This window comes from Papaver somniferum, chromosome 11 (genome assembly GCF_003573695.1).
Source record: "Papaver somniferum cultivar HN1 chromosome 11, ASM357369v1, whole genome shotgun sequence".
Classification (NCBI taxonomy): Eukaryota; Viridiplantae; Streptophyta; class Magnoliopsida; order Ranunculales; family Papaveraceae; genus Papaver; species Papaver somniferum.
Window position 1 is genome coordinate 131,464,364 of NC_039368.1, and position 53,597 is coordinate 131,517,960.

The window sequence follows — 53,597 nt, forward strand, 5'->3', positions numbered from 1 at the left end:
TTCTAACACAGGAAAATGAACATGGATCTAAAGTTATGACTATGCCCCCAAGCTTGGGAGCACCCAGAAAACTATTCAGCAAAAAGAAGAGTGTTTGAAAAAGAATACGATCAAAAGGCAGCCCAATCGGGAGAAGGGGAAGTTACTTGAGAAGAATCCCTTGCCTCAGGTTGCGAAACGTTGGGAACCCCACTCTGAGAAGGCAAAGCAGGTCCTTGTCGATCTATCCCTGACCATCCCCTGCAACGTGAACTGATTGATATTCGCCCTGCCTATCACCAGCAACAGCTTCACAATTAGCTTCATCCTGCCCGACCCCCTCAGCGAACTCATCTTCAAAGTCGGAATCTTCCTCGTAAACATCCTCCTCGTCAGTTTCTTCCTCGCCGCTGGATTTTTCGTCCTCGATAACCTCTTCCTCATCACTAGATTCGGGCTCCACAAACTCATCATTAGGCACGGGAACATCAGGGAATTCTCTAGCAGGAAAATTATTCTCAGTGGTGACGCGATCGGCAGTATCCTGGGCGACCTTATTTCACAGCCTCTGCGCTTCGTGACTAGCATTAGCAAGTTGGGACCCCTATTGCGACGCTTCAATAATACATTCCAAACCTCCATGACTTCCTTGTACTGCTCAGACTCTGTGTTTACACGAAGAATCTCATCATTCGCCAAAGAAAGCTTCCCAGATAGATCAGCTGCCAGCTGCCAAGAAGAACCATCACCGCTCTTAAATATCTCCAACTCTTCTTGCGACTTCTCAAATTTTCCCATCAGAGAACCCAACTCAGCCTTCAAATTTTTCTCGTTTTCTGCGAAGAACAAAACCAAATCAGAACGCTTGAAGAAGAAAATAAGTCGCAAAATCTAAGATAGGCTATCAGGTGTACCTTCTTTATGCATGATCACAGAATCTAGCGTCTTCTGGTGTTGTTCTACCCAACTAACATATTTAGTCGCTGCAAATCTATTCTCTTCAATTTTGTTGGAATATTTTCAACGCCGCTAACCAAAGGGGGGTCCTGGGGGGCATTGATGTCTGTTGATGAAGGAACCTGACGTTTCGTGAATAGAAACCTGTTGGCGAATAAAAAAAAAAAAAAAAAAACTATTCCCAACAGGTGCAAAACCCTTTATAAATAGCTTCTCCCAGTTTCGTTTAACATATAAGAAAAATCAATCTGTTTTCTCTGTTTCAAAAAGCATCATCAGAAATCAGAAATCTCTTTGTGTGTTCTTGATTGAATCAAGGGGTACAAACCTTGAATTCAGTTTTCGTTGCAGGGCTTTCATTGTATCCTGAAGGCAATATTTCGCATACCTGTTGTAATCGCCAATTGTTATTGGGAGGGTAGAAATATTTGTCTAAAAGAAATTTATACAAGCCTTGAAAGTTTTGGAGTGCAACACTTTCTTCTCTGTGTCATTCATCCTTTGTGAAACCCTTTTTTTTCCAACAAATTTCACCTAAGGCCCTATCAAAGTCATCATTGCCTTCGATTCTTAGACGATTTCAAATATTCTCAAGAATCACGCGAAGCGCGTGGTTCTCCTTCGGGCAATCTTGAACAGCCTTCGCCCCATCCTCAATGACCTCATTCTTTTATCATCAATCAAAGCGGTCTTTTCATCGTTCAATTTCCTAATAGCACCCCGAAGACGTCGATCACGATACCTAGAAGATCCAAGAATTGCAAACAACTTCCTAAACTCAAGTTTAAGATGCCCATACTTTTGCTTGTAATCCTCAGTATCATCTTCAACATCATCCTCCTCATTCTCAGCCAACAAAAAATCTTGCCTAAGAGAATTAAAATGCACCAGAAGAGTCTCCCTATCTATGTTCGCGGCAACGGAAAGATCAGAAAGATTAAACACCTCTGCAAAGAACCTCGCAACCCTCAACTAAAGAAAGTATCCCTAAAAGAACAATAAAAGGCAGGAAGGAAGAAAAATAACTCGAAAACGTATCTGCTAACAAATCATTCCAACTCGAGCAGCATTTACTACACTCGCACTGGCAGATTACTCCTCATTAAGTCTATTACGATCCTTCTGGAGTAGGGAAATGTCGCCTTGAAGACTTACGACTTCGGCTTTAAGAGAAGAGTGGTAAGAAGGTTGTCATTCACTCGGACTTGATGAGATTGATTTTATGAATTAATAAATTAAAATAAACGAAAAATATATACAAAAAATGTCACGGGATGAAGAATTTATTGGGACCCAGGATTTCATTGTTTTTCATGTTCATGGGGTTCAGAAATTAATTGTAGACATTTATAGCTCAGCACAAAGGAAATATCAACTCTATTCTTTGCCAAATTAGATTTCATAAAATATTATGCGTAGGTCATAAGCATGGCGCATCAAAATTACCTAGAACTAAGCATGCTCCATCAAACAAAGTCACGAGTAATTAATAGAAATCATAATTCATTAAAAATCAAAGCAAATAGTAAACAAACAATCAATTAAGTTACCCCAATGGTGAAATTCATCTTCCTCCGTTGTCCCAATGTTGGGTTTTAGCTCATTAGGTTGGAAACACACTCAAAATATGGATTCATAGCTCAAAAAGGTGTTACAAAGGTGAAAAGGATAAAAAGAAGCGAGTTTGCAACGCCTGCAGACTGTTACAGCCTCACTGTCACAACTATTACAAAGAACTATTGCTTCTTGGGGTCGCAGAAGAACTATTGTTTAAAGATACAAAATGTGACGGTTAAGAACGACAGTCCTAGTTGGTTTAAATTTCTTCGTTCTCTTCTTCAATGGCAGCAGCAGAGACAAGCTATGCAACTTTGATTTCTCACCCTTTTTCGTCCCCTAACTCTCCATATCCCTATCTGACACTCCCATAAACTTACTTCCATCCAAAGAAAGTTCTTTTGGGGCATAAGTCAAATAGGGGTTTTAATCCTATAAGGTGGAACAAAGTTTGTAAACCTAAAGACATGGGAGGTATGGCTTTCAGAGACTTAGAAATGCTTAACTTAGCATTACTCATCAAAGTTTCTTGGAGATTACTAACTTAAAAGGACACATTGTGGACTCAAATCATGGAGTGTAAATACTTCAGGAATGGGGATATTCTTCATCAAAAAATTGAAGAAAAGAATTTCTCTTATACATGGAATGGTATAGCTAAAGGTCTCATCTATGTTCAACAGAATTACTTCATGGAAGTTAATAATGGTAAAAAAAAACGAAAATTTGGCTTGACAGATGGATTCCAGGCTTGTCCCATCCTCCTATTCCAGTCAATGAACTACACAGGTTCTATCAAGATGTAGAAGAACTTCTTCTACCAAACTCAACTACTTGGAATGTGGAGCTTCTAAGTAATCTTTTTGATGCTGATACTTCTTTAAAAATACAAAACATCTTCATGGATACTACCAAGGAGGATAATATGATTTGGATGCCATCAATAGATGGAAAATTCTCAGTCAAAAGTGCTTACAAGATGCTCACCAAAACTGAAAATAATACTCACACCAATGGAAGAATTATTCATTCCACCACATGGAAGAAACTATGGTCCTGCAATATCATGCACATAATCAAGGTTTTCATCTAGAAAAGTTTACATGGTATTCATGCTACCAGATCCAGAATCGCTCATCACAACCCTGATGTTGATACTCTCTATGGAATCTATGGGAATCATGTTGAAACAATTGAACACTTAAATTTTGAATGTCTGCATTCCAGAGCAGTCTGGAGAAAGCTTGAAATCGACATAGACGCAGAAAGAAATAACTTCCTGAGTGTTTCAGAATGGACTGAAAGTTGGTTCTCTAATCAGTATGCAGTCTCCAATGAGAAGAAACTTTTCACTCTCATGATTACTTCTTGGATTTTATGGAAAGACAGATGCGATGCTGTCTTCCAGGGAGTTTCTCTGAACTCTCTAAACTCACTTCATAGGGTTAACTTTTACTTAAACTCACATCAGCATACTTATGACATGCATACTATTAGTAATATCTCCCCTTCTATTTCGCGTTGGAAACCTCCTGAGAAAGATTTTTTAAAAATTAATGTAGATGCTTCTTTTGACAATGATACTAACCAACTTGGTACTGGTTTGATTCTGCGTAATTATGCAGGTGCCTGCCATGGGATCAGAGGAGAATGCGCAAATGGAATTCTAAGTTCTGAAGCTGGAGAATGTTTAGCAATACGAGAAGCACTACTCTGGGCAAAGGAATTAAAGCTTGGAAAAATTCACATTGAAGCTGATGCAATGTTAGTCATTCAGTCAATAAATGAGAACTCCCTATTAATACAATGGGAAAATAGGAATATTCTCAAAGAAATCAAACATTTAAGTTTAAGTATTAGTTTCTGCAAATTTTCTTTTACAAGTAGAGATAACAATCAAGTGGCAGATGTTGTTGCCAAGTTTGTTAGAACTTCAGCATCCCCTCTCAGCTGAGTTTTGTGATCTTCTAGCTAAAGATCAAAACAATATTCATCAATAATCAATTACTCCTTTCTATATAAAAAAAAGAATATTTTCTTTCCTTTCCCGCCTTCAGACGCTGTCAATCAATGTTGAAACTTCCTTACTTAACTCCTTCACGTCTCTGCAGCGACCAAGCACTTTCCAAACATGAGCAACACACGAATTAGAGTCCCAGCAGCATACGAAATTCATAGAAAATCCTGTGAAAACTCTCTCACGAACGTGTTGGTCTGTTTGCTTCAATCCCACGATGCAGCCAACTCTAACCGAAACCATCGACCATACCATCCCTGTTTGGTCCAAACAGGCCCAAAAAAACCAAATTCAGTGCTCGAGTCTCATTCCAACGTGACCAAAATCTTAACAGAGTTTCCGCAGGAAGAAAACCCGGGAATATGTTCAACCCTTATATCCACCGTTCTATCCAATTCTGGTATAAACAACGACCATTACTAGCTCTATTGGATCAAAATTGACAAACCCAATGAATTTCAACCCTTGAATCTCCCTAGAACACGATCAAAACTTCAACCCTAATTCTGCATGGGTCTGCACTATCTCCCGCCAATTTTGAAATTTGAAATGAAGAAGAATATGTGTCCTGATCCACAACACGGACGCCTTTAACAGCAGGGTGCCTGGGGTGCCCTTATCCAAAATGAGGGTGCCTTTAGTACTTTTCTCCGGGGGTCCAAATAACACTTTTTGAGTAACTTTTTCCACACAAGTGTATTTATCCAAAAATACCTACACAAACATAAAAACACCATAATAAATAGAAAATCAAGCACTAATAATAGAGACACTGAGGACAATTTAGACACAAAAATGTGTTTATCAAATACCCACAAACTTATTATTTGCTAATCCTAGAGTAAATCTAATCTAAAAAAAATAAAACCCAAACTCACTAGGTGGCCCTAGTGACCGAGTTATAATCTCGGGAGGGTTTACCAAAAGTGTACCCACAAAACCTTTTACTCCAAACCCTAGCTATCTACGCAGAACCTTGGAAGGCACTAAAGAATCTCCTTGGTTGGCATACAATCATTGACTATAGGAGGAAGTACCCTGATGCGAAATTCCAATTTCTGTAAACGAGTTGCACTCAAGCATACTAAAATTCATATAAAGTGACAGAGCTCTACTCAGATAGTTTATGGACATCATAAGCGGAGTCAAACAATCACATGGAAAGATTAAGAAGATGGATGTAGAGAAAAACGTAGATGGTTTTGATATTGACTAAGGTGAACGGTGTTTCCCATATCTGTCTGAAGGACACTACTAGGATGAACCTATCCTAATGGAATGAGATACCAGTCTGACTAATATCAACACAGCTGGCATATACAAGGGGACCAGCGGGTGATAATCCTAACTCTAGATCAACACAACTGGCATATACAAGGGAACCAATGGTCGACTTTATTGAATTTATTTCGGTTGGTCTGATGGTATGATCTCAATCACTCTATTTCACCCTATCAATGGTAACAACTTGAATCGTGTGCCCCACCAAATCACTTAGAAACATATTTTAAAATAAAATAAAAGAAAATCAGAAGTGAAAAGGATTCAACGAGATATGGCGAAACTACCATGTTTTTTTTAAAAAAAAATTCTAACACCTGAGCTATGTGCTTTTATGAATAGACTCTTTAGATGTTTCCATCTAATCAGATTGGTTCCTCAACTCCTACAACCAAGATGTTCCCATCCATTTAGATTGGTTAGTGTCAACCTTAATAGGCATAAATTTCTAGGCTCTAGAGTTTATTTATTTATACTGCAGCTAAAATGTTTCTCCCATACCCCCAAACTTAAATCTAATATTGTCCTCAATGTTCTAAAGATAAAATTAAAAGCATGATCAAGGAGAAACTGTTACCATTTGAAGCAAAAGAGATAAGGAAAGATATTACCGTGTCGCATGAATATTGGGTTACCTCCCAAGAAGTGCTAAGTTTAAAGTCTTCATCCAGAGTTGGATATAACTAGTCACCTCGCAGAATCATATAGCAGTAACCGGAATAACTGTGGGTCATCTGGATCAAAAAGTATTACCCAAAGGAAGAGAAAATTGAAACAGAACATGAAGATACCGAACATACCCTTATTTAAATTTTTGTTTAAGACAACTATTTCTAGTTGTGGCTTAGGTTCAGGCTCTATAAAAGGGTCTAAATAAATTTTTTTCATTGGTTGTACTTCCTCAAAAGAAGGATTCTTAAGATCAGGTTGTAGAGTCTGGAAATACTCAAGTAGGAACTTAGAAGCACATAATAATAACCTAAAAAACTGCGGATCCTTAAAGTCAATCAGTTTTGACTCACACAATTGACCACGATGAGAGTGTTGGTCAATCTTAGGCAAATGTGTCGATTCTAATTTCCTAAAGTACATAGGCTTAGTCTCAAAATTTAATAACTGACACATTTCAAATTCAAACGTTCCCACAATTGGAAGAAATTTTTTTGGTGAGAAAACAAAATCAATATTGGTATCATAGCCTGGGTTAACCACATCAACCAGAGGATGGGTTTCGAACAACTGAGCTTCTTTATGGACATTATTAGGTTCGGGAGAGTTAGTATGAAGATAATCTGGCACAATGGTTAAGGCACATATATCAAGTCCCAAGTGAGGGACATTTATAATAGTTAAAGCACATGGAGAATGATAATCACCCCCAAACTTAGAGTTTTCAGTATCTCTAGAAAGACTAGTCACGACTTCCCTAATTTCTAGGTCATCAGATTCCTGGAAATGGTCAATTGATTCTTCTAAGTCAGGCTCATCCTCACTCATCTCTACGAGTTCACTTTTTTTATCTAAGACTATTGTTTCTAAATCGCTAGACTCAAAATTAACTCGTTCCTTTAAACCTTCGTTGGCTTCATGAAAAGGAAATGCTACATCGTCTAAAACGGGGATATTTTTAGTCAAATCCTCGTCCTTTTGAATAGGTGAATAATTATTAAAATTATTTGGATTTGTACTAGAATTAACATTATCATTATAAAGCTCATTGGGAGTAACAGATTCCTCATCACTATGCCTATATATTTCAGATTCTTCATCAATACTATCCTCATCACAACCATCAATATAATAACATGAAAATGATTGATCAAACCTCATATAAAGTATTGCTTCCAATTCTAACCTCGTAATCTTGATTATGTAAATGGAAATTTTCCTCATTTTCAAGGGTGCAATGTATTGGCAATTCAGTGTAATTCGAGCAATTCTTTCTTCCGTTTCTAACTCAAGCCTACGTGTAGACTCATAAAACTCACGTGTTGACTCAGTTAACTTACATGTTGACTCAGCTAACTTCCTGAGGGTATCTTCTAATGAATTTTCACTCATTGCTACAGTTCTTTCATCCATAACTAAGTCATTTATGTCCTCTAACTTATGTGTCGACTCAAGTAACTTACGCGTTGAATCAAGAATCTTACGTGCCTCATCTAGAGGAGAGGAATTATAAGAATTTTGCTCGTATGACGTGGGAATGTGGATAGTAGTTGGGCTCACCATGGTATGGACCGTAACCCTCAAAATCTTGGCGTTCGCAACCACTATTCACATTATGGTCATAATAGGAATAATGCCATGTTGCTCAGCCGGATAATCATTGTATTGGCTATTATAATACCAGTTTAACATCCTCAACACAAAATAAACCCACTGATAGGGGATTCGTGGGTGGATAGAATCTTACCTCCCGTACCAGACGGGCGATGAACCGTTGAAGTCGACTCAGGCCACCGAATCCGATGTCAGTGTACGAACCTGAGGGGCTGAGACAGTATCGTAACTGTCTTCCTTCCCTGCAACAGTTATATTTAAATTAACCCTTCCTTAGGCTTTTAAAAATAATGTCCAAAAGAATGTTCCAAAAATAAAGTCCAAAAATAAAAAGAAAAATTACAAAAATAAAATCCTATTTAAAATTTCTGAAAATAAAATAAAATAAAATAATTATATACAAAAATCTTCTTCTTCATTCCTTTTGGATTCCTCTTTTCATTCCTTCTTTAGCTTCGCTTTTCTTTTCAGCACTTTCTCTCTTTTTCTTTAGCTTAGTTCCAAATCTGAAAGCAAACAAAAAAAATACCAAAACGCGTAAAAAAGAACAAAAATAATAATAATAAAAATAAAACCTAAAAACAAATCTATACACAAGTCTTATATAGTGGTAAGAAGTTTGTCGTTCACTCGGACTTGATGAGATTGATTTTAAGAATTAATAAATTAAAATAAAAGAAAAATATATACGAAAAATGTCACGGGATGAAGAATTTATTGGGACTCAGGATTTCACTGTTTTTCATGTTCACGGGGTTCAGAAATTAATTGTAAACATTTATAGCTCAACACAAAGGAAATACCAACTCTATTCTTTACCGAAGTAGATTTCATAAAATATTACGCGTAGGTCATAAGCATCGCACATCAAAATTACCTAGAACTAAGCATGCTCCATCAAACAAAGTCACGAGGAATCAATAGAAATCATAATTCATTAAAAATCAAAGCAAATAGTAAACAAACAATCAATTAAGTTACCCCAATAGTGAAATCCAGATTCCTCCGTTGTCCCAATGTTGGGTTTTAGCTCATTAGGTTGGAAACGCACTCAAAATATGGATTCATAGCTCAAAAAGATGTTGCAAAGGTGAAAAGGATAAAAAGCAGCGAGTTTGCAACGCCTACAGACTGTTACAGACTCACTGTCACAACTGTTACAAAGAACTATTACTTCTTTGGGTCGCAGAAGAACTATCGTTTAAAGATACAAAATGTGACGGTTAAGAACGAAAGTCCTAGTTGGTTTAAATTTCTTCGTTATCTTCTTCAATGGCAGCAGCAGAGAAAAGCTCTGCAACTTTGATTTCTCATCCTTTTTCGTCCCCTAACTCTCCATATCCCTATCTGACACTCCCATACTCTATTTATACCCCACGGGCCATCAAATACCTCGTCATTAGTCCAAAAATATCTTCATAACCCCGGCAGTAAAGAAAGATATTCTCAGGATATTTTCTTTCCTTTCCCGCCTTCATACGCTATCAATGAGTGCTGGAACTTCCTTACTTAACTCCTTCACGTCTCTGCAGCGACCACGCACTTTCCAAACATGAGCAACACACGAATTAGAGTCCCAACAGCACACGAAATTCATAGAAAATCCCGTGAAAAACTCTCCCACAAACGTGTTGCTCTGTTTGCTTCATTCCCACGATGCAACCAACTCTAACCGAAACCATCGACCATACCATCCCTGTTTGGTCCAAACAGGCCCAAAGAAACCAAATCCAGTGCTCGAGTCTCATTCCAACGTGACCAAAATCTTAACAGAGTTTCCGCAGGAAGAAAACTGAGGAATTTGTTCAACCCTTATATCCACCGTTCTAGTCAATTATGGTATAAACGACAACCATTAATAGCTCTATTGGATCAAAATTGACAAACCCAATGAGTTTCAGCCCTTGAATCTCCCTAGAACACGATCAAAACTTCAATCCTAATTCTGCCTGCATCTGCACTATCTCCCGCCAATTTTGAATTTTGAAATGAAGAAGAAGATGTTCCCTGACCCAAAACACGGGCGCCTTTAACACCAGGGTGTCTGGGGTGCCCTTATCCAAAATGAGTGTGCCTTTAGTACTTTTCTCCGGGGGTCCAAATAGCACTTTTTGAGCAACTTTTTCCACACAAGTGTATTTCTCCAAAAATACCTACACAAACATAAAAACACCATAATAAGTAGAAAATGAAGCACTAACAATAGAGACACTGAGGACAACTTAGACACAAAAATGTGTCTATCAAAGAGATCTGGGTAGACTGAACACGAACCAAGTTCACCAACTTGTGATAATCCTCGATCTGGGAAACTCTGCGACACATATTCTGAAAATCAATATGAACAGTGTCAAAAGGGGCGACGTGCTCAATCTAGAGCGAAAGCGCAAAGCATCAAGCTTACTAGATAATCAAACACGAGAGGTTGATCGAGGGAAAGATCAGAACTAAATTCCCATCCAGACTGAGGAGCATCATCAGACAAGGTTTAACGCCAATTCGCGAACAAGAGAGAGAGCAGGATCAGACATAGAGAACTGAGCAATAGAAGTTATCTTGGAAGAGAAGTTCACAGCGACATCTTCAAGGGAAGACGAATCTCCTGATTTTGTCGAACTAGGAGTAGGAGCGAGGTCGCTTGTCTCATAAATATCATCAACATGAGATCTTTTCCATTTACCTGCAATTGAGAACTTCCTAATCGAAGATAACGCGACAGAAGTGTCAACCTCGGCTAAGGTAGACACTTGGGAAGACCCCAAGGTCAAAGGGTTAACCATGTTGATGATGGGCTTATCCTTTGACACGCCCCTGGACTTGTTCCTACTCTGGCTAAACTTACTTATTTTCGCCTTCTTGGATTTGTGCGAAACAAGGGAATCTTCACGATCGAATTCGTTACCTTCGCCCTCAAAGCCTTCACCTTCTTCACCCTCGCCCTCATCCTCAGTCTCCTCCTCATAAGGAAGAGTCTAAACAAACAAAAGTTAAATTATTAGGCAGAAGCAATGAAACTCGTCTACAAAGCGGCGATCCACGCTACCTTTTTTGAACGCGAAGGCCTTTTCCCCGACTTCGCCTCTGCAAGATCCTTCTTCTTATTCTCAGCAGCAATCTTCGCCTTATTCTCAAGCGAAGAAAATTCTTTCGCCATCTATAAATTCAAAGGAAATACATAAGAGAGAGTCACAAAATAAAATAAAATAGAGAACAGAGAAGAACACATACACAATCCTCTCGGTCAGGCCAATTGAACCTCCAAGGGAAGTATGCAAGAGTACCATGCCCTACAAGCGAAGCATTCGGAGCATCCCGAGGACTCCCATATGGATTACGACCCCATAAAAGAGGGCCCTCAATGATCAGATAAAACTTCATCTAACTAGGATCACTAGAATGGCGAAGGAGGCTGTTATAATTGCTATGTTAATCCACAATGTCCATAAGTTTCTTCATATTATCTTTCAACTTCGCCCTACTCAAGCGAACACCCCAGCGTGAACCATCTCTAACAACCCAATTCACAACATACTGTTGAAAGAAAGATTCAACAGTATAATCCACATGATCATAACGGTCCACTACGTCTGGACAGATAGATTTTCCAACACCAGTCGCGCGAAGCGAAAACTCAAGGATAATGCGACTCGCGCCCCCACTCAATTAATATGCAGCTCGACCGATCCTCGCAAGAATTTGGTAGAACAAAGGAACCTCAGGGTTAAAGAGGGGAAAAGGGAGACCATCCTTTAGTTGTCCAAACACGACAGGCATACGAGTCGCGCTCCATGATCCTTCTAGAATTTTCTCCTCACTCAGAGGAACAACAGGAGATGAACCAGGCGGAACAATGATCTTGAAACCCTTACCCTCCAGCATAGATCGATAGATTTTAAGAACGTCAACCCACTTCTTAAAAGGCTTACGCTTCGTGCTAAAAAGAACACATGGGAATGAGTATGGGATGTTAAAACTTCAAAAAATTGTAGAAATGGTGGAAGGAAGATCATAATCATACCATGGAAAGCACAAAATGATTAACCGAGGCAAAACTAACTTACCTAGAAGATGATGGGACAACAACAACAAGAGCGGGGATGTCTTGATCCGCCATAAAACCAGAAATGAAGAATCTGAAAAGAAGAGTTCCAAAGAAAAAGACGAACAGAGAAGGGAGAGGGTAGCGTAACAAAAATAAAACTTTACTCTTTTTTACCCCTCTCTTAGATATTTATCTGAAGGAAAACAGTAAAGACGTGCCGCCCGAAGAGGAAGAAACCGCTAACACGTGTGGCGGTTACGCGGAAATTACGGAAGCATGTCGGGTAAGACAGAGAAAACGAAAAGACAGGTCAGGAACGAAGCATTGACCAAGAGTTCTCGCATTATTCCACTTGCAGAAGAACAACGCGAGAAGAGGAAAAATGTATGAGGTGAAATATCTCCCAAGACAAATCCCACAACTTCACTCTAAGTAAAACATTCATAAGCATGAGGAAGAAGGAAATTAGGCGAAGAGTAATTACGCGATAACAAGGAAGAAGTAGGAGGAACAATCACACGATAAGTACAACACAACATTCATCGAGAGAGATACGAAGAAACGACGCGATAGACAAGGACAGGTCTCAAAAGCCTGATGAATAAGACAAACTGAAACAAGATCAGCTAACAGAGATCTTGCACGTGAACTTTGGTTGTTTTCTACTGATGTATTTTCCTATATAAAAATTAAAATGATAAATAGAGAGGGAGGTTAAAAAGGAATTCAGTCAAGTAAGAGAGCTAAGAAACACTTCTAAAGAAAAGAGAGAAGCCATAAAAGTTCAACCTTAGTTTTATTTCCTCCATTGTTGTATATCGAATGTCTTTGTAATCACTGTAAGAACATCATATATTCAATACAAAGTGGTGTATAATATCATTAATGTTTGAGTTAATTTCCATGACTTAGGCTTTGTGTTATTATCACCTCAACGTGGGTAGTTGTGGGATTTTCCGCAACTACAGCAATAAAGATCAACCAAAGAATTGAAAAACATCTTTGAGATGATAGCTATTGCATCAAAAGACAAAAAACCAAGAAAGAAAATACATTAAGATACAGTGAATAAGGTGGTAAAAGATCACACCCAGAAGACGAAGATGAAGAATATAGTATTATTGGTCTAACAGGTGATCTTCCCTTGAATTTCATTTGTAACGACCAAACTAATGGAGTGAATTCGTCGAGTGCTTAAGAGAGCTTGTCAAATCAACTGTGCAAGTATTAGGGGAGTGTGGCTTAGGGTTAACAGACAAAGTTGTTTTGATTGATGGAGTGGTTGATACAGCTAAAAGACTTCCAAAGGTAACTGTTGGCAGAAGAGAATTCGGAAAGAGTGTGTACAGAAACTAGCTTATATTGGCAGCGCATGAAAGAACTTGGTGCTAGTTGGAGCTTATGCTGTAAAAGGCGCTAGGCGAGGCGCCAAGCCCATTGCCTGGCCTGGCATAGGGCTTAAGCGCTTCCTAGACGCCATAGGCGCCCATGAACAATTAGAAAAATAAATAAAAATTGGTCATATCGCCTCGTCTTGGCGTCTTTTTTTACTAGGCGCTGGTCCTACGCCTAGTGGGCCTTTGGGGCTTAAGCGCCAAAGGCGCATGCCTTTTACAACATATTTGGAGCCTACTTGTATGCAAAAGAGGGTCGAGATTGTTCTCTGTGACCTTTGACCTATTTCCTTATTAGCGTGCGTGGGTTTCCCTGATAGTATGGGCTTCCACCGAAGGAGGCTATCTATAAAAAGGAAACACACCAGTTAGTGTTTAGGTATTATTCTCATCGAAAGTAAGCTAGAGACGAAATCTTTACCAACACCAATTAACAGCATTATGGAGAAACTTCATACGGATATCGAGGAGAATATACTTGATCGATTACCAATTAAGACAGCTTTAGCAGCGAAACAGGTATGCAAAACATGGAGAATTTTCCTCCGTAGTAAGACTGATAAGGTAGGTTTGCTGGTCGTTAAATCATGCTATTATCATGTAAACGGAGACAGAACTTATTCTGGAGATCAGTCTGATCTTATCCATGGGAAGATGAAATACAATTACTCTTACCGTATACTTGATGAGATGCACAACTACCGCAATTCTTTTTCACTCATACCAAATCCTGGAGATCAGTTTCAGTTTGATTATAACATGCTTATTGGGTCATGCAATGGTTTGGTTTGTATCCAAAGACGATGTGATTGGAATCTTGCAGAACCTTTTTTAATTTGCAATCCCGTTACCGGAGAAGTTGTGCATGTTCCTAAAACTAATACATATAGATTGTCCGACTGGGCATCGAACTTCATACTTGGGTTTGGTTATTGTGATTCAAGGAACGAATACAAGATTGTTAGAACGTACACGCACTGCATGGAGCCAAGGCAGACTCATGTCCAAGTTTATACTATTGGTAGTGATAGGGATGCTTCTAAACTTTGTGCTAACCTTTTAGCTGGAATTGTGCTAATAAGATCTGATGCAGGTGCTTTTGGAGGAGAAAATGTTTCAGAACACAAGATTCAGACATGCAAGTCAAGCTGAGGCAGAAAGAGTATTAAAAGTGTGTATATGGGCTCAAGGTTTACAGCAGCCAGTTTGATCAAGATTGTAACTCCCTTATTAGGCATGTACCTCCATATAACAAACACTTATAGCTTATCACAAGCTACGTCAGCCATGGAGTAAGTTGGCAAAACACTTACCAGAATATTATTCATCAGGTTCATGGACCACTCTATTTATTTATTTTTGTGTGGATTATCTATTATTAGGCGAATTTCATACAAGAGTGGAATTATAGTATCAGGTCATGACTAGTTTGAGGCCTAATATTGGATCCATCTACTACCGGACTTAAACTAATACAACTTGGCGGATCCATAGTCCAACTTACAACACTATTAAAAGCTCTTGCAACCATTCCACTTTGATGCGTAAATTTTTCCCTTACATTTGTACTTCTTATTTTTCCCTTGCACTAACACAAACACAAATAACAATAATGGCATTTTAATGCAAAACAAGTCTCATAAATTTTAAATCTACAACGTGCATGACATGGTAACTTACACATTTTATGTCATGGATATCCTTGAGTCCCGTGACAAACTTAATTACTCACTCCGTCCTACCGGTCACCAGCATGACTAACTCTCCATCTCTAGTTTAGGTTTAAATAAATGTTTCCAACAACAATATGTCTCTGACAAATATTTCATTCCTTGCTATTATCTTCTTTTCTTTAGTATTTCTAACAAATGTTTACTAATGGCATACTATCATAAAACTATCTTTTGATCTTCAAACGCAGGTCATTTTCCAGAGAGATTAGGGGTATTGCAAGAAATGAAATCCAATTATATGATCATGTCTAGTGCTCATCTGATTCGATGTTTCTTCATGCAACTTGGCCAGTAGAAAGAGTTACATGATTGATATAGTAGACATTATTTAGAATTGGTTGTTAAATAGTGCCAGTTATAAAAGCTTACAATTGGTTTTTGTTTAGTGTGATTTACAGTGGGTGCACATTTGACTTATTTGTTTTTTTGCACAAATTGTAGTTCAGACTAATCTAATAATATCACTTGCAAATTTTCATAGTGTGTATATAATGTCTGTAATGACATAAGAATATTTGTACTGCAAACACGATTCTTTTAATTTCATTTAGTAAACCATTAAAATTTCTTCAACGATTTCTTCCGGTTGCTCAGGATGAGTTTTCAGGTTTGATTCTTTGCCTCTCTAACACATAAAAAGACATTTCTTGATCTCTATCTTAGATGCTAAAGAGAAATTTTGGCATGTTCCAATGATTTATAAAGAATAAGTCTTTGTAAAACAATTGAAAAAAAAACGTAACATCGCAAGAAGTTATTGAGTTTCAACGTTTAAGTTCTTGTCTTTGCTTCTAGGTTATTCATGGAGTTACATGTATGATATGTCTATTTGAATGTCTCATCAGTACCGAGTCTGGCAGTTCCACGAATTTGACTTTGTTTCAGGGTTCTAACTTGTCCGCGGTGGACTGGTAATATATTATCTTTCAGGCTTCTGTTGAATCATTCCATTTGTTGCGAACTCAAATATGATCAGTTTGTGCGATATTGTTTTGAGGGTAAAATTGGGTCAACTAGTGTTAGTCTGATCCAATTTCTGATTGTTAGAACGGAATGGTACAATGTCTGCAACTACTAACTAGACATTTTTATGGCAATTTGAAGGAAAAATGCACATCACCGAAGAACACTATCTGCTAGCTTAGTTTCTGGTGCCTATGTTATGGAGCATGACCGTCAAGCAAATCGGCAAGGGAGTGATGCTCTTGCACCACAATGGTGGGAATTCTTCAATTTTGAGATGTTGTATCCACGCTTCGATACTAACTATTTCTCCATCTTTGGTGCGGTATATGGATACAAACCCATGACGGGTTTTAAATATTACCAGACGGATTTTATTCCACGATATGTCATTGCGTTTAGGGGAACCACTATCAAGAAACATACCGTCTCATGGGACCTGTTATTAGACCTTAATATTATCAAACATGGACTTCACCAGTCATCCCGCGTTAGAGTTGCAATGGAAGCTGTTCAAAGCAGGGTATCTGAAGTTGGAGCTAATAATGTCTGGTTGGCAGGACATTCTTTAGGCTCTTCCGTGGCTATGCTTGTCGGGAAAAACATGGCGAAAACGGGTAACTATCTGGAATCATACCTCTTTAATACACCTTTCATTTCGGCTCCAATCGAAAAGATTAAGAGTGAGAAAGTGAGGCGTGGGGTTCGGTTTGCTAGCAGCCTGGTCAAAGCAGGACTCACCGTCGCCACGAAGGGTATGAAAGAGAATAGAGATCCAAATGATCCGTTTAGTGCGTTTTTGACATGCACCCGCTGTGACAAGGAGAAGGTGTCCCTTATCCTATTCAGTGTTAGTATTTAGTATTAGGATTCTTAGTAGTAATTAGTTGGGTAATGTGTCTTTATCAATTGTAAGGGATGGGTTAGCATTTAGTGTTAGGATTTTGATGCGGTCAACCCACCAGTCAATCTGGCGGGTCCATTGGAACCTGTGGACTTGCGAGAGGACTTTCCCACCATCCTCAAATGTGAGGTAAAAGAGGTCCTAAAAGGTACTAAGAGAGGGAAGGCACTGGGACCTGATACCATCCCGATTGAGGTGTGGAAGTCCCTGGGAGATGAAGGGATTAGTTGGATGACCAAGCTCTTCAACAATATCTGCCTTTCAAACAGGATGCCAAAAGACTGGTGAAAAAGTGTCATCGTGCCGATCTTTAAGAACAAAGGGGACATCCAGAGTTGTACTAATTACAGGGGCATGAAACTTATGCACACAATGAAACTTTGGGAACGTGTTATCGACCGAGGGTTACGAGGGAAATCAGGTGTTACGAAGAATCGGTTTGGGTAACAGATGATGGAGCGCTATCGAGAACAAATGCGTAATCTACATATGGTGTTCATAGACCTAGAAAAGGCTTATGACAAAGTCCCACGGGAAGTAATGTGGTGGGCACTCGAGCAGAAGCGGGTATCACCTAAATATATATCCATTATCAAGGGTATGTATGAGGGAGCGGTCACAGGGGTCAGGACGTGTGACGGTGTCTCAGATGACTTCGCTATCAACATCGGACTACACCAAGGGTCAGCTTTGAGCCCTATCTGTTTGCGCTAGTACTGGACCAAGTTACAAACGATATACAGGGGGAGATCCCTTGGTGCATGCTCTTTGACGATGATGTAGCACTTATTGGGGAGTCCAAGCAAGAGGTAGAAGGTAAGCTTGAGTTGTGGCGCCAGACTCTAGAATCGAAGGGTTTAGACTCAGTAGAACAAAGACTGAGTATCTGAAGTACGCTTTTGACGAAACCGAGAGGGATGATGGAGAACTACTACTTGACGGCCAGATTGTACCAAGGAAAGAATCCTTTCGATATCTGGGATCTATGATCCACAGTGATGGGGAAATAAAGGAGGACATGAGACACATATCCCAGTCAGGATGGGCTAGATGGAGACTGGCGACTGGAGTCCTCTGTGATCGTAAGGTCCCAGTTTAACTGAAAGGAAAATTTTACAGGACAACAAAGACCAGCGATGTTGTACGGAGCTGAATGTTGGGCAACTAGAAGCTCACACCTCATGGAAATCCATGTGACAGAAATGAGGATGCTAAGGTGGGCACACAAGGCGCGATAAAATCAGAAATGACTGTGTCCGTGGGAAACTTGGGGTAGCACCAGTGAAGGATATAATGTCACAACATCGGCTATGCTGGTTCGGGCATCTCCAACGAAGACCACCTGACGCATCAGTTCGTTTAGGACGCATCACATGGCCGACATGAAGAATGAAACTCATGTGGGATGAATTGATAAAGCGGGACCTGAATGAGTGAGGCTTGGACGGCACTAGACAGAAGTGCGTGGAAAGAAGCGATCCACGTGAAGGAGGTATGTATACGAGGTACGCAAACTAAGCATATTCCCCTTTGAATTTTTGTCTCCTCTATTAGTAGGATTGTTTATACCACGAACATGTAAACAACCACGGAAGAATTGTGAATGGGGGAAACCCCCTAGTAGCTTTGCAGCTCGCAGGATTGTGAATGGGGGAGACCCCCTAGTAGTCCTGCAACCGGGACATGGAATATGTGGATACATCACCTGAATGGTCGCGAACGCGTAATTCCACTAAAGTGACGATCACTGCACCCTCTGCACCGAAAGCGAACAGGACACAGGATGTGTTAAGGATTAGTGTTGCCTCCAGGCAAGTTACGTTTAGGCCAGAAGGCATCCGGTATAAAAACTTTAGCCGCATCTCTGGAGATAAGATCGTTACGTGGTTTATCTCCGCTCGACCCAGTACTTGTTACTGAAAACGAGCTCCGATTCTGGTTCTGGGTTATATATAGCCACGTATTGGCTTAGTAACCGTAGGATCTGTTATCTAATGTTGAGCTTTATAAGCTCTGAGTCTGTAATGAAACTCTTATGAGAAGAATTATCAATAAAATAGTTTAGTTTAGCAATTAGGCTTGGTTCACTATGAATCAAGAGGTGACTTACTCCGATTATGATCCAAACCTTGTTGTTGTACATCCAGGTACATAACAATTGGCATCAGAACCGTTTATTTCCGCACAAATTTATCCAATTTTTTTTCATATCAATCTAGGAATTATTGATATAGAGTTAAGGCAAAAAATGAAGCCAATAACCATTTCCTTGATCCGCAGACACAGTATAGAGATCTATCCAACGAAGTATCTGCATGGGGTATTAATCGTGAGCTTTGGAGATTACAGAATGAAATCTCTTGGGCGGGGGTCAGTTGGGAATCCATTCACATACCATCATACGAAGAACAATTCATTATTAGAGTTGGGAACACTAAAGCTACGAAGGAGGAAGAGGTATTCAATGAAGAACTGAAACCTGAATTCAGTCAAGATATTACTCCAAATTCTCTTCCTGATGCTACTTCATATTCAACTTTCAATTCCGATTCAATTTCTGGATCTCCAACCGATTCAGACAAGGGTTTACATGGGTTTTTAAGATCGACACCATACATTGAAGATTCTGATATTTCAATTGATGATTTCACGGTTTCTCCATATGAGGAAATCAAATCAATTTCTACTGGTGTTGTTGAAGAAGATGATTCTTCCGATTTACAACTGATTCCTCCCATTTTCTTCGTTGGAAACGATGCTGATGATTCAACTGAGGCTGTGAGTATCCAGTTTACAGTAATTGATAAAGCTGGAGTGAATAATTTTGAAAGGAAGGATCAAATCAAATGGGGTAAGTTTTTTTCCATTATTCTCGATTCTTCTCGTATCATTTTTGATCCAGGAAAAGATTTCAAACTCACTAAGAGGTTTTGTTATTTGGCCGGTGTTTATGAATTTGGTTTCGATTCAATTACTTCCTGTTCTTTTGCGATATATGTTTGCTCAAATTTAATGGATGAAATTGATAAAAATCCCGTATATGAGCTGATTTCTAAGAATGGCTACTGGTCAGATTCATGGTCTGGTGGTTCAATTGTTTGTAGACTAACTAATGGGGGTGTTATTAGTATTGCTGAAATGTTGTTTGTTAAAATTTCAAAGAGAGACACAATTTGGTTGGATAAAATGCTTGGGACTGTATTGCGGAGCTGGAATGATGGTGTTTTTTGTTCATATCCTTCTTTTGTTTACACTGGTTCCGTATTTGATCGTGACAGAGGGTATTTTAATTTTGCTGATGCTTATAGAATTGGTTTTGATACTCATAATTCTGGCTTGATTGTTCTTATGGAGTTGATTTTCATGAATGAGTGCAATAGAAACTGTGTTTACAAGGTAATTAAAAGACATGGGTATCGATTGAAATGGTTGTTTCAAAATTCTATTGTCCTGCAGTTTGTTACAACTGGTGACAGGGGTGATAATGGTCAGTTGTTTTCGAAATGGTCACAAGGAAATCGAATAAGAATGAATACTCATTTGTCTATGTGCATGCTAATGTGTGCGATTAGGAATATTTATCAATTGTTTCATCAAATGCTTGATATGTGGGAAAAGCAAAAATTTATTTCTCAGCTGAAGTATGTTTTGCTTGATGCGATTTTGGGTTTTCAATTTGAGTCTTTGGCTGTTGATTTTATTCGACTTCTTGAAGAATTTTTTAGGCCAGCAACCGCATGGTCTCACCAAGTTATTACACTTTTGAATTCTAATGTTACCTTGGTTCGACTCCATGACTACTCTATAAGGATTATTCTTGCAATTGTTAGCAGCTGTTTTCGACTTCTAAAGATGTGCTTCTTCTTATCAAGTTCAACTCTTACATCTGCAGCTATTAAAGACGAAGAAATGAAGAAATATCTCCATTCTTACACAACTGGTCTTCATTTCTTGTACTTTGTTCAACATTAACCTTATGGCTGTCAACATTGGATGTGCGTGGGGTATGGAACAATGAGAGGCTATGGGAGTATGAAGATAATAAAACTTGTACTCACTGTCACACATGCTCCAATTGTGTCAAGGTTAGTGAACTTCTTAAGATGGAAGTGCAAATTGTATTCTACAAGTCTGGACAGTGTTGCATATTTGAGTTGGAGCAGTCCAGTTATCATGTGGATGACGGAAACTCGACTCATACTCAGGGTAATTCAATTCCTACAAGTGTGGCTTTTGGTAGGATATTTGAGGTGGATATTATTCAAAATTTATCACATCATTGACAACTTGGATACGACGAGTTCTCAAGTAACAATTGCTGCATTCCTCTTCTTTCTCATCAACTTTGCTCGCCGAATATATGATAGAGGCAAGTTGTTAGCTAATCATGGGTATTTTTCTTTGGATGTTACTTCTGAATGTTGTGTTACACATTTTCTTAACGTCTCCAATTCAGCTGGTGCCTTTCTAGAATTCCAAGACTTTTCTCTTGTGCGAAAGACCGAACTGTTTTCAGTTGGAAATTTCTGGGTTAGTGCTGAGAAGAATGCAGCGATTTCCTGTGGTAGTTGTTCGAGTTTCCTTCCGTATCTATTTTGCAACAATTAGTGGTGCTACATTCAGGTCTGTGCTTCTTTTACTGATTTTCTCAACTGTAGTAGTCCAAGCACATGGGAATTTTGTGTTGGTATTTTGTCATACTCGCCTGTCATGTTTGGTTTGTCCATAAAAAAGTGACTATCTCCAGCTTGAGTTCTATGGAAGACAGCAGGCAGTACAACTCTTACATACTGTAATGCACACCATAGTTGTGTCCAAGTCGGTGGCCTGTGCAAGTATGGTTCTATGGTTCGCAAAGAAATGGACTTCTGAGGTGTTGGATAGTTTTCATTTTCAGATTCCGAGAAGTTGGATGATCACACGAGAAATGGCTACTACAAGCTCAAGCAACTTGCACCAACTTGTGATGGTCAGCTCAATGTGAGGAACTGTTCTGCGGTATTAGAAAAGCTACATCATTCCTTTGGACACTCATACAAGCTTGACATTTTTCAGAGGTGTTACCAGCATGGTACTTTGATTTCACGTGCTAGTTGTTCGATTATGCTTCAGTACCCATTTTGCCGCAATTGCTGGTGCTTAGGAGTTGCAGGAATTGAGAAGTTGGCGACACAAACATCAGCGACTGGATTATTGAAGAGTGCGCTCGGAGGAGAATCGAAAGTCATTCACGTGGTTCCTTGTTGGGGGAATTACCGATTAACGTAAAACCAATCACACAACACCACCGATTAACGTGGACAAAACCTTTCAATGCGAAAAGTAAACAACCACGGGCAAACTTCCACTATGACAAATAATGGGTTACAACGACTTATCCCAAACTGGGGTTTCACAAGACTTCACGGTGCATATAGCACTTGGATAACAATGCCCTCTTTCTATACTCACCGCTAACGATGGATAACCAAAATAATTCTTTACCAAATACTTGGATAGATTCAACCAATAATAAAACAAAAAAGATGAGAAACTTACTACTAGAAGGAGTTGAATAAACCCTAAAAATCCTTTCAAGAGATGTAGGATGCGGTGGATTAATCTTCACCAACCAAACTGGTTCTTCGCTAAACACCCTTCTTCTTCAAGCTCACATAATATTCACCCTTCTCCTCGAATGGTGGCTGCCTTGTTTTCTCCTTCCTCTTGTTTTCTCACGGCGCCAAAACCCTCCTTTGGTCGCACCTTTCTTGATCCCTCACACAAGGCTTATATACCAAATCAGTTTCCTTTTCCACACCTAATTAACATCCTTTATTAAGAAATTTTATGACCTATTTCCTTATTAGCGTGCATGGGTTTCCCTGTTAGTGTGGGTTTCCAACAATGGAGACTATCTTACTAATATAAAGAAAATAGGGATTTTTCACACGTCCTATGGGAAAAGATTCTATTACCCTTCCGCATTTTTGTTTTCCTGCTCACTTTTTCGTAGATTTCAGTTATACGAGGGGTACATGCGTGAATCGTGCCAAATTTAGATCAATTTTAGTCTTTTCTTCAGTCTTTTCTTCCCTAAGAGCGTCCACAATGGTACGAGTATAGCCAAAGACCAAAGACTAAAAAAAAGATCAAATTTGGGTTTAGTCCGTCATGTGGCGTAGTGGGAAAAGAGTAAATTTGATAGGACGTTAGTATAATGTTCGCCTGAACGTCAAGCGTTGATAAAGCTTACGCCTGGCATGGGGCGTTTATATAGATTACGCCTGGCATATGGGGCGTTTATATAGATTACGCCTGCCATGGGGCGTTATATAGATTACGCCTGGTCAGTGAGATTCCAAAAAAAAAAAAAATGGGGCGAAGGTATAAAGCCCCCTCAAGCAATTCAAAATTTAAGGTACAGGCGTTAAGTATATGAACGCCCCTGCATCAGGAAAATTCTGTATAAACGCCCCAAATCAGACGTAATCTATATAAAATCCCCATGCCAGGCGTAATCTATATAAATGTCCCATGCCAGGCGTAAGCTTTATCTACGTCCGTTACAGGCGAATTATTTACCAACGCCCCTGCATCAGGCGTTAACTTTACGAACGCGCGATGAGTGGCGGACATTATATCAAAGACCGTTGTGTAGGATTAGATTATATCAACGCCCGACCATATTTGGGTTTGGTCTTGGTCGTCGACCAAATTTGGTCTGGGTTTTAGTCTTTGATCAAATTTTGATCGATAGTCCCACTACGCCTGTCCACTGGATCAAATATTTGGGTTTAGTCGTCCACTGCAGTTGCTCTAAATCGACTACAGGTATCGTAGAATGCCTCTGATTCAGTAAATGGGTTAGTAGAACCTCTTACTCTTTCGATTGTAATATTCCCAAATCTAGATTCAACTCTTACAGCTTGAATTTTCGATCAACCGCAAATTCAATTATTGAGCTCTACATTTCAATTTCTTAAACCTCAGTTGATATCGGCTTCAGTTTGTAACAAGATTCACATGGTCACTAGATAGGATTTACAGAGCCAAGAATGCAAGGTTGAGGTGAGGATTGTGTTCATCGATAATATTAGTCGACTTCAATTTTTTTTAAATGGAATTTTGAATGCTTTTTCATGAAATTGAAATAGTTTCCATGACATGATACTGCAATTAGACTGTCAATTTTGGCTGATTGTTGAACCTCATCTGTGCAAATACAACTTATTTTACATGAACGTTACCTGTTTGACAAAATACCCCTGTGAAAACTTAATTTTGGGTGTTGCTCTTGCGTCTGATTTGTGGCACTGCTGAAAAATGACTAAAAGCTGAAAGAAGATGGTGTAGTTCCTGTAGGCTGTAACGGGAGCCGTGTGTGCCGCAATCATGGAAGCAAAGGGTTATATTATGATGAAACAGTTTGAACGAGATCTCGCTATGTCTTCCCCCATAAAAAACTTGCAATGTTCCGTGGAAAGATACCTCTGCTTTTCAAATATACTACGTCCATTTGAGTAGGTAGATTTTCTTTCTCAATTATGTGAAGTCTACATTAAGCACGTTATAATGTACCTGTGTGAAATATGCTCCAGATGCACTCCCAACCTATATAAATAGGAGCTATATGTGAATAGAGTTGTATAATCAGCATGCCAAAGTTTTTGGTATAATGTTTAACCATACTACATGTGATCGAAAATAGAGGTTTTGCTAGAGTCTTTATTAGCTGGCTCATGGGCAGACTGTTATGTATATAGAGAAGAGAAAGAGCGGTAGGCGCATCGCGCATGCGTGTTATACTAGTCTATAAAAAGGAAACACAACAGTTTGGGTATACATTATATATTCTCATCAAAAGTAAGCTAAGAGACGAAATCTGTACCAACAACATTATGGAGAAGCTTCACACGGATATGGTACAGAATATACTTGATCGATTACCAATTGGAACAGCTTTAGCAGCCAAACAGGCATGCAAAACATGGAGAAATCTCCTCCGTAGTAAGACTGATAAGGTAGGTTTTCCATTCGTTAAATCATATCATGATGTAAACGGGGACAAAATTTATCATGGAGATCAGTTTGATCTTATGCATGGAAGATGAAACACAATTACTCTTACCATTATACCATATACTTGAAGAGATGCACACCTACGACTATTCTTATTCAGGGTTGCAAACTGTAGATTGGTTTTGCATGCTTGGATCATGCAATGGTTTGGTTTGTTCCCGAGATTGGGAATGTAGGTCGGATCTTGAAGAACCTTTCTTAATTTGCAATCCTATCACCGGAGAAGCTGTGCATGTTCCTAAAACTAATACATATACAAGGGACGATTTGGCTTCGATTATCATAACTGGGTTTGGTTATTGTCATTCAAAAAACGAGTACAAGATTGTTAGAGCTTACACGCACTACAAAGAGCCAAGGAAGGCTCGTGTCCAAGTTTATACCATCGGTGGTGACAGTGAGTGGAGAAACAAAGACGAATCCCTCCATATTTCAAATTTGTGTTCACTAATAGGTACATACGCGAACGGAGCTCTTTATTGGTTGGACCTGCTTAAGCACAAAGACTGTTCCATCATAGCCTTCGATTTGGAAGATGAGAAGTTCCATTCTATTGCATTTTCGTGTTATTCTGCTGAAGATGTGCAATACAAACGTCGCGCCTAGTTACTGGGAGGGGATAATCTCTATTTGTTGAACACAATCAGTGATAAACATTGCACGGATATATGGGCATATAAGAGAAAAAAATACCAACACCGCTAGCGGTTGTGATCCGAAAGAAAACAACCAAGACAAGAATATCTGGCATTTGATCAAGGAGTTCTGCATAGAGTGGGAAGAGCCGTTCTGGAAAAATGTATCCCTCTTTGCGCCCATAGCGATTACAAGGTACGGTGAACTTCTGTTGCTTTACAGTTGCCAGACTCTCTACTGTTATTACCTTAAAACTTCCACAATGAACCAACTTTTGGATGTCGACAACTTGACAAGCGTAGTTCCTCACACAAACAGCATCGTCTCAATGAGGTCGACGACGTTGGAAGATCTTGAAGAGGTTCAAGATCTCTTTGATGAAGAGGTTCTTGATCGTTTCGAAGACCCTGACATTGCTTCGAGTACCATATACCAGACAAGAGTTAAAAGATTAAAGACTGGAGAATTGAATTTTTGAGTTCCCCTTAGAAGAAGACACAAAAAGCATGAAACAAGCAATAAAAGTTTTGGAAATAGCTTCGGCTTGTAGAAACAGGTTTCCTGAAGCTAGACATTTTGCAGATCAGATTTTGGCATCTCTTGAAGAAATTTTGTTCATGCAATCACACTACATGAGTGTTGATGCACATTAAAAACATAAATAGACTGATAGAATCTCACTGGACAAAGGGAAACTTGTCCGTTCTTCTTCAAGGGCTTCCCGGTTTCCAACTTCCACCACCTATTAAAATACGACTTAATAAGGAAATAGGTAAAAGGTGGTATCTTTGACCTATTTCCTTATTAGCGTGGGTGGTTTCCACCGACCGAGGCTATCTGTATAAAAAGGAAACGCGCCAGTTTGTGTTTAGGGTTCAGGGTTCTCATCGGAAGGAAGCTAGAGACGACAATCGCTATAGCAACACCAACAACAACAATATGGAGAAGCTTCACACAGATATCGTACAGAATATACTGGATCGATTACAAACAAAGACAGCTTTAGCAGCCAAACAGGTATGCAAAACATGGAGAAATCTCCTCCGTAATAAGACTGATAAGGTAGGTTTGCTCGTCGTTAAACCATACCATTATGCTTATCATGGATATCAATTTGATATTACTCATGGTAAGAAGAAGACGAAATATAACTACTCTTATCATATACTTGATGAGATGCACAAGTACCGCAATTCTCTTCCGAGGAAACGGATTATGACTTGGTTATGTCACCCATAGATTACAACATGCAATGGTTTGGTTTGTATCCAATGTAAACGCAATTGGCCTCTTGGAGAACCTTTCTTAGTTTTCAATCCCATCGCCGGAGAAGTTATGTATGTTCCTAAAACTAATACATATACAACCGATGATACGGCATTGAATATCATGAGTGGGTTTGGTTACTGTCATTCAAAGAACGAGTACAAGATTGTTAGAGCGTACACGCAGTGCGGAAAGCCAAGGACGAAGACTCGTGTTCAAGTTTATACAATTGGTGGTGATCATGAGTGGATAAACAAAGACGAATCCGTTCATGTTCCTGAATTAGGTTCAGGAATAGGTACCTACGCCAATGGAGCTCTTCATTGGCCGGACAGAAGTTACAGTAAGCACAAGAGAATGTGTTCGATCATAACCTTCGACTTAAAAGATGAGAAGTTCGGTTTTATTGCATCTCCATGTATATTGGAGATGATGGATGCGGCCTCGAGTTGCTAGGAGAGGATAATCTGTATTTTGTGCATACAATCTATGGTAAACGGTGCAGGGATATTTGGGCATATAAGAGAAAAAGTAGAAACATTTGTGATTCGAAAGAAAATTACAGAGACAAGAATTTGTGGCAATGGATCAAGGAGTTCTGTATAGAGTGGGAAGAGACTTTCTGGGAAGATTTGTTTCCCTTTGAGCCCATAATGATTACAAGGTAAGATGAAGTTATATTTGTTTACAATTACAAGACCCTCTGTTATGACCTTAGAACTTCCACAATGAACCAACTTCTAGAAGGTTACAGCGCGAAGTGCATAATTCCTCATGCAAACAGCATTGTTCAATGGCGAGGTTGGAAGATCGCTTGAAAGACCATGGCAAACAGCATCATTTCATTGACGGCGTTGGAAGATCGCTTCGAAGATCCAGGCATCACTTCGAAGACCATATACCAGACAAGAAGGAAAAGACTAAAAAACGGAGAAAACAACATATACCAGACGAGAAGGAAAAGACCAGAAAACGGAGAAAGACTATACACCAGACAAGAAAGAAAAGAAAGAAAAGATTAAAAAGCAGGAAACAAGCATTACAAGTTCTGGAAATAGCTTCGGCTTGTAGAAACATGTTTCCTGAAGCTAGACATTTAGCAGATCAGATTTTGGCATCTCTTGAAGAAGTTTTGTTGATGCACATCAACTAGACTTAACAAGACCACTAAACTGTAGTGTGATTTACGTTTCATTGTGAAAAATAAGCATCCAAAGCGCACTATGCAAATAGTTAAAGAAAGAAATGCGTATACATCTCTCCAATTGTATGGAAAAGAATTTAAACACAGTGCAGGTCGGAAAAACAGATACTACGTAGCCGTAGGCTAGTGAACAAAAATGGTCTTGAGGAGGGAAAAATACGAACCAAAATAGACTGGCAGAATCTCACTAGACAAAGGCATAACTTGTCCACCCTTCCTGGTTTCCAACTTCACCCAAATAATACAATCACGGTTAAGCTCTTCCATTACACAGAGTTCCGGGTGTTCTTAGTGGCTATGTTGTCAAAGGCGCACTAGGCGTAAGGCTGGCGCCTGGCAAAAAAAGGCCCCCATGCGCCTAATTATACTTCATTCCGGTTTTTTCTAAAAAAAAGGCCCTCGCCTTTCCTAGCGCCTTTTACAACATAGCTTAATGGTTACTGGTTAGTACAGAAATTGGAAGTCCTTGAAGGAGAGGGAACAACATATAACCCTTAAAGCACATCTATACCATTACACATATCTCTAATATTCTCTAAAACAAATATAGCTTGAATTTGGAAAGAAAACCAACAGTGTTCTCAACCAGTGCGTGTCTTACTACCATATCTGTGTCACTTGATGTTAGTGGCACATAAAGATGATTCTCCTAGTAAGTAGCTATATCTGGTCATGACCCTTGATAAGGTCTCGACAGAGGGAATAAAGCAACTTAATATTCCCAGCCATAAAGATACGCAGATAGACCATATCACATATATATATACATAAGATTTCATCAGTTGACATTCTTCGATCTCGTTCCTATGGCAGATTTTTGTTTTCAGATTAACTTTCAACCAAAATCCCTGTTACAGGATTCCAAGATTAAGCTACAAGATTGATGTTGCTATAAAGTAGAGAAACTGGATACATTTAAATGTTAACAACTGTAATGTTATCGAGTAGAGAAACCTGGATGACGACAAGAAAGTAGTATGTATTATGCAGAAGACATACAAGTGGTTTGTCTAACTTGTCCCCAGATAGCTGTTGCTCCTGGACAATTTTAATTCTAGAACTTGCTATCTTTCATTGAGGAAAAAGAAATCCGCAATATTTTATCCTGGACAGCTTCATCTCTCATTAGCCAAAAGTAGGACCACAGGGATGAGTATAACCGTACCTGTCAGGGGAAAACTTGTGAACGAATGGAAGAAATTGACAACACTTAACACTATACTCGGATTACAAAATTGAGTTCTATTTTGACACAAATAATACTTGGTAGGTGATAGTGAAGTTTTTAGAGTACTAGTTACAGAAAAGAAAATTACCATCTTATACTTCAGAGCGACTGACGAGAGCATCCTTGTACGAAGTCTGGACTACCGGTGGCTGCGTCGCTTCTTCGATCTGTATCTTTCTTCTCCTTTGGTCTTCTAGTATAAGAGGAACCTGACCTTCCCTATCCCTGTTGAGTCTCTCTTGAGCCCCGCCACGCAGCTTTTCTAGCCTGACTCCTTCCATTTGTTGCATCTTGAACACTTTGGCTACATTTGTTAATCCTCCAACTAACAAAAATAGACTACCGAATATTCCCAACCAAATCCAACTCTCACGCTGCACATACACAAAACAATAAGGTAAGCCTTGAATGTAAAATTCAAACAATCAATTACACATTATCTAAATTTGAAGTTTGGGTTTGATAAAAAGAATAATTTTTGGTGAACTGTTTGAAAAAAGATGAAAAAGTGAACTTACTAGGTAACTCAAGCCGGAGTGAACTGAACCAACCTCGTCAATGCTGTGCTTGTTGAGAATTGCGCCCACAACAAGCAACAAGCTACCCATTAAGAATGGGACATATACACTCGCTTGCATAATTTGAACATGACCATCTGATCTCTCATAAATTTGGCATGAATTATGAATTGAACCAACAACCCATAAAACCGGACCAGCAATAAGCAAGCTCAAGGCATGCTTTTCGAATCTCGAATAACTATGCCTCTTTTCTTCCTACAATTCAATCAAGTCCAATCATTCAAAATAATAATTTCAACAACATCTACAAATAATAATTTCTCTTAACTTTGTTGAAATCCAATTCAAAATCAACTGCCTATTGAGTGTAAGCTTCTCATTAACACCAACATTTGAGTTCCCCATGATCTCTATTTTCAATCAATCCGCTACAAATTGACAAGAAACAGAAAAAATTTAGAAAATTACCTCAATGAAGAAGAAAACAACACCCAAGAAGAAAACCAAAGAACCCAAAGCCTGAACAATAGGAACAGCAAATTCCACAAGAGCAAGTTGCGTATCAAACCCCAAATACTGTAATCTATAATCAATCCCAGCCATATGTGCAAACAAATCATGTATATTCACCACCAGTATCAACACTAAACCAATAAGTAAAACCACTAATCCAGATTTAGCTATAACTGATGATAACTGAGCAACAAATCCACATAGTAATATCAATGTTGCAAATACATATAAACCAGCATTTATATATTCAAATCTATTCCTTGTTAATCCACTTCCATATAATCTACATTCTCTTGCTGTTGCTAATTTCACCATTGTTCTTGACAAAACAGAATGAGCTAGATAGATTGGCTGGAAATAATTTTTGCAGTTTGAAAGTTCACTTTTCGCAAGATCTGTGTGATTAATTGTGTGTAGGGAGATGTGACAGAGTCTTGGACAGAGAGTGTGTAAATAGGGGGAGTTCTTCAAGGATGTTTGGCGTTTCGACATGTGGGGGTTCTGCATGAGCTCCATGTAATGGTTTTTTTGCACGTCGATTCATGCTTCAGAATAATATATACGTGGCATGGGTGCCATCTCGAGGTTGCTGATTATATTGCTATCGTCCATTCCTATTATGGGGCACGTTCTTTCTTGTACCGACTTCACTTGCTCAGAGGTGGCCTTTTGTTTTTCTGCCTGATTGGGCATTGAATCTGACTGTTCGTATTGTTTGAACAGTCCTTCTTTACACACCGAGAAAACAAAATCAGCTCAAAATCGGCGGACATAAATTTATTTATTTTTGTGGTCCCAGTGGATCTGCATCCTCTGGAAACGTGTAGCGGTAGACTTGTGTCTGACGGTTTTGAGCTAGTTTTTTTCGGCTCGGTCTGTAAAGAGTTTTTGTGGTTTAATCAAGATGGCGAAGATTTTGAACCATGGGCAATTTTTGGGGTGAACTCAAGATTTCTGGGACATATTCCATGCCGCCAGGCTGATTATTTAAGCAACAAACTTTTTTATACAAAACCAAATTTCAAGCCATCAAAGTCGGTAAATTTTGCGTCTCAATTTTATAGTTTTTGCTTTATACCACCGGTGACCGGTAGATTAAGTACAATTTGGAATGGTGCATAGTTTTGGTCACGAAGTACTTTTGCTTTTTGGTTTTTCTTTTCCGTCACATGACATATAAAATATGTGGTGCCAAACCTGTGGGGTTTAGTCGTTTAGACGAGTAGAAGCATCCATAGGGAGGGTTGTCAATATTTGAAACTAGCAACCTCATATTTCAGAAACAAATGTAATACAAAATTTGGATATGGGTATAAAATCGTACCCAAAATAAGAATGTAGCTTTCCTATGACTTTTAAAAATAAGTATGCTCGTACAAGATCTCAAAATAAGTGTGTGACCAAATTTAATACGAAAAATGGGTTATTTGTCCACATATTTTTAAAACATGGTTTAAATGGACAAATGAAAATTATTAGGGGTGAAATGGACACCATAAAAATAGCAATGATGAAACTGGATTCATCCTGACTTAACCTTAAAAGATACCAAGGATGAAACTGGATGCATCCTGATGTAAATTAAAAATAAGAAAATTTTGCAGTAAAAGCATAAGGAAGAAGACAAAGAAATAGAGAAGGAAAAGGATTCTATTGAGATGAGTTATCTAGTTACATGGATACAATATCATCTATATACATGGGAAACGGAAAACCAAAATACTTATGTTTTTGGACCGCACACCCATGGGCATGGGACCTTTAACACTCCCCCTTGTGCGGTTCAACAGAACTTTGTACGCAGTGCTTCACATATAGTGTCTCGAGCGTAGTTCTTCAAACGACGTTTTCTCCTTAATGTCTTGTGCCGAAATCAATTGCCTCATTAAAACTTTGATAAGGAAAAACCCATTGGAAAAAAACCTTGGCACAACTCTTCACACTTCACATGTTGTCTCGTACTTTACATGTACTTCATCACATGCAATACGATCTTTAAAGACCGACGAGTCTAAGTTAATTGCCTCGTTAAAACTTCGTCAGGAAAACCCCTGAAGGACAAAACCTAAACTAAATAAAAAGAGTACACTACGGGAAAAATCATCATTGACGACACAAGATAAGAGTTGCAGTACCCCTACGACAACTCCATTTCATGCATTGTGGAACGGGGGTATTGTAGTCAGTCCAAGTTTTTCTACAATGGATGACAAGTGTTGTAAAGGGTGATGTGATTCATGGTTCGACAATAGTTTGTCAATGTTGTGATTCTCTTTTAATTTTTTTTGATAACCTAACACAACTCTTGCTTGTATTGTAGAACAATCGTGGACAACATAAGTAGCATATCGTAGAAACATATACAACAACAATTACCAGTATTATGAATAATATTTGCACAACACTTGTATGAATTGTCGAACTATCTTGGACAACACAAACTTATGTTGTAAAGTAAATGAAAACCTTTTCACAATATCTGGCTTGTATAGTTGAAAACGGAAAGATAACATCTATTAATATTGTGTATACTAGTGTCACTACACTTGCTAGAGTTGTAGAACATTCTGTCACAACCTTTGTCTTGTGTAGTCATAATATCTAACACAAAATCCCTAGAGGTTGTAATATTTGAAGTAACAACATTTGTTAGAAGTTGTGTGCATAAAACTATTTTGAAAAAAAAAAAGATCATAGCTGAAACGGAATTTCAGAAAATAATTCACTTTCACATTAACCTACCAGTGTAATACATTTACATTCATTCAAGTTAACCTGCCAGTGTTAAACACACATTCAAAAAATGGCAGTGATATAGATGTTTGGTTTCAAACCTCAGAAACCTCTCCTCAAATACATGTCCATCAGAAGTTTCAAGACTATCCCTCTCACTTCATGTTTAATTGAATCAAAATACCTAATCAGATTTTTGCATTAAAACAATAAGATCCTTGGAATCACTCTCATCATAGCTATCATCACTGGGCTCTTCTTTCTTTTTGGCTGCAGGTACAGGGCTTTCTTTGCTACGACAGCCTCGGCAGGGCTTTCTTTGATGCCCAGATGTAGCAGCGTTTGTCCTCAGGGGAAAGCGTTGGTTCTGGGGAAACTTTATCAAGTTTTCTGCAAAAGGAACATAGGAGAATGATCTTAGTGAAACGCCAAATCAAATGACACCATATTTTCACTATCTCGAGGACAGACCAATACAATTATAGTTCTGATCTTTCCAAGTCAACTAGTAGATTAACCCTAATAAATCTAGAATCTGTTATTGGATTAGACTTTAAATCAATGACCCAGAAAAAATAAAGATAAACATCACTACAAAGAAGAAAAATTATATATATAAATGTAAGGAAAGCATAACAGACCTGAAGAGCGCCGCAAACATTATCAAACTCAGGATCAAATTAAGCTTCTCCTTCACAGTGACAAGCTCAAGGACAATGCGACAAGATTGGTCTTCAGGGTTGATTATAGGCAACGCAAGAGATCCACGAACTTCATGATCAATCGCTCCATCTAAAAATTAGAACAAGACAAGCCACACCCATTAAAGGATTGAACCGAATAAACAAATATATTCCACCAGTTTGAACTAGCTTAATAAACAACAAAAATTCAACAATTTACAATGTAATTATTCACCAAATACACTAGATTATTTTCAGTGTTGCTAATCGCCAAATATATTCTCACAATGCATTCACATAGAACTAGAACACAGGTCAGTGACCACTTCCTTCAGCTCTTACAATTTTATGTCGGCATGTAGGTAATACATTCACGTAGATTTCACAAGTGGTGGATTGTTTCTTACCATTCTCATCGAACACGACTCTTAGAAATGTTTTACTGACAAAGCAATCACCATTCATGTACTGTTATTGCTTAAACTTACTTGTCTTAATCAAAATGTTATTGCACAAGTTACCATGAACCTAAGCTCCAACAACTTCAGTTTCAGCCTCTGGTACTGTTTCCTCAGCAGTCCTATCCACCTTCACACCAACATCCTCAGAGTAGTCACCATGAACCTAGAAAATAAAACAATCACCGCATACACATCAGCTTTGCTTTGCAACCTTTCACAGAGAGTTCAGAGTGATAACTGAAGTTTTAAACTTCAGGTGCATTCCGTAAACTTCTATTTTACTGGATACTTTCAAATAATTATTCAGAAAGGTCTCTACAAGGTTACGAGGCCGTCTATTCTTTCACAACTTCAAATTTTCTAAACTTCCAGATAATTTATATGTGCTAAAAAAAAGTTCGTCTACGGAAACTTAAACAGCCACTCCAAAAATACCATAAATCACGTAAAGATTTAAGTTAAAGCGTCTTCTAAGAAAGCATAAAACAAGAGTGAGATATACCTCCATCAACTTTCCAAGATCAAACTTTAGAGCCTTCAAGATCTTGACCTTCCTAATAAACACATTCTGCAGTAGATAAATACTTGATGTAGCCTTCTCAATCTCATTTCCAATCATTTCAGGAATGAATTTTGCCACCAACTTTTTAAGATCACACGAGGAGGCCTGGTTTACCATGACTTCAACCATCTTGCGACGAATCTGACAAAACAAAGTACAGATGTTACCTATTTATACAAATGAATAACATGAAAAATATAAGAAAACATTGAAATTGAAATATATAACTCCACCTGTCGGATCTGGCTAGATTGAGCATTACAGGTTCTCTTGACCTGTTTCTCTCGCCTCTTGGTGAATCCAATACAGAACATCCTCAAGGTATCTGCAAATGGTATCTGCAAAAAATTAAAATAGAAGAAAAGACTCAATTTTCTGAAATGCGTGGGAGGCTCAATTTTAAGGACTCCGAAATGGCTATAAATTTTAAATGGACATTCTATATTGAGTCTAATTACTTATCCATCAGCAAACAACTCCAACATTCTATACTTGAGTCTACTTACTTATCCATCAAATCTGGACCAGTAATTCCATCAGGAAACCCTGGAAAATTCTCGACTTCAGTGGTAGTCATCAACTGTCCACCAGGAACACCCCCAACTTGATACCCTTCAAACACAACAGATTTCAAATTGGCACGAGCTGCATAAATCCCAGTAGTATATCCAGCTGGACCAGAACCTATAATCACCAAATTTTCCACACCCCCATATGTATCTGTACAACCAAAACAACAACACTTTAACTTATCTCCAAAAATTCAAATTCAATTCGAATTCAGAGATCAAAACAATTAAATAAAAGCACAGTGTTGAGATTACCAGGAGAGACATGAGATGATTCTTCTTGTACAGATGATGCTGCAGAAACTCTGAGCGGAGGAAGAGTAATAAAGGATCAGTGGTGAGTTCGAAATTGGTTGAGTCTAACATGTTTTCTCCTACTGAAGAAGATGATGTTAGGAGTGGGATGAAGAGATGAAGATCTCAATCAGCAACAAACCCTAGTCCAAACGGCCTGCAATCCAACCAGACTCCATAAGCAAATGTTACGACATCACCTCCTACTTCTTTGAGAAGAAGATTTTGATGAATCGAGAACTTCTAGAGATGGAAGAATTGAGTTATGTGATGAAGATTTGAGGAAACTTGAGTTAGGGCCGTCGTTGATTGTTACCGAGAAGAAATTTGGTTTTGTGTAACTTGAATCAGTGATGGGGTTGATTAGAATTTGGTTCAGATATGGATTTGAAGAGCTGCTAATATTGACTGTTGCGGATGAGAGAAAGGGGGAGTTAAAGAGAGAGATTGAGAGAATATGATGAAGAAGAGAGGTCGAGAAAAGAGCAGCGGTGGTGATGGAGCGCCGCCGTCATCTGTGGAGTAGAGGTGTTCTTCAGCGGTGGTGATTGAGAGAAAAACAGATAGGAATTGGGTTCGAGTGGTTGAAGGAGGGTTATGCTTCGAAAAAAAAAGAAAGAAGAAAAGAGTGAATCCGAATGAAAATGGTGGACGGTTGAGATTGTATTTGAGATGCTCATACGGATTAAGAAAAGATATTGACGGTTGAGATTGTATTTAGGATACTCATGCGGATTGAGAAGTATGTGTTTCATTTTGTGCTAATATGAGCTCATGTATTCGGTTTGATTATCAACCTTCGACACGAAAAAAATCCAAAAAAAATATGAATAAATGTAGCACATTCTTATCGACATTTTGATATAAAAAATCCAAAAAATGTATAAGAATAAAGTTGAAAAATAAGAAATCAATCCGATAATTGGTGTGTTTCTTTGTGCTTTTGTGCTTTCTCTTTGTGCTTCCGGTTTGAATTTCGACTAGTTACATAGGTCATGAAGTAAGTTTGACTAGTCATACATGTCATGAAGTAGCTTTAGTTCACATTAATAGCATGATATATCATCGAAATCGATAAATATGAAGCTCAATGTCGATTCAAACTTCAAATGTGGTATAACGACATACAAACTATGAACCAAAAAGCTCTGAGAGGGTTCTGACTTCAAACTTAGCATGATACATCATCAAAATCGATAAATATGAAGCTCAATGTCGATTCGAACTTCAAACTTGGTATAATGGCCTATAATCTATGAACCACGAAGCTCTGAGAGGGTTCTGACTTCAAAATTAGCATGATACATCATCGAAATTGATGAATATGAAGCTCAGTGTCGATCCAAACTTCAAGTTCGGTATAACGACTTACAAACTATGGACAAGAAGTCTGAAAGTCCACAAAAACGATGAATCCAACCATTTTACTGGTAAGATTCCATGGAAATATTCTACGAAACCTTAAACACACACAAAACTTGGTAAGAACGATGAATCCATCCATTTACAGGTAAGATTCCTTCGGAATATTCTACGAAACCTTAAACAAACCCTATTTCTGCACATTGGATGCAAACCAGACTCCGAGATCGAAACTTGGCAGCGAGTGGACTACTCTAAGTCAGAAACTTGGTAAGAACGACGAATCCATCCATTTACAGGTAAGATTCCTTCGAAATATTCTACGAAACCTTAAACAAACCCTATTTCTACATATTGTATGCATACAAGGCTCCGAGATCGAAACCTGGCCGTGAGTTGACTACTCTAAGTCAGAAACTTGGTAAGAACGATGAATCCATCCATTTACAGGTAAGATTCCTTCGGAATATTCTACGAAACTTTATACAAACCCTATTTCTGCATATTAGATGCAAACCAGGTTCCGAGATCGAAACCTGGCCGCGAGTGGGCTACTCTAAGTCAGAAACTTGGTAAGAACGACGAATCCATCCATTTACAGGTAAGATTCCTTGGGAGTATTCTACGAAACCTTAAACAAACCCTATTTCTCCATATTGTATGCAAACCAGGCTCCGAGATCGAAATCTGGCCGGGAGTGGACTATTATAAGTCAGAAACTTGGTAAGAACGACGAATACATCCATTTACAGGTAAGATTCCTTCGGAATATTCTACGAAACCTTAAACAAACCCTATTTATGCATATTGGATGCAAACCAGGCTCCAAGATTGAAACCTAGACGCGAGTGGACTACTAAGTCAGAAACTTGGTAAGAACGACGAATCCATCGATCTACAGGTAAGATTCCATCGGAATATTCTACGAAACCTTAAACAAACCGTATTTCTGCATATTGTATGCATACCAGGATCCGATATCGAAACCTGGCCGTGAGTTGACTACTATAAGTCAGAAAATTGGTAAGAACAACGAATCCATCTATTTACAGGTAAGATTCATTCGTCATATTCTACGAAACCTTAAACAAACCGTATTTCTGCATATTGTATGCAAACCAGACTCCGAGATCGAAACCTGGCTGGGAGTAGACTACTATAAGTCTGAAACTTGGTAAGAACGACGAATTCATCCATTTACAGATAATATTCCTTCGGAATATTCTACGAAACCTTAAACAAACCATATTTCTGCATATTGTATGCATACTAGGCTCCGAGATCGAAACCTGGCAAGGAGTGGACTACTCTAAGTCAGAAACTTGTTACGAACGACCAATTCATTTACAGGTAATATTCTTTCGGAATATTCTACGAAACCTTAAAAAAAACCCTATTTATGAATATTGCATGCAAACCAGGCTCGGAAATCGAAACCTGGCTGCGAGTTGACTACTCTAAGTCAGAAACTTGGTAAGAACGACGAATCCATCAATTTACAGGTAAGATTCCTTCGGAATATTCTACGAAACCTTAAACAAACCCTATTTCTCCATATTGTATGCAAATCAGGCTCCGAGATCGAAACCTGGCCGTGAGTGGACTACTCTAAGTCGGAAACTTGGTAAGAACGGCGAATCCATCCATTTACAAGTAAGATTCCTTCAAAATACTTTGCGGCTTAGTTACCTAAGCATTTTTTTTGGACATTATATTTTGTTTCACAACTCTTATAAAGGGTTATCTTAAAATTAGTATATTAAAGAACCACAAACTTGACAGAACTTGTGATAGTGTAGGAATGGTTAGTGGTGTAGACTTTCATGCAGGAGGCTGAGGATCAAATCCCCCCATCCTCATTTCTGCCAACGTTCTATATTTTTACTTCAACAACACTTATAAGTGTTGTTATGCATTTTTAAAAAGAAAAAAACAGCCAAAACTTGTGAACGGTAAGGATGGTTGATGAGCTAGACTTCCATGCAGTAGATTCATGTTCGAATATCCCTTCTAATCTCATTTTTTCCAACATTCTATATTTTTACTTCAACAACACTTATAAGTGTTGTTATACGTTTTTATTAAAAAAAAAAAAAAAAAAACAAAACTTGTGAACTGTAAGGATGGTTGATGAGCCAGACTTCCATGCAGTAGGTTCATGTTTGAATCTCCCCTCTAACACTATTTTTCATCATCATATTTTGGTGTTCTTCAACAACTCTTGTGAAAATTGTGATAGGCTTAGTCACTACCTTTATGGAACAGAGTTGTTATAGCTAAATGTCGCCACAATGTTTTTGCTTAAGGAGTTGTCGTTTGTTTTCTTAGCGCAACCCCTTGTTTCTAAGGGTTGGCAGTGATGATATACGACAACTCTTTCTTTGAAACCAGTTGTAAAACATATGACTTTCTACGATGTTTAGCGAAGAGTTGTAAATCTCCAGTTGTAGATGTATATTTTTCCCGTAGTGGTACAATATTAAGTAAACTTAGAACATAGTTGGATGCGTATACGTTGCCTCATTAAAACCTTGACAAGGAAAACCTAGTGGGATAAAACCTTGACGAAGGGAAAAGAGTACAACGTGACAGATGTAATTAAAGGCGATCTGTTGCAGATGATCACTTTGCTCCATTGAAGTTGACTAGTTGCTTCACAACTCCTAAGGAAGAAAATCCTCGTGAGAGAGAGACAATATCCTTAGATGGGAAATTACATTCCTGGTGTTTGTTTTTGTCTCATTAAAAACCTTTCCGAGCAATAAAATCCTGCGGGAAAAAGTAATCTCGGTGAAGGAAAAGAGTTCAACACACCATTAGATGCTTCCCCTGATGTCAGACAATTTTCGTTAGTCTAATGCAGTCAAAAGGAGTTTATCACACTTTACTTCGGTGAATTGAACGTTTATAAAACCCCGTTGTTGATTCTGGAAGTTACGTTGCTTAACATACTATCGCATTTCATTTCTTTGATTCGGATATTTTCAGTAATATCAACACGACCTTTATGTCTTCAAAGTTCAACATACTTGATGTTTTTAGTGTTGTCTCGCTAAAAACCTTGTCGAGCAACAAAACCCTTCGGGAAAAAACTATTCACGATCGAAGGAAAAAAGAGTACAACACAGCTTCAATTTCGAAGTAAAATATGTCGACATCATATCCTTGGATCCTCCCCCTGATGTCGTCATCTCCCCCTGATTACTTTCAGAGTTATTCCAGACAGTTCCTTCAGTCATTTATTTTTAGAAACTGAATATTGGTAATGAATTAGAAAATAATCTTCCATATCTCCTTCTGATTACTTTCGTTGGATAAAAAGATTATTGTTCCTTCATAATCAACAACTTTTGGATTGCACTTTCATTAGCATTCCTTTTAATGTCTTTGTAGGGATAAAAAAAAATTTATGTCAATGGTTACTTTTAAGTACATGATTGCATTCACTATACCGTTCCAATGACGTTGCGTTGGCGCGGTGCTATATCTAGCTAACAAGTTCCATGAGGATGTAAAATTTAATCGAGTACAATATTATACTAAGTACAACAATGCGTCTATTGTACTTAGATATTGGAATTTCATCTCCCAACACATCTTCGTCATATTCCTTTTGACGAAATGGTTACTTACTTACATTTGAACCTCGACTAATCATGGGAGTGCTATCAGGATGCATGTCTTTGTTAAATTGCCTGAGAACTTTAGACATATGCAAACTGGTGGAATAATATACCACAAGCTCAGTATTCGATCGAGCTTTCTCTAGATTTTTCATCTCAAATTCGGATTTTGAATAGCTTTTAAGGTCTCTTATCACATCAAGAGTACACATCATGTTTGTACCATCAACATAAATAGCTACAATTCCAAATCAGGAACTTTCTTATGAATACGCAAGGAAAAATAACTTACTTGTCTATCCCCTCCAAATCAAATAGCCACTTAGACGGGTATACCACATCCGTCTGATTGCTTGAATCTATAAGTGAGCGTTTTATCTAACTGTAAAAGCACTCCGTGGTTTAGAGTCATTTGATTTGGGAAACAAAAGTCTATCAAGTACTTTTGTAAATATCTTCTATCTCTTGATTCTTTCATAGATACGTAACAACCACATACATATGTTGCATTTCAAGTCCTTTTGAAATTACCAAGCTAACTAAGTAGCGAAACTCTATAACGTTCATTAAAAGAGAACAATTCCAGGGATTTGTAAGAAACCTCGCGCCACAAGGTGAGTCTTTGTACTTTAAGACTACTTTCTTCTCATTATGCTTTATGACAAATTCATTATGTATGTCCAATATCCTTTACACTTGGTTGGTTAGCACTACCACACCAAATACTCATATATTTGCCAAAGAACTAGGTTCTACCTAGATTGTGTAGGCCAAATATGTTATTTATTTGAAATTAATAAAAATAAAGCATGGTTCGATCTCATTGTGCTATACTTATGGAGCAACTATTTATGCATTATATCATCACTGTGCACGTATGATCCTTCCATTGAGTCATGTGCATTCTAATAATCCGTCAAGATTTCATTGTTCTGTAGAATCATTTGAAACTTCGGAGCGTCCTCCAGTATTGACTCATGGACATAGTCAGAGACAATCAAATGAGATGATTTCATTAATGATACAAATTAGGTTGTGCCTTACTCATCTACTTCCTTTCTAGGTGAGCATTGATCGAACCTGGTGGTCTCTCCATCTTCCTTTATGGGGTCACGGCCTCAACTACACTTCCACCAAGTGTAGTTGCAACACCTTAGTCTATCGTGTACCCCGTACAGAGGATTTCTAACCTCGCAGGAATATTTGCAGCTGGTATGTGTGATCTTTTCACTTTAGCGACATCAGTGTACATTCTGAAAATTGATTATTATTTGTCACTTCACATTCACATTTATGGAGTACAAGAATCAATATGAGACACAGTGGGAACACCCCACGACAGTTCATGTCGTTATCTTAGAAAATACTTTTTCTTATCTCCCCCTAACGACGGGAAGACCGTCTCATTAAAGTGATAACCTGCAAATCTAGCAGTAAGAGATCTCCTGCCAAAGGTTTTAAAATGCGGATAATTGTTGAGAGTAAATATCCAACAAAATTACTTAATCATTTTCATGACCCATCATAGTACGATGTGGACTCGTAATAGCAAATATATAGTGCAACCAAAAATGCGTAATAACACAAATGTCAGGCTTAAATTCAGTTACCAACTGTTATGCAGAAAAGGTTGACTAATATTGGATTCTAAAACGAATTAAGTAAATATGCGTGTAATATTGCATATCCCCAAAGCAATTAATGTTAGGTTGGTACGCATAACCTATTCCTTAGACACCATCGGTAACCTTTGATGGTAGCCTCTGCGAGACCATTGGGTATAAGATGCTCTATATTGATCCTATTAAACATGCAATATTCATCAAATCCTTTTGATGTAAATTCTCTAGCATTAACAAGGGTGGTTAGTCTTTGCACTTTGCATTGTGTAATATGTGCTAGGATTTTTCAAACGCAAATTTCTTGGGAACTATAACTAGTCCAAAGTGTCAAAACATTCACCAGATCCATCAGTCACTTTAATGGTCCGCATTCTGCATGAATATTTTTCTAAATTTCACCTTGTTTTCTTTGTAATATGGAAATTTTACCATTTGCATCTTAGGATAGTCTCGATCATGTTTTACTGAAAACTTTGTAAAAATGAGTGATATGATTTCTTACCTAAAAGCATAATGAGAAGGGGGGTTGTGCATCTAGTAATTTAGAAAACACTTATTGAGAGATATGCCGTCACTTTGCATTCTGTCAATCTTTTTCCCATTTTCTTTCGCTCAAATAAAATGATTTTTGTATGAGTTCTTTCAAAACAATAATCATGTCACAACCAATGTTTCTTTATGGTTGTACCCAAAGCTTGTATGAGTCAGTTTCCAACATTTCATCGTCGGAGTCCATATGAATTCCATAATCCAAATATTATAGTGAATTACATTGCACTAGATTGACTCATTAGTCTCTCTAAAATATATTTCCTTCCAAATATATTAGAGACTATAAAAGATGCAATCACTTACATTCTCATCATTTTGATGTTCCACATGATATCCATTTGCACGGGATACTTGGAAATTTAACAAAGTGTGATTATCTCTTGGTACATTTAGAGATTTTGTGACGTCTTTGCTCAATCTTGAAAAAATAAATGAGCAGTGTTGCGCTCGATATGATAGTCAATTGTCCAGGCAAAGTTCTTGTTTCCATTAAAGTTGATGTGAAAATTGGTTTAACAACACTTATGACTAGGTGCATTTCCAACTCTTTTATTTATGATGGGAGCTAGAATTACATTTTAGTTGATCCCGTGTTCAATTGGTACCCATACTTTGGTGTCATTACTGCTGGGGGATAAAAAATTGTCTCATGATATATATGTCCCTTTTCACATGCTTTATATGAGTCGGTACGTTCTAACCCTCGTTACTTTGGGGTTCTTTCCATTTTCAATTTTGCTACATTTAGCGTAATTTGAGAATATCTTTTTTTTTTCCTCAATAGGCCAAGAGAATCTCATTGCACATGCTAACCACTTACTTTAGGTTGAATATATTACTAAAGATAATTCTCTTGTTGTCATACTTCAACATATACCGGTTCGTTAGTATTATGGATGAAGTAGATAAATCAAAATTTCTGAATCATATCATCTTTTGTGAGTTCTTTCACAAAAATTGGAAGACATGTGATTTTATTTGAACGTATGTTTTGAAATTACCGACTCTTTAATAGTCGAGCAAGTGGATTACATTCCACGGAACATTCAAATTTTGGGGAAAATATCAAGTATCCAGTAATGATGCTCAAGTACTTCTGAGCCCCAAATGATTACATTGGAATTAAGTTGGTACAACCGATTAAACAAAAAAAATAAACATCATTCAACTATAGACAATATAATATCTAAGATAACAAAATAACAATAAAAACAAAAATTCTTAATGATCGAGATAAGCAATCATAATTTAAATTCACCGTTTATGTGGATTTATGTTAAGACAAAAATAAACAAAACTAGACATGTTTTACAAACAAATAAACAATCCTAGCAAGCACTCAATGTAAAAACCCATGTTCATTTTATAGTTACATACCTTTGGGTTTTGGTTCCCCCTATATATAGACAAAACCGAAACAGCTTTAATCGCACACCCCCCAAAATCAGCCTGGAACAGGACCGAAACCAGAACTGGAACCGGAACTGTGACTGGGATCGAGTCGGAACGCTCGGTTAGGGAGAATCGGAACGCTGGGTCAGTTCGTTTGGGATGGTTGGCCGAGTTGGCTTTTCTTCTCCCAAGAACGCGAACAGGCATTCTAGATCTCAAATCCCAAAAATTAGACAAACGCATCAGTACGAGAAGAAAACCCAATAATCAAACAAAACTAATTATGTATATATGCATACAACGCAGTACACAGTTCGAGATTAAACCCCATTCCTGATTAAATCAAGATCAATCTAAACTAATTCTTGATTAAGATATTAGTATATCCAGACAACACAATAAGGATTGGATCAATCAACAGTACCACCATGTCCATTTTCAACACAAAATTTTAATAAACCCTATCAATTTTCAACACAGATTTAATAAACCTGATTATATTGATATACCAAAATCAAAAACAGGAGAAAAAAAAATTGATCCAACTTATCTAATTTGATTCCAGTGATTTCATCATTGGCTTGCGTTGATGTAAAAAATAAAATCCATCCCATACAGCTCTGCGGTATAGCATCGGGCATGATAACGTTTTGCAGTAAATTATAAGGAAGAAGACAAAGAAATAGAGAAGGAGAAGGATTCTATTGAGATGAGTAATCTAATTACATGGATACAATATCATCTATATACATGGGAAAGGGAAAACCAAAAGACTTATGTTTTTGGACCGCACACCCATGGGAATGGGCCCTTTAACATAAAAAGTATTTGAAAATGGGTAGGAAGAAACTGTTTATATCCTGGCTATTTTTACATTTTTGTCCATTTAAACAGTATCAAAATCTAAATGTCCTTTTCACCCAAGAATTGTTGATTTTGATCTTTTTAACCAATTTTATGAATTTAATATGAAAACGAGTTCGTGAGCCTATACTTGCATTATTAGCAAGTTGAATCACAATTACGGACATTTAACTGAATTCAAATATGTTTTCCAATGTTTTAATCATCAAAATGCTTTACACGAGGGCATGTTACACCAACAGATCCTGCTATTGCAATTTGATTTATGCAGGAAAGGACTATGTGGTCCCATATTACGAGAGGTATCCCAGCAGACTGGCATCCGCATAATGATTCGCCAAGCCATTCGCGGTTTGATTTCCTCCCGATAGTTGTGTTGTACATTGCATTTTGGGATTTGCCTCATTCGAATCTTAATTTCAAGAACTACAAGAACACTAGATCCAAATACACGTTTAAAAGAAAGACGGATGCAAAAAGTTATGCAATGTTCAAAGTAAAACAACTTACTGCAATCTACATGACAATGATTATGGGGCTTAGAGCGGTTCCTATGGGATGAACAAAATCAGAGTTTGTTCATTTTGCTTCCACTATGGAATGAGCAAACACGGAAAATGGATGTTCAAACCAACAGATTTGTTGATTTGAACATCGAGTAGGAACAACCAGCGCGCATCTGTGTTAAAGACGCGCGCCATTCCTACCAACCAAAATGCCAGCGTTTGAACATTGAACACGCGTTTTTACATATGGCGCCTGCGTCCGCGTTAAAGACGCCAGTGTCTGACCCAATGTCGCCAACGACTCAATCTGAATGGCCGGAAAATCTTGTGATCCAACGGCTACGTTTTTAAATCTATAAACACTAGTGGAAAACAACAATTCCGCGACCGCCATGACACGTCATATATACGAGTTAAACGACCTGTTCTAGGGTTCTCTGAATGGGTCGTTTATAAAGCGTTTTTTAATTGCACGACCCTTATTGCGTGGGTCTCTGAACAGAGACTGTTCCCTACAGTCACTATAAGCTGACCCGCGATACTGGTCGTATATTTGAATTATAATATAAAAAAAAATCAGATTCGGATCAGCTGAAATGTCTGAATGGCTGAATCTGAATTAATCTTATTGGCATTTTAGTCAAACAATCAAGTTTAGTCAAACTGTCAAGTCAAGTTAAACTACAGTCAAGTCAAATTAATGTCAAACTGAAATTCAAATGCAACCTCAAATTTAACTGAAATTCAAATGCAACTCAAACTTAACTGATATTCAAGTTCAAATTTAACTTAAATTTATAATCAAACTGAGAATTTTAACATTCATTAATTTTAACCATTGAGTGTAAAATTACACAAAAAAAGGATGAAATACTGAGTTCACAGAATACATGTCCAAAATAGCTAGTAAATTCTAACAAAAACCTGTGATTTAATCACAAAGAACTAAGTAAGATACAATTATATTATATGCCAACACAATCTTTAGATACGAATTAAATGTGTACAACGAGACTAAATCCCAGTATGATCTGCAAGCTTGCAGCTACAATCAGGACTCCTTGAGTTTCCATCATACTGTGTACAAATCTCTGCAAGTAGAGAATACATGTGCATAAAACTAGCTGAATCGTCAAAGTTAAAAAACATAAATGGAAAGAGGTGGAGAGATAATCAAAGTTTGTCTGCAGAACTTTCTTCATGAGGTTCAGTGATTCGTTGTAGAGATGAGTCTCTGATAATGCAAAGGATAGGTACAATATCAGCAGAAGAACCACCAATGGCTGCCGGTAACCTGGTTCCAAACAAAACTTGCAGAAATATGTTTATGCCAGATACAAATAGTGGTGTTTGTATCACTCGTATCTTGACACACTGAATGGAGCCTACGAAGATAAAAATCTTCCATTAAAACCAAAATCCAAAATTGAATATATCAATACACAAGAAAGGGACTATTGATTCTTACAACCACCAAGCTTGACAAGCATCCAATGCTCAAGCGCATTGAGCCTCTTCAAATGATTCTTTAATCCTCTTGCATGTTACCACACTAAAATTAGTACACATAGATTTATGTAAAACTCAGGGAATCCAAATATACAGTCCTGTAATTTCATAAATATCCTATCCATACAAAGGGAACTCAAAGCAACAATATGAGCATATCTCATAAGACATTGTCGCGGAACTTGTCCAAGGAGACTACATCAACTCAAGGTAATATACGGATAACAGTAATGTATGCAGTAGGTGTAACTACAAACACTTGTAACCGGACCCAATGATCAGAATACCACTGAAAGTTGCTGAGTTCATCTCTATGAAAGAAGTAAAGTATACATACCTAGAAAGCTACACACTACAGTGTCACTCTCTAGAGCGTCTTTAGCTGTACTCATGCCCCCACCGTACCTGCATCGAGAATCATTATAGAGTTAAAGTCACTACATATAAACATCGGAAGATCCAGTTTTCATTAATGCATAACAAACTACGAACTATGTTGTCAAAGGCCTAGGCGCCAAAGTGGACTTATTTTGAACTTGGGCGCCACGCAGTGGGTAATGAGATGCCACTTTAAAAAGTGGCGCCTAGGCGTCGCCTTTCTAGGCGTTCAGGCAAAGGCGCAAAAGGGGCATTTTATGCCAAAAAAGGAAAAAAAAAAAATATAGCCAAATTTTTTTGAAAATCTTTTTCATTAAGTCGTACATTAATATTTTAAAACCCAAGATAATCATGTTAAGAAACAGATCATTCCTAGATATACTTTAACAATAATGAAGGAAAAAAAATCTTTTCAAATATTTTGCAAATCTTTTTCATTAAGATTTACAAGCTAATATAGGAAATCCTAAGCTAATTATCTGTTATGTCAAGAACATAAACCTATATGGGAATCATTGTTCTACGCCGCGGCTTCGCCACGCCTCGCTGCGGATCGGGATTTTACACCCAACGCCACGCGGCGCCTTACGCCCATGACAACCTAGACTACGAATACACTCGTAGAGAAAGCTGTATGTTTAACAGAACTACATAGTATAAACCTAATATGACCTAGCTAAATTTCCTACTACTGAATAATGAGAGAAGTTACTCAAAATTTGAAAGTTAGGTTGAAAGTATCTTAGGTTACTTGTAATTTCTAGCTAAATCATCATTCTAAATCATGGGACAAGAAGTGGTTTGTACATTCTTCATCATTCTAAAGAATATTTCCCAAACCTTTTCTTCGGATTTCAGAGACACCGAGTCAGGATCTGTGAAAATTTGAAAAAGAGAAACAAAAATTATAAATTAATTCATTATTAACGAAATCAATGCAGTAGATATAGCTTTTGAAAAAACCCTAACCTACAAGTGCATTTTGGGGGTTTGAATAGTAATATCCATAAACACACCATCATATCACCAGAACCACTAGCAAGTTGTCTGCCATCAGGGATGAATTCAACAGTTATAACCTTTCCTTCATGACCTACACAAGAAAAAAGTAAACAACAAACTTAATCAACATCCACAAAACTACAGCTTCTTGAAGTACTAAAATTATAACAGAAAGTCAAATTGAAATCTTATACCAGCTTCTTATCGATTCCAATGGGTTCCCAACGAACATGGTTCTTAAATTTCTCCATTGGAATGTTGACAAGAACCTTGTGTTTTGCATCTAGTCCTCCAACAAGTTCTGCATATTATTCAAAACATCCAACAACATCATCCTGGATTGAAATAAAAAATAAGGTGAGGCAAATATCCATAAGAGATTAAACCCCTAGAATTCTTATGAAAATATGCATTGCTAGCATACCATGTCCTATGCTTCTTCATCCAATAGTTCAAACATGATCTCCTATCCTAACCAACTCAGATTTTCTTTCAATTACCTGCAAAGAGAGACGAGACAAATGCTTCAGCATACAAAAAAAAATGTTAAAAGATTTTTCACACAAACACGTAGATACTAGTACACTAACAAACAATTTCAACTCAATAACTTGCTGCAGATTCCCGCTTACTAATCTTTGAAACCAACACGACTTCCTAATCTTTGAAACCATAGAAACACACACAATGAGTCTGAACCTTCTAATATGTTCAAGGTAAATTCCTTCACTTTCATTAAGACACACCCAATGGAAGATTTACAATGGAGACTCATACGACCATTCACAGAGAAACAAAACACAATCAAACAAACTTCTAAGGACCAAGCTTCAAACAACTTCCAAAGACCAGTAGTAGAGCAAACTACTTCTACCTTTAAACAAACTAAACCATAAACTAAACTGAAATTAAAAATTAGCCATGATTTGAAACCACAATAAAACATAAGTAACATACACAAAATAGCAAAATCTTTACAAAATAAGTTATATCGAGATAAAACCCCATCGATCTGTGAGACCCTATTAATATATTTAGAAGTCCATACCTTACAGCCTCTGTAGCTAAGATAAAACCACCAAAAGCTCTACACATAAATTGATATCCACTGGTAGAAGTCAATATAATCCCTCTGCAAATTAAAAACAAATCCACCATTAACTAAACAACAAACTCCTTATCCAACGAATCAAACCCTAAGGTCCCTAACTTAAATAGTGAAATTAGAGGAAAAAAATTGCAAATCCTAACATCACCTAATACAGTTTGAAGAAAATCAAACACAAATTAAATGGCTTCGTTTACAGAATGAATGAAAATTTTGATACTAAATCAAAAGAAAAATGAATGAAAATTTCTACAAACACAATTTAAAGAAACCCTAAAAATAACCCAAATCAAATCCTTAGTTTCATTCCAAATCTAAGCATAAACCCTAAATTTTATAAAAGAAAATATGGATCTAATAACTTCGTTAACAGAAAATTGAATCGAATCAAGTAAAAATGAGGGAGAAATTATACCTGAGGATTTTCAATTAATTTAAATCAAAATATTCATCTTCAGTTGAATTGAAGACTAGACTCCAATCAATCTAAATCTCCAAAGAAGGTCTCCATATTCTCAAACCCTAGAAAAGCAAAAGTTGTAGCAGTAATCATTCATAAGATTTTATTTAGATATAGTTAGAGAAACCCTAGAATGAAAACAAAAAAACTTCGATTGAATCTGTTCCCAGCAGATTTGAGATTTATAACTTGACCAATGAGTTGAGGGATTTTAACATCTAAGGTTTACTGAAGACGGGGAAGGGGTTGGGTTTCAGAGAAATGATTTAATTGATTTCTTCTGAGTTTTCTTTTTTTCAGTTTCGCTTGGGTGGTGAAGAAGATGGATAAGAGAGGCGAGGAGGAGACCGAGAGAGCAGAAGAAGAAAGAGAAATGGGAGAGATAAATAGGTATTTATATGCTCTATCAAATAATAAAAAATTATCACATCTAAATCGGTTTTAATGGGTCGCGGGATCGGTAGCAGTTTTAGGGAAAAAGAGTAATTATTCAGAGACTGCTATTAATCCTCTCTGAATTTTTACGGTTTTTTTTATATCACAGACGGCTATTTTTGGTCAACGGTCCAACTACAGTCAATGAGGGTTTCTGATGTGGGTGGTAAAACACCCATTTTCCACTAGTGAAATACTCCTCATTTCAACTCCAAATACACACATTCTACACATTCTTCACTCTCAAAGCATCTACAAAAAATGCTTCCCAGATTTCGTGTTGTTAGATTCACTCAATGATACATGTGTATCTTCCTTTCCCTGGGAACTAGTGATCATCAAGACGAATTGAGGATATAATCCTATAATAGGAAGGATTCCTTGTTTATGATAAATTCCTAGTTTAGGAAGGAGTATTGTTTTGAGAAATATTCTTAGTTTAGGTAATATACCTAGAAAAGGAATTAGTCATACAAAAGGAGATAGATTCCGAAGAGGTTTGGGAAACCAAACCAAGCCTATAAATAGGGATGTTTAGCTCATAACTAAACATCTAGTTAGTGTGTTCTTGATATTGACGCACACACAGATACTAGATACAGAAAATCTAAAGAAAGCTTGGAACAATATTTGTGCAATCTTAGCAAACAGTTTAAGGTTGATCCACTATTTAGAAGATTGTGAGCGTAACAAAGAGAGAATTGTAATTGTTTTCTTGTTCATAATCTAGAGAAGATATTTTTTTCACATTACTTTCTTGTGTCTCTGTTTTTTTTAAGTCTTCTCGTCTATTATTATTCTGAATTCCTCCTTTATAGTAATAGCTACCAAGGTACATAGATCAATACGTATCAAGTTGGTACCAGGAGCAAGGTTAGTTTCTAGGGTATATCCCTGTGGTTTATGGTTTTCACTAGATCTCTCTACATAAATCTTGGTGAGGTACTCGAGAAGCTAGAAGACGTTAGGAGAACAAGGGAATCAAGGATGACAAATTCAGATGATGATTCTAAGGAAGGCGAACCACAAACTATGGAAGAAAAGGTGGATATGCTGCAAACAGACATGAAGTCAATTCAAGTTACCCTTCAGGAGCTGAGTGAATGTATTCGTTCTCATACACCCAAGTCGAAGACGAAGAAAAACATTACACCTACATCTGAAACTTCGGGAAAAGATGATTCTGAAGAAGAATATTCTGAAGAAGAATATTCTGAAGAGGAAGAAGATGAGGACGAAAAGAAGAAAAGTGAGTTTCTCAAAAGTTCTACTTCAATTAAACTTCATGGTAAGAATCTTAAAATTTATTTCCGTGTTGATATTCCACTTTATGATGGAAGTGTTGACGTAGAGAAATTGGATGATTGGATTGAACGTCTAGAGACGTATTTTTCTTTCTTTGAATATAGTTCAAAGGAAAAGATTGCTTTCACGGCATTGAAGCTACAAAAGCATGCTCTAACCTGGTGGAAAGCTTATCGAAGACAAAACCAAGTTAAGGGTGTATTGTCGTGGAAAAGATTCAAGGCAGTTGTAAGGAAGCAATTTTATCCGGTTGGCTACCTTGAAGAGAGATGGTTCAAGTGGTACAACTTGAAGCAGTCATACAACCAAACCGTATAAGAATATACTTCGGAATTTCAGAATCAAGCTATGATTTTGGATTTAGACTTGGAAGATCATACTATCTATATGAAGAATATTTCTGGGTTCCATGAGTATATACGGAAGGAGTTGATGATGTTTTCAGTAGATACTATTGCTGAAGCAAGTATAAAAGCTAATGCCATTGAAGGCAGGCTTAAGAAATCTGATTCAAGGGGAAATACTAAGGTGAAATCTGGATGTACCACTGTGAAAGGAGGTGAAAGGAGCAAAGAAGAAGGAAATTCTAGTGACAAGGAAGGTTTGACCCATTGCAAACAAAGGGGTCATGTTATCGACATGTGTTAGGTGAAGAACCCTCATCTAAAACCTAAAGAGTTGCAGAGAAAAGAAGCCAAGAAGGCAGCACTTGTCGCGCAAACTCCAAAAGAAGTCCAAGGACTAACGGAACCCAATTCAAAGCTTTCTCTTATGACATGGGAAAAATAAAGACCTTCAAAAGATGATCTTAGGGAGCAACTCTTCACTGTGAAGATGCAAGTCAAAACATCACTAGTTGATGCTGTTATTGACCCGGGAATTCAGAATAATTTACTTTCACATTCTTTGGTACAGAAGTTGGGTTTGAAAACTTTCAAACATCTGAAACCCTATCCTTTAGGGTGGCTTCAAAAGGAAGGTGGTCTGCAGGTTGTAGAGCATTGCAAGTTCAAGTTTTCTTTTGATGAGTCATACATTGACGAGGTTACATGCGACGTGGTTCTATTGGATGTTTGTTAAGTTGTACTTGGTAGTCCTTACTTGTGGGATCGAGATGTGTTTTTACATAGGAGGGAGAAAAAGTATACCTTTACCAAAGATGGGAAAACTTTTGTAATACGAGCTATTAACTCTCCTCTTGAGGGATCAAGCTTGATTACAGCCACACAGGTTAAGCGGTTGGTGAATGCTAGTACAAAGTTAATTCTCTTGTGATTCGTTCTCTTGACGAGAAGCCGAGTAGGGTTAGTTTGGAATACATTACCAAACAACAAGAAGAAGACCTAGTAAGGTTGAAGATGTTTGAACCACCATTACTAGATGATGATGGAGATGACAAGATGATCTTTCCACAAGTGGAAGACTTGTGGTTTGATAGAGAAGAAATAATTAGAAGAAGATTTCATTATAGAGCGAAGAGCGACAAAGACACGCCAGAAAGGGAATGGGACTTTCCTAAGTGGATATCAAGGTCAAGTTCCCGGCAAGGAGAGATGGTTCAGCAAGGTGAAAGGAACTCACGAGTTCCCTAACCCACAAATATCACTTTCATAGGAGTTCAAGTTCTTGAGGGGGGGG

At 37.8% G+C, this 53,597-nt stretch overlaps 6 protein-coding genes and 1 long non-coding RNA gene across 15 annotated transcripts; 3 read left to right on the forward strand and 4 right to left on the reverse strand.

Annotated features, from left to right (window-relative positions):
* Window positions 1-223: 223 nt before the first annotated feature.
* On the reverse strand, window positions 224-906 carry LOC113325184. The gene is made up of 3 exons (XM_026573396.1): window positions 894-906; window positions 616-815; window positions 224-532 (listed from the first exon to the last, which is right to left on the reverse strand). Exons 1-3 carry the CDS (start codon window positions 904-906, stop codon window positions 224-226), a joined length of 522 nt encoding a protein of 173 aa, XP_026429181.1.
* A 13,045-nt stretch (window positions 907-13,951) lies between these two features.
* LOC113325185 (putative F-box protein At3g16210) lies at window positions 13,952-14,662 on the forward strand. Its single transcript, XM_026573397.1, has one exon. The coding sequence runs from the start codon at window positions 13,952-13,954 to the stop codon at window positions 14,660-14,662; it is 711 nt and encodes a 236-aa protein (XP_026429182.1).
* A 1,176-nt stretch (window positions 14,663-15,838) lies between these two features.
* Window positions 15,839-17,398, forward strand: LOC113325186 (GDSL esterase/lipase At4g10955-like). Its single transcript, XM_026573399.1, has 4 exons — window positions 15,839-15,850; window positions 16,039-16,154; window positions 16,348-17,056; window positions 17,147-17,398. The coding sequence occupies exons 1-4, from the start codon at window positions 15,839-15,841 to the stop codon at window positions 17,396-17,398; spliced, it is 1,089 nt and encodes a 362-aa protein (XP_026429184.1).
* A 1,763-nt stretch (window positions 17,399-19,161) lies between these two features.
* On the forward strand, window positions 19,162-22,886 carry LOC113323391. 4 transcript variants are annotated; one of them, XR_003347567.1, is made up of 3 exons: window positions 19,162-19,257; window positions 19,391-21,733; window positions 21,995-22,886. XR_003347567.1 is itself a non-coding variant. In XM_026571689.1 (3 exons), exons 1-3 carry the CDS (start codon window positions 19,228-19,230, stop codon window positions 21,080-21,082), a joined length of 681 nt encoding a protein of 226 aa, XP_026427474.1. In that variant the 5' UTR covers window positions 19,162-19,227; the 3' UTR covers window positions 21,083-22,886. The 4 variants fall into 4 exon arrangements, 2 of the variants coding, with proteins under 2 accessions (XP_026427474.1, XP_026427473.1); XR_003347566.1 differs by having other exon boundaries at window positions 22,008-22,886; XM_026571689.1 differs by having other exon boundaries at window positions 19,391-19,961; window positions 21,003-22,886.
* A 6,351-nt stretch (window positions 22,887-29,237) lies between these two features.
* LOC113320824 lies at window positions 29,238-30,882 on the reverse strand. Its single transcript, XM_026568715.1, has 4 exons — window positions 30,495-30,882; window positions 30,024-30,281; window positions 29,594-29,879; window positions 29,238-29,442 (listed from the first exon to the last, which is right to left on the reverse strand). Exons 1-3 carry the CDS (start codon window positions 30,852-30,854, stop codon window positions 29,598-29,600), a joined length of 900 nt encoding a protein of 299 aa, XP_026424500.1. The 5' UTR covers window positions 30,855-30,882; the 3' UTR covers window positions 29,238-29,442; window positions 29,594-29,597.
* A 3,601-nt stretch (window positions 30,883-34,483) lies between these two features.
* On the reverse strand, window positions 34,484-36,020 carry LOC113325187 (40S ribosomal protein S3a-like). Its single transcript, XM_026573400.1, has 5 exons — window positions 36,011-36,020; window positions 35,485-35,698; window positions 35,212-35,395; window positions 34,919-35,119; window positions 34,484-34,579 (listed from the first exon to the last, which is right to left on the reverse strand). Exons 1-5 carry the CDS (start codon window positions 36,018-36,020, stop codon window positions 34,484-34,486), a joined length of 705 nt encoding a protein of 234 aa, XP_026429185.1.
* A 10,592-nt stretch (window positions 36,021-46,612) lies between these two features.
* LOC113323767 lies at window positions 46,613-50,480 on the reverse strand. 6 transcript variants are annotated; one of them, XR_003347824.1, is made up of 9 exons: window positions 50,175-50,480; window positions 49,700-49,783; window positions 49,076-49,151; window positions 48,846-48,986; window positions 48,619-48,742; window positions 48,490-48,524; window positions 47,609-47,676; window positions 47,231-47,288; window positions 46,613-47,147 (listed from the first exon to the last, which is right to left on the reverse strand). It is a non-coding gene; the product is annotated as an uncharacterized LOC113323767 (long non-coding RNA). The 6 variants fall into 6 exon arrangements; XR_003347822.1 differs by having other exon boundaries at window positions 46,613-47,288; XR_003347820.1 differs by having other exon boundaries at window positions 47,231-47,676.
* Between the last annotated feature and the right edge of the window lie 3,117 nt (window positions 50,481-53,597).

Bases quoted from the DNA above. Each gene is read 5' to 3' on its own strand.
- LOC113320824 (XM_026568715.1), bottom strand. From the start codon at position 30,854: ATGGTGAAATTAGCAACAGCAAGAGAATGTAGATTATATGGAAGTGGA. The intron at 30,282-30,494 runs GTAATTTTCTAA...ATTGAATTGTAG, and splicing joins TTGTTTTCTTCTTCATTGAG to GAAGAAAAGAGGCATAGTTA. The intron at 29,880-30,023 runs GTAAGTTCACTT...GTGTATGTGCAG, and splicing joins ACTCCGGCTTGAGTTACCTA to CGTGAGAGTTGGATTTGGTT.
- LOC113325187 (XM_026573400.1), bottom strand. The intron at 35,120-35,211 runs GTGGAGTTATAT...TTGTTTTGTCAG, and splicing joins AATCTAGCCAGATCCGACAG to ATTCGTCGCAAGATGGTTGA. The intron at 34,580-34,918 runs GTATATCTCACT...TTTATTTTCTAG, and splicing joins ATCTTGGAAAGTTGATGGAG to GTTCATGGTGACTACTCTGA.
- LOC113323391 (XM_026571688.1), top strand. From the start codon at position 19,228: ATGATCCAAACCTTGTTGTTGTACATCCAG. The intron at 19,258-19,390 runs GTACATAACAAT...CTTGATCCGCAG, and splicing joins CCTTGTTGTTGTACATCCAG to ACACAGTATAGAGATCTATC.
- LOC113325185 (XM_026573397.1), top strand. From the start codon at position 13,952: ATGGAGAAACTTCATACGGATATCGAGGAGAATATACTTGATCGATTA.
- LOC113325186 (XM_026573399.1), top strand. The intron at 16,155-16,347 runs GTAATATATTAT...GGCAATTTGAAG, and splicing joins AACTTGTCCGCGGTGGACTG to GAAAAATGCACATCACCGAA. The intron at 17,057-17,146 runs GTTAGTATTTAG...ATTTAGTGTTAG, and splicing joins TGTCCCTTATCCTATTCAGT to GATTTTGATGCGGTCAACCC.
- LOC113325184 (XM_026573396.1), bottom strand. The intron at 533-615 runs GTTTGGAATGTA...CTGTGAAATAAG, and splicing joins AGTACAAGGAAGTCATGGAG to GTCGCCCAGGATACTGCCGA.